The sequence below is a fragment of the Eleutherodactylus coqui genome, chromosome 6 (genome assembly GCF_035609145.1).
Source record: "Eleutherodactylus coqui strain aEleCoq1 chromosome 6, aEleCoq1.hap1, whole genome shotgun sequence".
Lineage (NCBI taxonomy): Eukaryota > Metazoa > Chordata > Amphibia > Anura > Eleutherodactylidae > Eleutherodactylus > Eleutherodactylus coqui.
The window spans coordinates 170634672-170706760 of NC_089842.1; the positions used below are offsets into that span (position 1 = coordinate 170634672).

The 72089-nt window shown below is 43.5% G+C and overlaps 1 protein-coding gene across 3 annotated transcripts; it reads right to left on the minus strand.

Annotated features, from left to right (window-relative positions):
* Nucleotides 1-411: 411 nt before the first annotated feature.
* SYT16 (synaptotagmin 16) lies at nucleotides 412-60103 on the minus strand. Of its 3 annotated transcripts, XM_066608197.1 has the most exons (8): nucleotides 59951-60103; nucleotides 37690-37869; nucleotides 33216-33779; nucleotides 21868-22080; nucleotides 21023-21249; nucleotides 14291-14725; nucleotides 12827-13016; nucleotides 412-1395 (listed from the first exon to the last, which is right to left on the minus strand). In XM_066608197.1, the coding sequence occupies exons 3-8, from the start codon at nucleotides 33715-33717 to the stop codon at nucleotides 1082-1084; spliced, it is 1881 nt and encodes a 626-aa protein (XP_066464294.1). In that variant the 5' UTR covers nucleotides 33718-33779; nucleotides 37690-37869; nucleotides 59951-60103; the 3' UTR covers nucleotides 412-1081. The 3 variants fall into 3 exon arrangements, with proteins under 3 accessions (XP_066464294.1, XP_066464292.1, XP_066464293.1); XM_066608195.1 differs by lacking the exon at nucleotides 21868-22080 and having other exon boundaries at nucleotides 413-1395; XM_066608196.1 differs by lacking the exons at nucleotides 21868-22080; nucleotides 37690-37869; nucleotides 59951-60103 and having other exon boundaries at nucleotides 416-1395; nucleotides 33200-33258.
* Between the last annotated feature and the right edge of the window lie 11986 nt (nucleotides 60104-72089).

A 72089-nucleotide genomic window follows, 5' to 3' on the forward strand; every position in this document is an offset into this window, starting at 1 on the left:
TGCAACTAGTTGTCTGTATGATGTCAGGGCAGTGCTATCACAATGTTCTGATGGCTACTGCACTTCTACATTGGGCAACTATATAATAAAATTGCATAAGGCAATCACCCGTAATGCCACTCCAGAATATAGCAATTAAAGTGACTCCAACTTGGAGGTTCACTTACGGGCTTCATAGAAAGCGGTGTCACAGAAAAACTGTCCTTGTTGCTCATCAAAACTAATAAACGTAAAAGAGGTTGTCCAGTTGTAAATGACTGATGGCCTATGCTTAGGATAGGTCATCAATAGTAGACTGGTGGGGGTCCATCTATAGGAACCCTACCTATCAGTTGTTCTCTGGGCTGATGTGCTCCTGTACTGAGCTTATTTCTGAAGGAAGCAGACAGCTCTATTCTTACTGCAGTGGCCAAGCTTGGTATTACTGGCCAAGTGCCCATTGAAATGAATGGGGACACTGCCTACAATACTAAGCCTGGCCACTACAGTAAGAACGGAGCTATCTGCTTCCTGCAGAATCAGCTCAGTGCAAAAGAACAATGGCCAAGTAAACAACTGATTGGCAGGAGGCACAGTTGCCGAATCCCCACCAATTGGCTATTGATGACCTATCCTTGGAATAGGCCATCAATAGTTTACAACTAGAAAACCCCTTAACTTTTGGTTGATCTGATTGATAGAAAGTCTGGCTTTGTTGCCCACAGAAACCAAACAGTTTTGAAAAGTGAGGTTTACAATTTAGTACATATTATTATTTCTACTTACATACATACATTTATTGAATACAGGTGTGAAGCAGTGGACAATCCTGAATCCCCTAATATAAGGTCCTGCTATATAGTTCTATTCAGTAGATCATTGGCTCATAATTTTCTATAATGCCAGCTTTTAGCATGTATTGACAAAATAGGCTCTCCTGGAATTATCCATAGAGAAATCTGGCAAAGTGCAAATTATTTGTCAAACAACATGTTCTAGAAATTATAGTATGATAAAAATATTTCCTGCCTCTTCACTTTTTCCATACCAATTTGTACTCATATACTTCTATCTTAACAAGTCCCAATAATTACATAGTTCATTAGGCTTCAAGTAGAGTATGCCATCGACACACTTCTTGACACTTTGAGTCCTTCATTTCCAACCAATGACTTTGTTCCTCTTCTCCACTGCTGTTCTGGCCCAAGGAAATCCAACCAATCATCTCCTTTCTTTTCATGGTGCGTCGGTTATATATGGAAATCATCAGTGTGACATCAGTAAGCTGAAACAAAGCCACTTGAAAAATGAAGGTTTCTTTGTAGACTGGGTTTGGCTGGCCCCTTCGTATGGATGTTTTACAGCGTGATAGTTCATGGCCAATGGAATTTAAAAGTGAGAGTTTTCCATAGGTATCTGTCGAAAAATAAAAAATATCTGGAATTTAGTTTGCTTGATATCATATTAACTATTAGAATTAAAAACATAGAACACTTAAAATCATTCAAATGCATGTATCCTAATAGGGCAAATGGAAAGAAGTTGCCTTCACGGGACAACCCAATAAAAGCATTTTGCGGAACTTAAAAAAAACAAACTAAATGTGCAAAATAAAGAGAAAATGCATACTCACTTGCTCCAGAGGCTCCCTGGGTTCTGGGAGTCACTGCTCAAAACCTAAAAGAAGCAGGTGGGCTGTCACATGCTGTTCATTTTGCATGTGACCACTCAGCTAATCATAGGCCTCAGTGGAGATTCTCCCATGTGATTGGTTGCAGAGACCAATACTAATGGAGTGTATGATTTGCTCATCCTCACTGCATTCTCTACCAAGTAAACTCTCGTCCCTCCCTATAATCTGATGCAGTCTTCTTTACTGTATATAACCTTCTCTTCCTCACTGCTCATATCTCCCATAACCTTGCTCAGGGAGGTAGAAAGAGATAGATTATGTCAGCCTTTAGCAAACAGCAGGTAGTAGCTGTGTGCTGTTGGTAACTATATCAAGAGAAGCATTACAGCTTGCTATATAGAGGAGTTATACAGACTCTACAACAAGAAAATAGTTATTGGAGATCTCTAAAGTTTGGACCTTTTCTAACAGCTTACAAATCTCAGCTTCACAGATTAAGAACATGACTTAGACCCCATTTACACTTAGAGATGATCGCTCAAACAATAATTTGAGTGACAATTTTGAGCGATCATCTTTGCACGGTCTATAGTAGCTAAGTAGCTACTTAAGAGCTATGCATGTGGAGCTGGACATGGCCGCTATCACTCGGCAAACAATACAGCTGTTTTGCATAAGCAAACAGCTGCATTGTACTCTGTGCTTACAGCTTGCGTCCCGCTGTGAACTACCAGCAGGACAAGGGCTGTAAGAATCTTATCAGCGCTGTCAACTGTGATACCAGCCTGCACAGCTGATAAGAGTTCATGGCTCAATTCAAGAAAACTAGAATTGAGCGGGTAACGACTCATGCATGAAAACTGCACGATGTCCGTGCATTTAGATGCAACTGTTATCGCTCAAAAGACAGCTTTGAGCGAATTTTGAGTGAGAATCGTTGGGTCTAAATGGGCCTTTAAAGAGGAGTGAAGCACTATGATCAATAGAAGTCAGACATGATTTTAAATTGAACAGGACAAACCTGCAATATCCGCAAAAAAGCAGAGTTGTTCCCCATGCACCACCTGCTCGTTTGTGCTAAGCAGCATGGTCTTTGCACAAACCACAACTTGTAATAATATATGGAGAAAATCCAAGGCACAAGAGGTTCCCAAAATAAAATGCAGTATTTATATATCTCATTCTTTAAAAGTGCAAAGCAATGGACATTTCAGCCATGCATAGCCTATTTGTTAAGCAAGCATAAGGTAAATACAGCCTGGGATAACTAAAAACTGTATTTTATTTTGGATACCTCTGGTTAGAGGCGTAACTTGAAGCCCCGGGGCCCCAATGCAAAACCTGTAACAGGGCCCTCAACTATAATGCTTTATTCATAGTACTGGGCTCCCTATATGGAGAGGAGAGGCTTTATGGGCCCCCTAAGGATCCTGGGCCCGGGTGCAACTGCATCCTCTATAGTTACACCAGTGCCTCTGGTGCCTTGGAGTATTCTGCATACACCCAGCACAGGTGCTATCAAAATACATGGCATGCAGGTGTACAGAGTAATGTAAATACTAAAAATGCATTCCCGAAGCACTGCAGCCTCTTCAAACAGCTGATTCGCGGAGTGTGACAACAATCGGACCCTCACCAATTTGATATTGATAGCATATCTTAAGGATAACCTAATGCTGTAATTCTGGAAAGCTCCTTGAAGATTTCAAGCTGAGTTACAATATCATTCATGTTCCTGTATCCTCTCTTTTTCAAAGTACATAAAAAGATTCCCCTTGGAACATCATTTTTATGCCCCTTCAATGTCAATGGTTTACGTCTTTTTGTTTTTCTTTTTCTATTTTAGTATGAAGTGTAATTTTGCACTGTGTCAAGGATTATGCACTGAAAAAAGTGTGAAAACACTTCCCGTGTCACATCCTGTGACACCTGTGAAGAAAGTTCTGAAAAGGATATTCTAGTATTCTAGGTGTAAAACTGGTAACTAGGGCTGTTATATTCAGTAGTGTTTAGAAGGCAATTACTCATTCTATCTTGCCACAGTCGCACGGCATTGCCAAGTAATCTTGAAAGATCCTTAACACACATCATGTCCTTTTGATATTACTGACTTTGTATCATATGATCAAAATGCCTATCTACAACCTTTTTATCTTGATTGTATTATCTCCCAAGGACCAGTGCCTTGTTGCTGGTGATGAACAGGCTACATTAGAATCACCAAAGGAAATGGTAGCCCACCATACAGTGAAATAGAATGTGTATCTCCATTTTTAATTGCATCACAAACCCTCATGCAGGTTAAATCACTATGAACACCATGCAGATAATCTATAAACGAACCCTAAAGAGTAGTAAGAGCTACTGCTGGCCATACATTAGTGACTGTACATAGTGAAGTGATAAATGAAGAATAGTTAATCTGGTTAGACTGATATTTTAGGTGACAATGCTATTCATTACAGCAACAACATGCAGATAGATCTCCGTATACATCCATGACTAGGTTGAACCATATAGTATTGATGTGCTGACCACCGTAGTGGCATTTCTTAAATGTGACAACTATACTTGAGAAGTGACAAAAACATCCAACAAGTCAGAGTTTTTCATAGACATGTGCAATCAAGAGACAATTTTACAACCAGTGATCAACTTCAAAGTTAGCTTCAATAAACTATTGATGGCCTATCTTCAGGATTTGTCTGGGCCAATGCAATTGTACACTAAGCTGATTCATGTAGGAAGACAGCTGCACTCTCATTGCAGTGACCAGGCTCGGTATTGCAGGCCAAGGTCTCATTGAAATGAATGGAAACTTTGCATGTAATACCAAACCTGGCCACTACAGTGAGAACGTAGCTTCCTGCTTCTTGCAGGAACCAGCTCAGTACACAAGTACAGTGGCCCAGAGAACAGCTAATCGGTGGCGGTCCTGGGCAACAAACTCCTGCTGATCTACTATTGATAACTTATCCAGAGGATAGGCCATCAATAGTTTACAACTGGACAACCCCTTTAAGATAAGTCTTTTGCTAGGCGTCAATGACCCTGTCACTGGTTCAATGGCAGCCTTCTGGAAGGCCAATCGAACCATATTTTGCATACAGTATCTTCCCCAACCTGAACACAGGTAAACCATTATACCCAAAATATATTTGCCTTGGGAAAGCCTCTTAACACCAAAAAGTGTCCCTTAAGACAAGCTCCTCTAGCAGGATGCTAGGTATTATAGCTAACAAACATATCATGCTGAAAACTAAATGTAATATAAAGGGAATCTGCCACCGGACAGCATGAACCCAGGATACCTATGCCTATTGCCCACATGTATGTTTTATTCTGAAATGCTGTGGCATTTCAGAAAAATCATACTTTGAAGTTTGACTCGGGAATGGAGGCGTAGAAAGACAGCGAAGAAGACCCGGTCAAAGGAAAGTAACTCATGAGTCATCTGAGTTATATGCAGACCCTGAGCACATTACTACTAAAGCCTCATTTGCTATTACAGTCATTCATCCATCCTTTTGTAAGACACTGGCTATACACATAAAACCTTGAACCTACGCAAATTCCTTCTGCTTTGTACAAACCATTCTATATCTGTAGGCTTTGCCAATTATTTTAGCCAAGAAAAGCAAGATCCCATTGCTGCTCTAGGACTGTAAAATCAGATAAGTTTGTTACTTTTGATTGGTATTACAGAACCTTTCTCGCTTACCTTACCGTTTTTCTTAGCAGATCATATTTTTTAAATTACGAACACAACTCTTTACAAGTTATCACTTTACTTCTGGATGAAAAGTGAATCAACTTTCTCAATCGTATTCAGAAGTACCAAATAACGCCAAAAAGTCATTACTTTTAACATAGCAGTATTGTTTCTGTTAATCAGAAGATATATTGATTTAAAAAAAAAAAAGCAGACTCATCTGGATCCAGAGGTCACAATAATGCGTGTATAGTAGAGATGAGCGAGCGTACTCGCTACGGCAAACTACTCGAGTAGTGCCTTATGCGAGAACCTGCCCAGTCGTCTCAAAAGATTTGGGTGCCGGCGGGGGGCAGGAGCGGCGGGGGAGAGCAGAGAGGAACGGGGGGTGGGGAGATCTCTCTCTCACTCTCTCCCCCCGGCTCCCCTCTGCTCACTCCCGCAACTCACCGCTCTACCCCAACAGCACCCGAATCTTTAGAGACGAGCGGGCAGGTACTCGCATAAGGCACTACTCGCTCGAGTGGTTTGCCTTAGTAAGTACGCTCGCTCATCTCTAGTGTTCAGGTATCATTGATGCTTGGACTGGTGAATGTACTCTTCCATAACCAGAACAAACTCATGCATGCTTGTACGCATGGCACTGAGGTCAATACTGAGCTGTGCCTCAGCTCCTTATGTACAACCAATGAGTAAGGAGCTTTCTCCTTGACCATGATGCAGTAAGTGGGCTGCCAGAGCAAACATAAGGCACCTTGTTTCAGGAGACCAGGAGGAGTGTTCTCATCACAGCTTTTCATGGCCAAGATGGGAGAACCAGCCCTCTGTTCTCGATCAACAGTCGAGCACCGATTCCGTAGCTCTCATTCAAGTGAATGGGAGCTACAGATAGGACAAATTTTACCTTGATTATGATAGCACTACACACAACATTATCTTATCTTAACCCATTAAAAAGCTATTGTTCTCTTATCTTAACACAAGAAAACTCTTTCTAAAGTAATTCATTGTGTAAATAAAGCACCCTGATAGCATAGCACACCATGATACCACATCACATTAAGAGTCAAGTTAAAGAGTATATAGGCACCCCACAGGAATGATCATCGTTCAGAGAATGGAGGCAGAGTAGGCCGGGGATTGTTCTGGCCCTCCCGTCTCTATTCACACTAAACAGGCATTTGTTCATAGATGAATGACTACTACCTGTTTATGCGGGTCGAATGTCGTTAAATTTTTATGCATGCAGAAACGAATCAAGGAATGATAATAAAACAAATTATCATTCACTGTTCAGTCAGTACATGCATTTACACTAAATGAGAATTCTATAATTGTTCAGATTCTCGCTAGATCACATGAATCTGAACAATTTATCTGCCAATGTAAAAGGGCCCTAACCCATCTGTACGGAAATAGTGTAGCACAACACAGTACACTGTGTCTTGTGGATGTGCACAGACATTGATAATTATCACTGACCGTCCATCTCTTCTCCTCCTTCACTCCAATGTCTGAGGACCTGGAGTGGAGAGGCACGGCTACAGAAAAGGATTTATCACTATGTACATAAAAAAAGTAGCAAGATACTCTCTCGCTCCCTACACACTGGTCTACAACATTCTCTCTTCCGGCAAGAAGGCACATGACCGCTGCAGTCAATTCCTGGCCTCAGATGCGCTACCCTGAAAAGAGGAAGGAGTGGAGCTGAGTGGTGGGGGAAGGAGAGAGGTATCTTGTAGCTTCTTATTTTACAGCATAAACTGGGGCATTGTTACTGTATGGGGGCAGAAAAGGCAGCATTACTAGTGTGTGGGGGCAGGAGAGGTGGCATTATTACTCTGTGGGGTAGAAAAATATACATTATTACTGTGTAGGGCAGAAAATGTAGCATTATTACTGATGGGGTAGAAAAAGTGGCATTATTAGTATGGCCATTTTCCCAACAGAGGTAGCAAAAAGAAATCTGTTATCTGATTGGTTACTATGTGCAACCAACTGTGGCAAATACTTTTCTCTGCATTTGTTTTAGGACAGAATCATTTATGTGACTTCACACATTTTTTTAACACCTTATATTCAGTATTTGATGCAAGATAGGCTTAGAATTTCCTAAATTCTCTGTCTTTGCTGGGAAGCATTGATACACATTATAGTAATTTCTACTTGCATAAATTGCAAGATTTTAAAGGGGTTGTCTGGTTACAAACATTCTTTTTAAAGTTACAACCAAATGAGTTAAATTAACCCTTTCCAAGCCACTGTCTGACGTCTAAAGACATTCTGACTGAAGGCTGTACAGCTCCGATATTGGAAGACATCCAGCAGGGTATTCTTACTGTATATTACTGGCTGCTCTGTTGTTGGGGGCCTCTCCAGCATGTCACATACTGCAGTGCTGGCTCTAGCCAGCAGATAGCGCCATTGTATAATGGCAGAAAGAGAAATCCCCCTAGGAAACCCTGAATCCAAAATTGGATTGCAAAGGGTTAATAAAAAACAATACTTACCTCTCCTCAGCACCAGTAATCCAGCACTGCAGCCCCTTCATTTTCTTGGTGTGTGTTAACAGCGAAGGTCAGGTGACCGTTGCCCTGCAATCAGATGACGCAGTGTCACCACCTGTTCTCCTGGCATCAACGCTTACATCCTGGGCACCATGATGCCAGGAGTTTGCAATAGTGACACTGTGGCCTCTAATTGGCAGGCAATTCTCAACTGACTTCCGCTGTCGACACACATCGAAAGAATGGTGGGACTGCAGAGCTGGATAGCCAGGGCAAGGAGAGGTAAGTATTGCTTGCTTTCTTGTTTTAATTCATTTGGTTCTCTTTTAAAAAGTATGTTTGCCACTATGTCTCACCTGGGGCTGGGCCCTGGAATGCTGCGGTGGGTCCAGAGCCTCTACTCGCGCCCTACGGCAGCGGTCAGAGTGAATGGACAAATATCCTCCCCCTTCAACATCTTGAACGGCACGAGACAAGGCTGCCCCCTATCACCATTAATCTTTATCCTCTGCTTGGAACCTCTCCTAAATCACATACGCCAAAACCCAAACGTGTCGGGGATCAAGTTAGCTAACTCGGAATATAAGATCGCGGCATATGCGGATGACTTATTGTTTTTCATCAGAAACCCGAGAATCTCAATACCAAATCTATTAGCCGAAATCAAACGATATTCAGAGTTATCTAATTTTAAAATCAACTATAATAAATCAGCAGCCCTCAACATAACTCTCCCTCAAACACTAGTTGGCGATCTAAAAAGCTCGTTCCCCTTCTCCTGGGCGAATCAACATATTAAATATCTGGGTACCAATCTTACAGCGGACCCTGGAGATTTGTATGCAGCCAACTACCCTTTGCTCCTAGGCAAAATTAAGACAGACCTAAATGCATGGACAAAAGGCCTATTCTCCTGGTTCGGCAGATGCGCGATATTCAAAATGAATATCCTGCCCAGAGTCCTATACTTACTACAAGCGCTCCCTATCAACATACCCAGACAATTTTTTCAACACTTAATATCCCTGATGACGAAATTTATCTGGGAAGACAAACCACCACGTACAGCACGTAACATCTTGACAAGACCAAAAAAAGAAGGGGGAATGGGCCTCCCAGATTTTTCCCGCTACCATCAAGCGGTACATCTGGCACGGATAGTGGACTGGCATAGACACGGGGTCCTCAAACAGTGGACTACCATAGAACAAGCAGCCACACCCACCCCTCTCGTGGTGCTCCCCTGGATCCAAGAGCGGGCTCCGCCGGAGTTGGCCCAACATCCTACCATTGGTCCCACCCTTGCGACAGTAAACAAAGTTTTCGCAAGACCAGACATTGCACCCAAACCCTCCCCAATGTTTCCAATACTGGGGAATCCAGCATTCCCGCCGGGTAACGAGAGCAAGGCTTTCCGTATATGGTTCCAGGAAGGCAAATTCAGAGCCTACCACTTCCTGCAGGAAGACTGCTGGGTAACGACGGACACCCTAGCCAGGCTAACAGACCCCCACCCAGTACCCTTCTGGGAGACAATACAATTGAGACACTTCCTCAGATCCCTTCCCCACCCAAGCACATTTACCCGCACAAAAACTCACTTTGAATCTATATGTAGCGTGGAAGGGCCCTCCAGACACACTCTGTCACGCCTGTACAACATCCTCAACTTCCAAGCCGACATCCACCCTCCGGGTTTCGTGCAGAGATGGGAGGAGGACCTAAGGATCACTCTCTCCCCGCCGGAAGTTGAAAAAATATATACACTCACACATTCTTCCTCGATATCCAGTAAGATACAAGAAGCCGGATACAAACTACTCTCACGCTGGTACAGGGTGCCCTCGCGGCTACACAAAATATACCCATCAGTCTCCCCTCTCTGCTGGAGATGCGGGGCTGAACAAGGGACTCTTCTACATATTTTTTGGGACTGCTCGGTGCTGGCGGGCTTCTGGGAAGAGGTCTGGCAGATTTCTTCCAGATTTACCCAACACCCAATTCCTAAAACACCAGCTTTCTTTCTTCTACATCACAACACGATCCCCCTACTGACGTACAAGAATTCAATTCTACGGCACTTGGTCAGTGCGGCGAGGTCATGTATACCGAGACTATGGCGTCAGACCACCCCTCCAACGGTGGCCCTATGGCTCAACGCGATGCAGGGGCTGATGGAGATGGAGGACCTTACAGCGACACTAAGTGGAACCCAAGAAAAGTTCGCAAAAACATGGTACTACTGGCGGGAGTTCCAAAGTTCGCCAGAATACCAGAGGCTCCTAAACCCCAGCAATTAAAGAATACTTAATCCCTCCCCCCCCCCCCCCCCCAATGTCAGAACCCCTAATGTTCTTCCCTACGTATATGTTTTGTCCAAAGCTCACCCGTTAAATAAGTTCATGGTTATTTGAGATAGATTTAGATAATTTTGGGACCAGACGTAAAAGAATCTGAAGCCAAACAAGAGATCTAGTATGAATAGAATACTAGAAGGACCATTCAACCCTGAATAGCAACCAGCTGGAGATATCCAGACCGAGCACACAATCGCTTTCCAGTCTAAACGACAAAAGAAGTTGACAAGGAAACTGAGAGTCCATTTAATATCTCAGAGTCATAGTTCCGAATAGAGACTGGAATGCATCGGTCGGTTGAATGTGTTTGCTTTCTGATACCGGATTACGAATATATGTAATTGTATAGAAAATGATAAATAAAGAATTTAAAAAAAAAAAAAAAAAAAGTATGTTTGCAACCAAACAACCCCTTTAACACCATGTATGCCTATGTATGCTTAATTTAAATTATTGCAAAATCGTGTACTTCTGGGTTAAAGATAATCCTAAAAAATAGTGGGAGAAGTATTTTTACTCTTCTGGAAAAAATGTAGTATGACCTCATCTGGCTTATTTTGCAGTAAGAAGAGGATAAGCCGATCTTGTATTAATAAGCTGGGAATCAAGATCAGACCTTTGTGTCACTGTCCTCCTTTTTGGAAGAAGGGCTGAGGAGAGTGGCTGAGGTACCAAGCTACAAGTAAAATACTACTAATCAGTGTAAAAATACTGTGATTCAATGATAATGCTATACAGTGCACAAATAGAAATGGAGGCGGCTCCCCAGCATTTACCATTTCCCCCTTCTAAATCGAAGTTTGGATAAAATAATGATCTGTATAGCTTTGACTTCAAAGGGGATTTTTCATTTTAAAAATGTAAGTAAAACCTTCAGTTTAATATGCATATATCCATAGACGGACACACATGTAGTGATGTGCAGCTGCAAGTTGTCCCTAAAAGTCTACAGCAACAGACCCTTACTATGCAACATGGCCCATATTGACTGTCTAATGAACGCGGGGTATAGTGTAAGTAAATCCATATCTACTGATCTCTATTAACCTCTTTAGTGGCACGCCCGGAAAATCTCCTTGCTCCAAAATTTGGAAATTATTTTCCAAAATTGTTAGAATGTATTCTTTCATTACAAAAAAATGTTGCAACGTGATTGTTGCATTCCTTAATAAATACTTGCGAGATTAAATTGCATTGTTGACTTTTAGTTTAAAAAACCTGCCCTGTGAGGCATGTCATGGTAATAATAAACCTGCCACTGAAGGGGTTAACATCCTAGGTGGTTGTTCTGGCTTTGTTGACTTGCTAAGAGCAATGTTGATGTTATGGGCAAGGATTTTCTCATGTTGACCTGCCCAGAGTAAATTTAGCTTCATAGCTTTAACCCTTTCCAATCCACTACCTGATGACTTCCTACATTCTCATTGAAGCTTGTACACGTCCAATGTCAGAAGACATCCGACAGGGTATTCTTGCCATCTATTGCCAGCCACTCCACTGTCGGAGCCTCCCTGGCGGGCACACACTGGTTTAGCCAGCAGATGGCAACGTTGTATAACAGCAAAAAGAGAAAGCCTTTTAGGAAACCCTGAATCCAAAATTGGATTGGAAAAGGTTAATCCTTAGTATATTTCCTAAGTTATGTTCACATTGAAAGTGCCTGACAAATACATTATATGGGGTTGTACCAAGCTTATAAGTTATTCCTTATCCACAGGATTTGAGAAAACTTACTGATCAATGGGAGTCTTATTGCTGAGATCTTCACTGATCTCAGGAAGGGAGGTCCCATATCGCCCTCTGTCTGTCACTGTGGGTATTGCTTCTCCACTGCAGGGACATCAAAATGAATGGAGCGCTGTTTGACATGCACAGTCGGCGCTTCATTAATTTAAATGGAGCTGACAGAAATACCAAAGCAGTGCGTTAAGGTATCTCCATAGTCCTATTGAATCTGATTGGAGCGTCAGTGCGCTTGCATATCTCCTCCTCACTGCAGGGGGTGCAGTAAGCCCACAGTGAGGTGGACAAGAGTCATGGGACCCACTTTCTAAAGATCGCCAGGGGTCTCAGCCTTGAGACCCCCATCGATCACCAAGTTATCCTCTATCCTGTGGATAAAACTTGTAAGCTGGATACAACCCCTTTAAATGTATCTATAGGCCCCTATTCAGCCAACATTGAAACAAGTTTTTTTTTTACCTCTGTCAGGCTGGTGTACGTTTCTATACTTTATTCTTACTGTACAGAAAAGTGTAATCCTCTACACTTTTATATGCAGAGGCATCTGGCAAAAAAAAAGAAACTGTGCGGTATACCATAAGGGCAAGATATGCCACTGTATGCCTATATGTACCTTTTATTGGGCGCATATGTCGGAATATCCTATACATCTGACAGAATGCTGGAATGCAATGTGAATAGACCCTTACAGAGGTCCAGAGTATATTTGTCCCAAACCACATGACAGAATTGTATGAGCTATACTTTCAAATTCTAGTCCTTTAGCTTGAGAGCTTCCATTAAATATGTTTCTGTTCTATAGCCCTTACAGAAAGCTTTGTCTCTGTTGGGTAGACGAAGTATCCTTTCATGCACCATTACATAATATATTGATATTAGTTGAGTGTCTACTCACCAGGTGGTCTATTGATAGCCAGGTTGCGAAAATGACTTCCTTTGATCATCTGTACAGAAAGCCGTCCTGTTGTTGCACTATATGACAGCCCTACTAGCAGCTCAGGCACCCCGCCATGCGACAGCGATTGAGTGGATGACACACTGTCACTTTGAGAGATGGCAGAGAAACTAAGCTGGGAATCACCACTCTAAGAAAACAAAAAGAGTGAAGATCGCTGTTAAAGTTAGTTCTGCGAAAAGTATAGTCATAATAGAAAGCAAGAAGAATTGTGAATAGAGAGTCAGAATAGAGTCATTAATGCATATTAGATATATATTTGTCCAAAAATGATTATTCTTTTTGAGTGCCTTCATGACATAAAACTCCTTAACACACTGGTTATAGTATTCAGCTTATTCATGGTGACAACTAGTCTTGACTTTTCTCATGCTAAATGTATATGGAGTGTAGTCAAAAAGACTGATCCAGCGCTATAGCTCAATACTGGTACCCTATATTGAAATAACAATAGCGTACTTGAATAGGAAGGCATGGATGTGCTACATGATGGTATGGCACATGGGCCCCTGAGGGCTCTGGAATATGGATTTCAATTTGGTTGTTCACAGTACGGAGCAGTCAATTATCACAGGGTACCCTTATAACCTGCACCCAAGCACTATTACTGTGAAGTGATACATAGAGCATGGCTTAATGTAAAAGGTACGTGGCCTGAAATTCTGCTTCAAGGTTGTTAAGCCGTCTGGTGTTACCAATGGGGGTGGGATGGTGGGTGAGCAAGCATACTCGCTAAGTCAAACTACTCGAGCGAGTAGTGCCTTATGTGAGTACCTGCCCGCTTGTCTCAAAAGATTCGGGTGCCTGCGGGGGAGAGCAGTGAGTTGCGGGAGTGAGCAGGGGGAAGAGGGAGAGAGAGAGATCTCCCCCCGCCCCCCCCCCCCCCCCCCGTTCCTCCCCGCTCTCTCCCACAGCTCCTCGCCCCCCACCGGCACCCGAATCTTTTGAGATGAGCGGGCAGGTACTCGCATAAGTCACTACTCGCTTGAGTAGTTTGCCTTAGCGAGTACGCTCGCTCATCTCTATTTCTAACTACAACTGCTACACTCTAAAACCTGTTGCTTAAAATTAGAAAGGATTCATAAAGTTTGGGGATTACAGGAATAGAGGTAGTCACATCAATGACTTTAATGGTAAAATCAAATTGATATGCCATGATAGTCTCATTGATGGAGATTCAATTTTTGTGACCCCCACCAAATCTGAGAACTTGGGTGCCCTATTCTGGTTCCTTGCAGAAAGGTGGCTGCATATACACAGTCAAACTCTATTAAATTCACTGGGAACTATGGAAACACAGAGTATGTTGACTAATTAGTTTCTAGATCCCATTGATGAGGTTTCCTGTAAGGTCTTATATTACTGTAGTATGCCAATACTTATCAGTAATACACGTATACTCACACTTAAATTGCTTCTTGGTTCTAAAACCAATGTCTTTCTGATTTCCTCATCTGGTTTAATCTTTTTTAAGGAGAACAGCTTTTCACCCATCATTTTTTCACGGATCATGTTGTGTACAGCGTACAAACGAAAGCGAAGAGCATTGTTCGCGATTTCATCGGGCTCAAGTTTGTTGAATGTAAAGGTCTCATTAAAGACAGGCTGGGAGCCTTTCTGGATAGCGGTCTTCCCTCTCTGCCTTTTGCTTGGTAGTAACACAACATGGACTTGCCAAGAGTTGACTCCACTACGATCCTTATCTGGGATATCTTCGGCTTGCACAATGGTTACGGTCAACTTTTGACTTGCAGCTTTGTAATTCAGTACAATATCTAGGTCCCCACATTTGGAAATTGGCACATGGGTGATGGGAGAAGCAAGGTTGTCCACTTGTTCCTAGAGGCAAAGAACAGTTTGCATAAAATAGGTATTAAATAGGCAAAATAATGATATATTGAGGAATCTAAAGCATCTTCTACTTGGAAAACCAAAATTTTGCAACAGCAGCAAGCTACAGTATTAAGGAGTATCTTCTTAAAAGAGAATTACACTGCACATGACTTATCCATAAATAACATAGGCACAGTGTAACCAGCAGCCATTTTACAGCTAAGCACAGGACAGAGAAGCTGCATCACCTTTATATGCCTATATAACATGTGGTCTGTTGTTAATAGGGACAGATTTTAGAGAAGATATATTACTGCTGGAACTTAAACGGGGTTCTATTGGAGGGAGCAAAGAAAGTTGCTGCATCACATTTATATGCCTAAATGAAATGTGCTCATTACATTGGGAGACGGTATATTTCTGCTGCTGTCAACGTATATAGCAGCGAAGCAGACAGACAAAATACACTTTTGTGTCGGTAATATTGAAGTTCTCTGTTTGTGGCCTCAGACGTCGCTAAAAGTCGCCAATTATTACGACTATTCGCAAACCGTACGCAGCTAGCAGTGGGGTGAGGGGAATTTAGTAACACTGCGTCAAACAGGAACAGTTCATTGAGATACAAGCTATACTCTGTGGCCTTCTGTTCTCCCATATTGCGTCTCCTAGGGATTGCAGCTTGTTTAGTTGGAGGTGTTTTTTTTTTGATAATATAAAACTAAAAGAAAACCAAACAGGGAAACAGCAAATACACATGGTGCATGTCAATGACCTCAGACATCGTTCAAAGTTGCCAGTCAGGCCACTACAAATTATTTTCATGCCCTACACAGCTAGCCGTGATTTTCTGCAAGTTAGCTGCTAAGTTACATAAAACTACACTAAAAAGTGAACCAAAAAAAAAAACTAAATAAAAAATAAATTAATTCATTAATTCATTAAAATGAATCATGAAGAAAGCAAGGGGCAAGGGACATGTTAGTGGTGGAGGTGGTAGAGGACAGACCAAGTTGGTACTTCAAGTGGCTCCCACTGAAGCAACAGCTTCATATTCTGCAAAGAGGCATGGTTCTCCCTGTGCATTACATCTGCAGCAACAAGACAGGTCATACAGAGAATCATACAACATGCCTCAAGTATCACCACCTCCTCTTCTTCCCAGGTAGAGGTACACAGCAGTCAGTCTGCATCAGTCGGCCATGAGCACCCCCCCCCCCCCCTTACTTCACACAGTGCCAAATCCCTGCACCCTCCAAAATGATCAACATGGATCGGTCTGAGGAGCTGTTTGATCATTAATTGTCAAGGATGTCAACACAACAGCGGGGGCTTACCTAAAGGCTCAGGGGCCTGGGTGCAAAAGTTTAGCTTGGCCCCGCCCCAGGCCCTTTTTCCCCCTCCCCCCATACCTATACCTGAGGGGCAATGTCCACATGCAGATTTTATTTATAAAATCTGCGCATAGCCCCCGCACGGGAGATCCGTGCGTCTTTTTGTGCATAGGGATGCATTAGCATTGGTAGGGCAGCTAAAAGCATGCAGATGAGATTCCTTCCCAGCGTGCGGGACGCATGCACGAGAAGAAATTGCAGCATGCTCCATTTTCCTGTGGATCTGCCACACGGACGGCTCCCACGGTTTCCATTAAAGCCTATGAAAGCCTTCCATATCCGCGGCATAGCCGCAGCTGCTTTTGTGCTGTGGGAGAGCAGATTTTTTTTAAAAATTGGTGCGCATGTGCACGGCACGCTGCCAGCGTGCCGAACATGTCCGTCGACCGGAAGAAAGAAGATCCGGCCTGCACAGAGCAAAGCTCCGCAGCGTCCAGAGAGGTGAGTATAATGTATTTTTCCTCTCTATGTCTGCGGGCAGGTACGGATTTCACTGCGGGATTCAGCAGTGAAATCCATGCTTGCAAGTGGGCATGCGGCCTAGGAGTGAGAGATAGATAGATATGAGAAAGATTCAGAGATAGATAGATAAATAGATATGAGAGAGATTCAGAGATAGAGAGATATGAGATAGATAGATAGATAGTAAGATAGTTAGGAGAGAGAGAGATATGATAGATAGATAAAGATAGACATAGATAGATAGATAGATAGATAGATAGATAGATAGGAGAGAGAGATAAATTGGAGAGATAGATAGATAGATAGATAGATAGATAGATAGATAGATAGATAGATAGATAGATAGATAGATAGATAGATATGAGACCGGCATCATAGATAGACAGACACATAGAAAGACATACAGACAGGCAGACAAGAAGATAGATAGATACATACCCTGGGGCCAGGACTACTTCTCTGGTGAGGAGAGCAGCTTATACAGTGTCAGCAGGAGGGAAGCAGCAGGGAGATGACATCATCATCCCTACTCCACTCGATGCCATGCTGTGTTGTGCTGTGCCGTGAGTCTGTGTCTGTGCCTCTTTACTCTTTCCCCCATCCCCCCTCCTCTTCCCCTGTCCACTCTCCGAGTCCTTCCTCCTCCCTTCTCCTACTCTCATCTCTGGCTCATGCTGTCGACAGGACCGCACCAATCACGTGGCCGCTGACAGTGGGAACTGTAAGTGTACCTGTATATGGTGGAGGACGGCCTCTGGGCCCCCTGAAGTGCAGGGGCCTAGTCGCCGTTGCGACCCCTGATGGTATGCCTATGCCCAGCAGTCCAAACAACCAGAGGAAGAAGATCAAGGCATTGAATGCACTGATGCCCAAAAATGTTTTTTTTTTTTTTTTACTTGGGACTTTAACATTTAACTTTATTAAACTTTTTCTTACACTCTATTTCCCCAAGGTGTGGAAGATTAAATAGACCATAGGTGCTGTGCTGTTCCCCAAGTTTGGGATTAGTGGGGGTCCCAGTTGTTGAGTAGGGAATAACTTTATAACTTGGCACAACCCCTTTAAGCCTCGATTCTTGAGTTTTCTTCTTCCACTTTGTTTTTAAGAATATTATTCTGCTGTTTCTTAATTACATTTGTTTCTAGGAAAGTCGATTGACAGTCTGTGTGGGTAGAATTTTAACTCCTACATAATGTTGCCAGTCAACTTTTCTAGACAAATTAAATAGCAACATATCACCTTCTATTAATACAATCAATACAAAGAGGAAGGCTATGTGACTGCTATTGGGCTCTTAGAAAGAAGGGTTCCAGTCCTGGCTGGTCTCATTCCCTTTGCTATTAGGTGGCGAGCGCATGCAGGTCTTCCCTCTACAGAGACCTGTACTGTTAGCAATTAAGGGATAAGGAATTGTCTCAAAGCTCATGGAAAGGATGTGGATGGGAAACAAACATCATACACTTCTGTCCCCGGAGTAAAACCGGGCAACATAATTGGGCTATAGGACCCTCTCTCGTCTGTGTATGTCGCTGTCTTCTAGATGGATTAGGCAGCAACTTCTATAGAAGCTGTCATGGAAGACCATATGGTTGTCACCTAGCTTTCCTACAAATGAACATAACCAAGAAAAAATAGAATAAATGTGTGAACGTCAGATGTTGGAAAACGAAGAAGGCTCGGAGAATCATGTAGTAGCAAGCACTTGATTTCAGGTGAATATGCGCTTCTATCCTTGCATATACTATCACAAACATTTATTTCCATTATTGTAACAGTAGAGTAGTGAATCTTGAATCCTCATCCAGCATTCCTCAGAGGCATAAAATTATAATGTACAGTTCACAATGGAACAAACATCTCTATTCCATGTCTATAAACCACTTAGCAATTCTGCTTTTATACAGTAATTACAACACTGAAACAATTGAAGTGTATGCAAATGTAATATTATTCAAAATGTAAATGGGATAATCAGACAGTTTGGTGCTCAATGTTATAATTATAGGGGGCGTTTATTACGTGGCAGACGGGAAAAAATTCAATGGAAATGCAAAAGAACAAGCGAGCCTTGATTATAAAGAATTTATAGGTAGAAGATCATCTCCCTCCAAGCTATCGAGTTGGAAAGTTTAATTGGGCGCCGGATTAATGATGCAATTGTTTCCATGGATAACGGTTAACTTTACTAAAAGTAGACTAAATAGGATTATGTGTGAGCATGATCTGAGGGCAGGCTGTTCAGTAAATGGAGATGGTGTAATGGTTCGTGTTCTGAAAGGGAAGTCCAGCTTAAAAGCTCATCGTTTCCAAGAAGACCTATCTGCCTCTTTTCATAGTGTGCTATTCATAATTAATGAGATTAGATTAAATTAAATGAAAATAATATGGAGAAGCTATGAAAGGAAGAAGTATAGAGGACGCATTCAATGAGTAAATGAGGCTAGGTTAATGGAATAGAGGCTCAGCTTTACTGATTGTGCCCTTTTCAATTTTTGCTTTTTTATATTAATACCAAGGCTTTTTTATACTAGGGCTAAGACCTCATGCACACTATCCTACCAATAGGATTTGGACACTATTATCAGTAGAATGGATCGTGTCATATTAGCATGTTACGTGTGCTAAACCATGTTACATAGGATGCAGACCCTTAGAGGTGTCAGCCATAGTTAGTGACAGGAACTGCACTCTATTGGATATACGGGACAGTTATGCCGCTGCACACAAGTCATCCATCATGAAGTGCAATGCATCAGCCCATCTGCAGTGGTGCAAGGAGCGTCGTCATTGGACAGTTGAAAAATGGAAGAACGTTCTATGGAGTGCCGAATCACCCTACTCCATCTTCATATCAGATGGATGTACCGGGGTGTGGAGGAGCCTGGAGAACCCCTTTTGCCTGATTGTGTTGTGGCATCAGTTAAATACGGCAGAAGTTCCATTATGGTCAGGGGATGTCTTACGTGGCATGGTCTTGGTCAGCTGGCTGTAGTGGCAAGAACCATGAACACGGAAGTGTACCTCGTCATTCTAGACAATAATGTGCTGCCAACAATGTAGCAATACTCTGGGAATGGTCAGCAATACTTTCAACAAGATAACGATCCTTGTCACAAATCCAACACTGTTTTATGTTGGTTTGAGGATATGGATGTTGCACGATTGGACTGGCTGCACAGAGTCCCGACCTGAACTCTACTGAATGTCTTTAGGATGAACTGGAACATTAAGTCAGGAAATATTATTAGCGTCCATCTCCTTTGAGAGAACTCAACAGACATTTGCAGGATGAATAGAGGGAAATACCAGTTAAAGTGTATCAGATGTTAGTAGAAAGTATGCCACGGAGAGTATCCAATGTCATTAGGGCCAAAGGAGGCTCCACCAAGTATTAATGTATGTAAATAAATACTACTTTTGATTCTTGCTCAGGCGTTGAATACATTTTTGTACCACAAATTAAAAGTCACCATATTCCTGCTTCTAGGGAAGTCTCCTTATTCCTAGTATAGTATTCCCTTATATTTCCTTAAGGCCAGTTTCATATAAGTGTATTGCGGGTTATTTGTGTGCCTGAAATATGAATAAGTGTGCTTGTCTGACCATAGGTCTACTAAACAAATTCAGAGCATCATAGGAACTTCTGATGCTCTGAGTTTGGGTCAGTAGACCTGCAACTGGGTCAGGACACTTGTCTATTTTAGGGGTGCACAAATATACTCATAATACGCTCATCAGGAACTAGTCTTAAATAGCATCGATGAAACATGACACAACTTTTTTTTCTCTGCCAAAAACTGAATTAAACCTAAGGAAAATCAAACTCTGTATACCTCCATGCGAAATCAGAGGCATCCAGAGATACAGGATGGGCCCATAGTTTTCTATAGCTACTGCATTAAACAGATTGTCACCATCTTTTTGCACCCCTCTCTGAGAGCAGCACAAGGTATTGACAGGCACACTGATTTCAGTTATATGACTGCCGTGTGGATCTGTGCAGTAGTTTTGGAGAAACTTGTATTTTATTTTATTAGTAGCAGCAGTACTTGAAGTAGTCCTGGAAATTCAATAATACCTCGATGTACATAAGTACTATGTTTTAAGAATATAGTACTGATGCTTTGAATATCTTCATCTTGATCAATGTACTATGTAGAGATGAGCGAGCACGCTCGTTTAAGGCTGATGCTTGATCGAGCATCGGTCTTGTCGAGTAACTGATTACTCGACCGAGCGCCATGCTCCTTCTTCCCCCCGCTCCATCCCGCTGCCCCCCCCCCCCCCCCCCGCATGGTGCTCGGTCTAGTAATCAGTTACTCGACAAGACCGATGCTCGATCGAGCATCAGCCTTAAACGAGTGTGCTCGCTCATCTCTAGTCTTATGCATACCAATGGTTTTATATATTCTTCTTCACTTTACAATTATGAACAAGATCAAAGTCTTACCTCCTGACTCCAACCTGAGGAGTTATCTGTAGCATCATGTTCTTCAAAACCATTGTTGCTGAAAGCGGTCTCCATCTCCTGACTTCCCTCTGTGATGTGACGACTACAGATGGACGCAGCCTCTTGTCTGGTTGCACTTTGACTGCCACCAGCCACTGATGCCGGGGCAGAGTGTATGGATACATGATCATCTTCATTGTAGGACTGGTAACTAAGTACATCCAAATCTAAACAGATTATATGAGCACACTTATCGAATTAATAAAATCTATTTCATTAACTGAGTATCACTCACTTCGTTAGATAACATACTATCTTGGGGTCTGACAATATTTAAAAGTACAAACGTAAACTAAAGGCTGCCAGTCATGCACTGCCAATAAATAACTAGCAAAGATAAAATAACGAATGGTAATCTGGCTCGTTGTGCAGAACATGCATTGAAAATTTACTGGAAATAGTTTTTTTCTATTTTCACCAACTTGCACTTTAAATGGCTAGAACCCTTCCATTACCATATGCTCCACTAGACTTTCCCACAGCAAACAAAAAGAAAAAGAAAAAAAGCCAAAAGGCACAAATAACTGAATCACAATTGCAGTGATCAAGTAAATATGCGATAAAATAAAATATATACAAACAGAAATCACAAATATAAGAAGCACACAAAGTGGTGAAAGGAAACACGTGGAAACAAAGATGAATAACCTAAGGCAAAGTGGGGCCAAACGAGAAAAAAAAAAAATACCAAAAGGTTGAGAAAAATAATGTGATTTTCCTCATGCTCCAAAAATGTAAAAATGCTGCAGATTCAAAACAAAAATCTTGCAATTTTCCAGCAATACCTTCACATTCAGAGGCCTCTGTGCTCAGCTCTTCATGGTTTGACAACAAGCGGCTGAACTTTTGCTTGCCCTCAGAGCCGGCCTGTGTTGCCTTTTCAGATACTGTGGAGCGAAAACTCTGAGAACGTGACACTGATATTTGAAACTGCTTAAACACTTCTTCATCACTGTCTGAGGATGTAGTTAGTTCGTCATCTTCCCCATAACTGTTCACTAGGAAAGACAAAATACAGGGTCGAGACTTTCTTTTTGGCCCCATATAAACCAGTAGAAGGCCTGCATGCCATGGGTTCCAAGCTGCTCAAGGTCAATGTACTAAGAATCCTTTGATTTAGTACTTGGTGACCACATTAAAACTCACAGCTTGGTCTTCATTGGCTGCAGGAAGCAAACTTCGATCTTAGTATGACCATCTTGGGCAGGACATACGTTTATGCTGTATACCAGTGGTCTTCAACCCTTGGATCTCCAACCATTGGAAAAGTGCAACTCTCCCTGCTGTCAAGAAATTCTTGGCTTGCATATAGAGAACCACAGATTGAAGACCATGGCTATATGCTATAGTGATATACATACCAGTGTACATTAGGAAATAACTGCCATACAAATTAATTTACTGGGTTTTCTAAGATAAATACTTTGCTTTACTCAGTAGTTTTATCACAATATCTACTCCCATGCACACCCAAAACACAAGTAAAAATATTACAGGTTGGTACCAGCAATGTGTCTGTAATATATCTAAGGAAGGCATGTATTTTCTCCACTCAGACCAAGTATCCCAAATATTCTTATAGAACTACAGGGTGGTCCAAAAGTATGGAGACCCCTGAATAATTGGAAAATGGTGGATGGGAATGCTATCCTATGTGTGGCATGTTAATAAAAAGGGGGCAAATCTGTCAGGGGCCGTATTCAATAAAATGGCCATTTTGAAAGCTAACATCTTGGAACCAAATTAATAGAAGGGGTGCATGTGACTTGGGTATCTGATAATTTGATGAGGAATCCAAATATTTGCTTAAATATGATGTAACTTTATTCTTGCCAAAGTTATTATCAATTTTCTTATTGTTACAGACACAAATATGGCTGCGAGGTTAACATGCAAGGAGAGGACAGGTATTGTGCGGATATCTGGGGAACACAGTACTCAAGTTATTACTGCAGATTTCAATAGTCGGCAACCTAACAGATCACCCATCCGCCATGGCACAGTTGGCAAATTGCTTGCCAAATTTCACCAAACAGTTTATGTGTTGGACCTGCCAAAAAGTGGACATAACAAAACTTCCACAGATGAAGCAACAGCAATGGCCGTTCTGCTGTCTTTCTTAAAGAGCCAACATTGTAGCACCCAGTGTCTGTCACGACAGAGTGGATACTGGCTACACACAAATGGCACCGGTACAAGACCCAGTTGCTGCATCATCTCAATGATTGCCATCTCGAATTTGCGGAATGGGTGTCACAGCAATTACAACAGGACCCGCATTTCACAGAGATGATACTTTTCAGTGAGGAAGCATTCGTCTATGTGAATTGGGAAGTGAGCAAACAAAACCTTTGCTACTGGTCCAACACAAACCCACTCTGGACATATTTCTCCAAGATGGTTGGCGCACAGAAAGTCATGGTGTGTTGTGGTGTGGGGTGCAAAGATAGTGGGTCCATTCTTCATCTATGGTAACCATACTGCTGCAAAGTATCTGCAATTGTTACTTGATGAGGTGTTCCAATCACTGTGCAACGAAGATGGCACATTCTCATTGTTCTTCCAGAGGGATGGTGCCCCCACATTATGGATCTGATGTTCATGAGTTTTTGGATCAACAGTTTCTGAGGAAATGGATTGGGTGTTGTGGCCCAGTTAAGTGATCAACATGCTTGCTGTATTTCATCCTCTTGGACTTCTACCTGTGGGGTGATGTCAAGTTCGTGATTTACGCACATTAAACAAGGGATATTGGATGCCTGTGCGAGCATTTCAGCTGAGGTGATGCTCTCAGTGCACAGTGAATGGGAGAAGGGGATAGCCTTGATGATTCAAAACAATAAGAAGCACATCAAGGATATCCTATAGTGGATTGTCATTGTGTTCTATGTCATGGAAATATTGTTAATACCTTTGACAAGAATAAAGATGCATTTTAGTACAGATTTGGATTCCTCGTCAAACTCTCTATCAGATACATGTCACACGCACTCGTTCCCATTTGAAAATAATAATAATCTTTATTTGTATAGTGCCAACTTATTCTGCAGTTGTTCCAAGATGGCTGCTTTGAAAATGGCCTCTGTTTTGGACACCATCCCTCACAGATTTTCCCCCTTCCCCTCAGCAATATACCATACACCGGATGGCGTTCCTAACCACCGTTTTACATTACCTTTGGACCACCCTGTACTTACCTCATTGAGGCCTGACGCCCTAAATGGCTGTCATTCATAGTTCGTAGTAGATTCATAAACACTGATCCAGCCAACAAAATGTCTGTCTCAGTTGTGAGTAGTGAAAATGCAGAAACCAAATTCAAAGAGAACTTCTTCAACATCCATCAGAAAAGTGAAGAGAATGCAATATCCTATCCCCTTCTCCCCTTGCTGACATGCATTAAGAGAACATTTGAGGTTCTTATGTGAATAAAAGAAAGGTCTGAACCAGAAGTGCCACTGTAGGCTCTTGAATGGGAAAGATGGGGGCACTTCAGAACAGCCTGCACTGGATAAATGGTCGATATATAGTATTCATTGTTCTACAATATGGCTGCAAAGAACTCAAGAAAAACATCTTTATAAAAGCCAACACTGGAATATAATGGATTTAGCTCTTGATTACTCCTGAATGCGATGCACTTATTATCCGGTCATCAAATCAGACTCATACTGGGACTGAAGTACCATGACTGATGTGAAGGGGTTATATTGGACGTGTGCATGCATAATGGTGAGCCATTAACTGGAGACATGAGGCAAACCTCTGCTCTCCACAGGAAATTGTATTCTATAAAACACCAAGTGTATATTTAAATGTGAATGTCCATCAATAACAGGTTGCATTTACAAAGATCCAAATATAATGCTGAATATAAAGGTTATATGAGTACATATAAAAGAAGGACATAAGAGCTTATTGCCTTTTTTTTGCAGGTAGACACCAGCCGCAGAGATCATGTCATGGCTTCTTATAAGAAAATGTGTACATTGTTAGGATTTGCATATATTACAGGTAAGAACCCAGTGTAGAAAGTTTGAAAACTCCTTGTTACAGTGAAGTACACAAAAACTCCAAAAATATTTGTTAATTGATCTTGAATCTGGATCTTTTAGATATTGATCTTTCTAGATATTAGAAAAAACGTTCTGACAGTGAGGGTGATCAATGAGTGGAACAGGTTGCCACGGGAGGTGGTGAGTTCTCCTTCAAAGGAAGTGTTCAAACAAAGGCTGGACAAATATCTGTCTGGGATGATTTAGTGAATCCTGCACTCAGCAGGGGGTTGGACCAGATGACTCTGGAGGTCTCTTCCAACACTACCATTCTATGACTCTATGATGACCTGATGAATTCCTCAGATCAATAAGATGACTAAAGAGCTATTCCCATGACATTAAAGTAATGGCATAGTGCCAGTTCAAGCGTTTGGCTATCTCTGATAGTCCCATTAAAACTGCCGCCCATTCAGGCAGGGACCTTCAGGGCTCCTGTTCTCAGGATCAATAGGGGTCCCAGTGGTTGGACCCCCATCAATCTGAAAGTTATTCCCTATCCTGTTGTTAGGAAATAACTTTTAATCATGGCACATCTCCTTTAAGTATCTTAGTGGTCCAGCTACTGGAACCCCCACTGATGCTCAAATTGAAGAAACAGCTGGTTAAGCTATTCCCTGCATAGCAATGCTCCCAGCCATCCACTGTGCAGGGAACTAGAAAACAGCTCCATGAGTATGTATATACTGTAGAAGGAAGAGTAATATGACTGAGCTTCTGGATACCAAGTAACTGAAATTTTGTCAATCTGCATTCATTACCCACATACCTAGATTATAGCCTGACATAAACGGAATCCTTTATTTCCCCATATACAGGGGAAAAGTATACTTAAATGTTGAGTTACACTTTGAAGCTTGTCCTATAACTACTAGATTTGATAAATACAGTCATGGCAATTACGATGTGTAGGCAGTTGAAATTCAAGGTTAGGAAAATGTACTCCCACACAATTTTATTGCCTCATCGTGTAAGCTGAGACTCAAAAATGATAAAAGGACATAAAAAATTACAATCAGAGGTCTATCAGTTATGCACACAGGTTATCATGCATGTGTATGGAACTGCTATACAATAGAGATGCAGCAGAGCTGAGGTTCCTTTCTACATAGTAGGTTTACCTGCAAAAAAGAATATATATAACATTGTGTATAATGATGAATTGTGCTAAATTGCAAAACTCAGATTTGCTTGATTGTGCATGTACAGTATAGAAAGATTATAAAATGCTGGATATAACTGACCAGCTATTAATGGGTATCCATTATTTCAAGTGAACAAGGCTGCAGTGCCAGGCAATGCAACACATGTATGTATCATACTGTGCCTTCATGATCAATGAAATGGCTGCAATGATTGCTGATCTTGTGGGTCCCAAGAGTTTGACCCCTAGCAGTCATACATAGATGGCCTATTCTAAGGTAAAAAGTTATAAAAAGTTGTATAATCTTCATACGATGTGCATGATTTTTATCTAAAAAACTACTTATTCCAGAAAAAGGAAAGTATTGTTACTTCTCAACTAGAGATGAGCGAGCATACTCGCTAAGGGCAATTGCTCGAGCGAGCATTGCCCTTAGCGAGTACCTGCCCGCTCGAGAGAAAAGGTTCGGCTGCTGGCGCGGGGGAGCGGTGAGTTGCGGCAGTCAGCAGGGGGGAGCGGAGAGGAGAGAGGGAGAGAGAGATCTCCCTTCCGTTCCTCCCCGCTCTCCCCCGCAGCTCCCTGCCCGCCGCCAGCAGCCGAACCTTTTCTCTCGAGCGGGCAGGTACTCGCTAAGGGCAATGCTCGCTCAAGCAATTGCCCTTAGCGAGTATGCTTGCTCATCACTATTCTCAACATAATCTCACACATACACATTTTTCACAACTTCACCATGATTATATGACAGCTGTGAATACTTCTTTAGGGGTATGTTTCGTCCAATGGAAAGTCGCGGATGTAGGAGTGGCATGACTGGAAAATGTGCAACCACGAAGAGTGTCCATCGCTGGAAAAAGCCAAAAATCTCTAGGTGCAAGGTCAGGTAAGTAGGGAGCATGAGGAACCACTACAAAGTTGTGGTCATGAAGAGATTCCTGAATAAGGTCCATCCGATGAGCAGGAGTGATGTCTTGATAGAAGACCACATGTTGGGTGTTTTTCTTGCAATTCATCTTCAGGTCTTCACATAGGATGATATGGACCAATCCTACAGAAATTACGATGCTGTAGGCAACTTTTTCCACAGTCAATTGGCGGCCTCCCATAACTACTTGTTCCACTCTCGCAATTGTGTTGTTGGACTGGCTGGTGTGTGGCCAGGTCTCCTCTGGTTCGTAAAGAAAACGGATAATTACAAGCTGTTGTTGGAAAGTTAATGTCACCATTTTAAGTATTGAACATGCTTCTAACTCCAGCCGCCGTCATGTGGACTCTGTGCACTGGACGATGCTGCCATCTGTCTTACTCATCCCCAAAGAATGCCCATGTCTTCTAAAATGTGTCCCATGTTTCTATCTGGTACCATTTTCCACAAAAAATTAGGAGACTTCACAATCTGCATGCACCTCATATTGAGCACAGAAATAGGATAAGTAGTTTGTGTCATTGATGTGACCTGTAATTCCTCTTAAACGTCTATATGGAGAATTTGTTCTCATGCCCAGGTCAATAAACTCAAAAATACCCATTTGGATCAATTAGTGAAAATATACTGGTCTGAAAAAGCGGCTTTAGAGGGCACCAGCTGCACCGTATAATCAGCACTCACTAAGTGAAGTGTATCTATTTTCTGTTACATTACTATTGACAACCATGTCTGCAATAAGTGTCCACAATTGTTTCCTTGGAAACAAAAAGCATTCAACATAACTTTCCATTTGTGGCAACTTATCTTACAAGCTGCTATTGTAAATAATAAAAAATGGGCCTGTGAGTACAAAAGGTCTGTGGACATAACCGTCTATTAATCTACAGGAAATGTGATTATTCTCTAAGACAAAACATCCCATACAATGTAACAAGGAGAAGATACATATATTTGTAATTAGAGTGAGGCCAAATCTACAGCCTCATGTAGCAACAGCGTGGAGATAACATAGGTAACTATTTACCTACGTGATAGAACGATTCTACATCATATAGACATTGTTTTTTAAAGAAATACTCCAGTAAAAGCTCAAATCATATTTATTTATTCAACCTCAACCAGTCTAGAAGTTGTGAACACTACCACTTCAAGCATGTTGTCAGGATCAGAAGACCTGGGTCCACCAAGCAATAAGCTGGTTTGACTTTGGGCCAAATCAAGAGGCGACATCTGAGGTTACCTCAATCTTCACCCTTTAACCCCACCAATCAGGATGTGGGCTTTGCTGCAGATTCCCCAGGCTAGTTATTGCAGCTGTTCTGGGATCTTTGCCTTGCTTTCAGGCTGGACCAGGTTTTAGCAGTATCTCTGCCTTTCCTGAGGGTTGAGGGGTGGGGTGTCGGGTGAGTGATGTCAGCTCTCACCTGTCTCTAGTTGCCCTGCCCTATATAGTCTAACTAGACTTGACTTCAGTGCTGGTCAATTCAATATCTTCCCTGGACTGCTGAGGTGCGCAGCCTGTTCCTAGAAGCTCTTGGTCTTTTCTACTGTCTGCTACTAAGCTAAGTACCACTGTTATTATTTCATATCATGGTTTGTGTTTAATTCAGGGCTCCCTGGTAGGCATTTTTTAGTGGCCAAGGTTCGTGTGCAGGTCCACTCTTTATCAGAGCGATCGGCCTGCTGATCAGGTAATGTCTCCTCCTGGGTAAGGGGGTCATAGGGTTGGATCTTCTACTTAGTTTGTATTCCTGTTTGCTTCTGTTTTTTGCACCATGCAGTCCTTAGGGGGGAGCTAATATTTAGTTCTATGTTTGTTTTGCACAGTTGTGCTTTGGTTGTGTTTTGTTGGTTGTGCACAGTTGAGCTTCTTTGCGTTTATTTACCCTTCATGTCCAGTCAGGACGTAACACTAGTACTCTGGAAGTGGTCCTAGTACTGTGGTGGCTAATACTACTAAAAGGACTTGTCATGGTACCTCACGGTGTCAACAGCAATACGAGGGACAAGCCAGAATTTGGGTCACAGAGAACAGGTTCAGCACGGTGAATCAGGTCAGAGGTCAGGGCAGGCAGCAGACAGAAGCATGGTCAGTATACCAAGCAAGAGTAGGGAGCAGAGACAGGAACGTAGTCAGGAATAGCCAAATGTCGAAAACCGGAGAATCATAACAAATTTGTAACAGCACCTTGAGCAGACTGAATAGACCACAAAATGTAGGAATCATCCATAGGGGAAGGACGCCTGATGTATTCTGTGAACACTGATGAATGGCAGGGGAGGTATTTTGAGGATGCACACTGGCCTTTTAAGTGTGGCCACGCACTCATTCTAGAGTCAGCTGTCTGAGAAGGGGAAGGAGAGTTTGCGCACTGCACCGTGGCCACCAGGAGAGGCGAGTCAGCAGTCGTAGACCATAACACATGTCCTCACAACTATAAGGCTGATGTGGCATGCTGAGAGTAGTAAGCTACAGTATGAAGACTTTTACATTAAAACGTTCTTAAAGTGAACCTGTCACCACCAGCAGCATGAACCCGGAACAATACGCCCATTCAGAGCATGTATGTTTTATTCTGAAACGCTTCTGCATTTCAGAAAAAACTTGCTTAGAAGTTTGGAGCTCAGCTGCAACAGAGCTACAAGTCAAAGAGGTGGGCCGCGCAGCCCTCTCCCCATCTGTGTCATCAAGACTGACAGCCTTCTCCATGTACACAAGCAGGGAGAGTGCTGCAAGACTTGATCATGTGGGCTGGGGGGGGGCTTTGATTTGAGAGCTCCGTTGCAGGTGATCTCCGAGTCAAACTTATAAGCATGTTTTTCCTGTAACATATCAGTTTTTCAGAAAAAAACATACATGAGTCAAATGAGCATATCTGTCCCGGATTTATGCCGTCTGTGGTTCGGGAAGCATGAACCTGATGACTTGTTCCCTTTAAGGTGTCATGTCCAGGGGGAAAATCAGGCCCGCCGCGGATTCTTCATGCAGAATCTGTAGTGGGTCCCTCCTGCCCCGCGGACATGAGGCTCAAAAATCAGAATAAACTCACCTCTCCGGACGCTGCGGATCTTCCTTCCTTCGTGGCCAGATCTTCTTTCTTCGACCTGGCGGATGTGCCCGGCGCATGCGCGCGGCATGAAGCCGGCGTGCCAAGCACATCCGCCGGGCCGAAGAAAGAAGATCCGGCCACGAAGGAAGGAAGACCTGCAGCGTCCAGGACAGGTACAGATAGTCCCCGACTTGCAAACAGGTTCCGTTCCAGGAGCCCGTTCGCAAGTCCATTTTGTTCGCAAGTCGAACAAATGTTTGTATGGAGCGGGATCGCGGGTGGATCCCGCTCCATACAACGCCGGGTGCCGGCTGTTCTTACAGCGGGCACCTGGCGGCAGCAGTCCCGACAAGCCGCGCCGCTCGTCTGAACTGTTAACACTTTAAATACCGCTCTGACAGCGGTATTTAAAGTGTTAACAGTTCTGACGAGCGGCGCGGCTCGTCAGAACTGCTGCCGCCAGGTGCCCGCTGTAAGAAACAGCCTGCACCCGACGTTCAGGGGGCCCGTACAGCGTCCCACAATGAGATCACGGGGCGCTGTGTGGTTGCTAGGCAGCCGAGGACCTCCTGAAAGGCCCCAGGGCTGCCTATGCAGAGTGCCCATCAAGCACACGGCTTGATAGGCGCTCTGCATAGACAGCCCTAGGGCCTTTCAGAAGGTCCTCGGCTGCCTAGCAACCGCGATCTGACCAGACAGGCTTCTATCAGGCTTGATAGAAGCTTGTCCGGTCCCTGCACTGTATGATGTAATGCCATAGCATTACATCATACTGTGCAGAACAGATAGTTCGTATCTAGCGAAATTCGTAACTCGAATGTTCGCAAGTCGGGGACTATCTGTATGGGTGTTCCGCAGATCCGGACGGCTTCCATAGGCTTCAATAGAAGCCTGCTGGAGCCATCCCCGCAGGAAACCCGCACGAAAATGGAGCATGTCCATTTTTTTTCCCGCACGTGGATCTGCGCCTGACGGGAAAAATGACATCCGCAGGTATTTAACTACCTGCGGGTGTCCAATGCATCCCTATGGGGCACGGATCCGTGTGCAGGAAAAACGCTGCGGACTTTAACCCCGTGGAGATGAGGCCTAACGGTGATGTGTAATTAAGTTAACATCTTCTCTAATGTCCACCGCCATGACAATCACTGGCTCATTTGGCTACAAATGTAGTATTATATTCCACTCAGTCAAATAAATGCATGAAATACATAGATGGGCTTAGTCCACCAGAGCAGGAGATGCCTTTCTTGGGCCCCGCACCTGCAATAATCTCCAAATGCCCTAGCAGAGCAGAGCATATAGACAGGGTTGTCTTGATCAGACATCTTAATGATTTTTTAATACTTTATTAATAATTAGCTAATTATTAATAAAGTATTAAAAAATCATTAAGATTTCTAATAATTAGCATTAGCAGGATATTCCCATATTGGACAGTTAGGGTACATTCACAGGTTAGATATTTGCTAATCTAGAACATACAATTAAAGTAAAATATGCTTGATAGATGCTCGCCCCAGCTCTAGAACCTTCACCTATCAGAGAATGGGAACAAATTTTTCTCAAAGCCCAGAGCTTTTCATAACTCCCATAGACCTTAATGGTGAGAGATACACGGAAGTGTGGCCAACGCTCTATTAATTTCAATGGGGAAAGCAGATTACATGACCCTCGTTGACCAAATAGGTGAGTATTCCATCCTGTAGTAGTTAAGTAATATTGTGCACAAGCTTAAGACTCTCTTACATGGCCGAATATTCCTCTGACCGTTCATTTGCTCAATTATCGGGCCATGTAATGGGCACAACGATCAGTTGGCAAACCAGCAAACGCTCATTCATCACCTGATAGTTGATTTTTAACAAGCATAAAAATGCTAGCTGATTGTCTGTACATCTTCCTGTGTGAACAGTGAGATATACAACCAGCCTATGGGGACAAATTTTATGTCAGAATTTCAAAAATTAATGTTAAATTACTAAGTCTCCTAAATTGCTCAGAAAAATAGAAAAAAGTCCCTTCACTGCGCATCAGGTGGAAGTACCTTGAATAAATCTCCACCCATGGATATATTCCATAAAGGTTTGGTTTTATTGACTAAAAACCAGTTATAAAAAAGGACCCCTAATGCGGTCAAATAACCAAACAAAGATAAAATAGGAACAAATGCATGCAGCGCGTTTCGGAGGAACAATCCACCTTTCTCAAGCATATAGAATCACATACATGATGTCTTAAATAATATTCATACCGTTCCATATGGCTAATTGGCCCCAGGGAATTCTCCAACTCTCCCATTAAGGCGCATATTGATGATGCTTCTTGCTATGAAGCTTCTAAAGCTATTTCTCAATTAGCTAATAAATAAAGAAAGTCATTGTAAAACTCTTTTCATTTCTGATACATCTGACTTCTGTTAATATGTATTCCAGTTATTCCAAACTTATTACAATTGGGAAAAACCTGAACATTTTTGTCACTTTCAGGGGACTCCAACTCCTATTATTCCTCCCTCAAAAACATTCTATAATTCTTGCCCAGCATTATAGTCTGATGCAGATTTGTTTACTGCTTTACCAGACACCTTGGAATAGGAGGAAATGAATCCATCCCAACTACAACAAGAGTCCTAGAAACCAGGGGACTTTGGTTGGGAAACACTTGTTTATTCACACAGGCTAGAAATACGACATTATGTTCTCAGCGCGGTGTTAAAGATATGTATAAAAACAGCATGACCATTTTATGGCAATTATGGACTTTACACCAAAGCATTATTATGATGTGCTTTGAATCTGCAGCAGATAAACATTTTAGAGATAATTATTTGGAAAAATTGCTTTTGGTGATTAACTAGAACATCAATTTCATAAACTCCAGGGAAGACAAAGAAGGTGTTAAAGAAGAGGTTTGGTAGAAAAAGCATGACGAAGATCTTACCTGAAGAGTTTCTTACCATTAACTGTTCCTACAGAGCTAAAAGTTGGTGTTTCCAGATCCCTCAAAAGAGTTTTTGTTTGATTATTCACATATTCTTCTTCATCTGGCATAGATGAGAATGTTTCTAGCAAGAACCTGTCCTCCTCGATCCTAGTGGTTGACTTGGACGTTGCATAGTGTGGTGACTCTCCAGAACCTTTCACTGATTCCAGACTGACATGATGTTGCTTTTCCAGGTTAATGGTTTCCTCTTCTGATGTCCAGGACTCAGCATCAGAGACATGAACAACTATTGGTGGGTTCTCATACAGAAATTCATCTTCAGAAGTGTCTTGAAGGTTGGGATCATCTTCATTTAGTTCAGAACTTTGGTCACTGGTAATTCTTAAGTCTGTTTTAGCTAAATTTGTGACTGGCTCAGATGCAGAGCCTCCAGTGAGATGAACTGCTTCACACATGCGAGATATCCAAGAAGAAACCGGCTGGAAGAAATTCTGGCCTGCCATGTCTAAAACCATGACCAGAATTTGTTCATCGAGTGTTCAAATTTGCTTGATCTCCACAATTTTAAGTCCGTGAGCTACAGAATAAGCATTATTGAAATTAAGGTGCTTTCTATCTTTGAATGAGTACATATTACATACACCTTGCCATTCTATACCAGTAGACTATACTACATTCTGAACTTCATATGTAAAATATCATACCTTTGCATTTTTACTACTTAATCCTGCTCTCATATTTCACCTTAATTGTGATTTGAAGATTAGCAAGCATCTCTCTATTTTCATAAGGTTTTAATTTGATGATTTAAACCATTAACATCAACCATTTTTTGCTACTTAACTAATAATTAGGTGAACTATACTGTGTCCTATGTATCCATCAATATCTCCAAGCCATTAGGCTAGCAGAGACCTAAAATCACTTAAAGATGACCTGTTAGCTGTTATGAATTGTCTATTGTAGTAAATACAATAATTTCCCATAAACTAACAATACTAGAGTATTTTATCTTAAAATTCTCCAATGTGCCATTCCTCTAGGAAATGTCTAAATAAATTGACATCTAGATGATACCATGTCACCTTAGGGCTCATGTCCACGGGGAAAAGAAGAATTAAAATCCGCAGCGGATTTTAACTCTTCTCCCGCGCGCGGATCCGCACCCCATAGGGATGCATTGACCACCCGCGGGTAGATAAATACCCGCGGATCGTCAATAAAAGTGATTTTAAAAAAAATGGAGCATGAAAAAATCCGGAGCATGCTCCATTTTCATGCGGGTCTCCCGCGGGGACGGCTCCCGCGGGCTTCTATTGAAGCCTATGGAAGCCGTCCGGATCCGCGGGACACAAAAATCATATTTTACTTACACGCTCCGGTTCTTCTCTTCGGCGCCGCGCTATCTTCTCTCAGCCGCGGCCGGATCATTTTGCTTCGGCCCGGCGCATGCGCGGGGCACGTCACCGACGTCATCGTGCACATCCGCTGAGCCGAAGAATGAAGATCCGGCCGCGACGAGAGAAGATGACGCCGCCGCGAAGAGAAGAAACGGAGCGGATCGGAGGTGAGTTTATTCTCATTTATTTGTATTTTCAGCGCTCATGTCCGCGGGGCAGGAGGGACCCGCTGCAGATTCTACATGTAGAATCCGTAGCGGGCCCGATTTTCCCCGTGGACATGAGGCCTTAACAAGGGGAATAGTAATGTCCAGTTATCAATTTGTTTGTAAATTCCCAGGAGAAATAACAGAGGAATGGCACAATGCAGAGTGCTAAGAGATGGTCACAAAATTGCCACAACACAACTTCATTGAAAGATTTGTACAATATATTCAACTGGTAAGAAATAAAAATCTAATAGGGAAATCCTATTGAGAATGTCCTATGTGGGATATGAAAATTATTGGAAATAAGAGTGAAACTCTGGACCAATCAAAGGCCACAACATTATCTACTATTGGGTCTATGATTCTGAGTGGACATTCCCAAATGATCGATTTGTGAATTTTTTGCACTTAAGGGGACAGCCTTGTTTTTGGTTAAAAGAAATGATATAGACAACTTATACCTCTGATAGTACCTGAGACTTGTCCAGTACATAATCAAGTAAACAAATAATAAAGTACAAGCGACTCACTGCCTCCTGACGAATGTACGTTATGATGAAATACTCAGACGCCATGATAGGAAGACAATATAGACACCAAAAGCCCCAGAACGTGGAAAGCAAACTTAGTACAAGTGACAAAGATGTTAGTAACATTTACATTTCAATGACACAAGGCACATAGATAGCAAAGAAATTCTATTTCACTAGAGTTAGTTGTTAAATTTGACACATGTACAAAGAATTCATGCAGAGAAAACTACACAGGGAAGAAGAAATCGAAACAAGATTTGAAAAACCCTTTATTCGATGAAACTAATCACACAATAATATTGATACAAAGTGTTTGATTTCCTTTCTGTTCCAGAAAGAGGTATTTTCACAGGATATGTCTTAAGTGTCGAATCTATGTGGGTGCCAACTCTGGTACCTGCACCCAGCTCAAAAACCATATTTACCCTCCATCCCTATCCCAGTTCTGTCATCCACCACAGCCAGGCTGCCGGAGAGGGTGGGTTTTGCAAAAACAGCCCAGAGGATTGTTTTAAGCTGTTTCCGTAACTCCCATAAAAAATGAATAGGAGTTACAGGAACAGCGTAGCTTGCTGTGATACACTGTTTATGGAATGCTCATTCACTTCTATAGAATTTAAGGAAAGACCTTAAAACAGGGTGCTCAGCTGTTTCCATAAACCATAGCCACCTATTGGAGTCTGGAAGTGAAGCAGCAGTATGGCTATCAGATCAGTGAATGATATATCATGAAATAATCAACTTTTTCAAGTTGATTATACATGGTAGGATGCAAAATATTAACTTATGCTTTGGACTTTTGCCATCAGGTTAGACATTATCTGGTTTGAAGAACCCCTTGGCTTAATATTAGGGAATCTTAAACTGGTTCTCAGGATACATCATTGTCTATGAAGTTGGTTCTTCTAAAGATATCAGCTTGGCTTGTCTCTGGAAGACCAATGCTATGAAAAGACTTTTCCAAACTTAAAAACATTTATTTTCACTCGTGAATGGGGCGTCTGCAAAGAGGGGCTTCAGCCTTACCCTTATTTTTGTTGGGTGGTGAGAACCTGAGACAGTATCCCCTCTCCATATGGCCTGTTACATACGCAAACATGGGTGTTGAGGAATTCGCCCAATGGTCATGGAAAGGAGATAGTGACAAACAAGAGTAAACTATAGCTGAATTGTTCAGGCTCGAAACACGTAAGATTGTTCTCTATTTTTATCTTTTGCTCCTGTATTGCGCCTTTTTTTATTGTTATGGAATAAAAGCTAAGTTTTGGCAATATATGTTATGTTTGAGAGCTGAACGTTTTAAAACTTTTGCTGAGATATTACCTGTGATTGAAGCAGGCATTCTTTTCCTTGCACCTCTATGTAGTTATTGAACTTGATGGTGGTTAGCTGGTATGAAGTCAGCTTATAAAGTGTGGTGGTATAAACCATCACTAGACAGGAGACACCTTCTAATGTTTGCTAGTAAACACTCTATAGTATAACTGCCACTTGATAAATCTTCCTGCTTTATTATTATGAAGCTGAATGGTCTATACAAAAACAGGCATACACAATAGATTGGCGAGACCTCTTACTAATCCCAAACCCACAAAAACAAAAGAGAAGAATCGCATAATCAAAAACAGATTCTTCTACAGAATTGAGATCCATTTACCAGTCAGACTTGAGCATTCACTCTTTGGGCAGAAACCTTTTGTAAATCTTCGCTTCTACAACAAGAAATCTTATTACGAGCAGCTGTGTAATATAGTTCTTTGGTGTCTGTATCTTGTCAAAGAAGAGTGGAGAATACTTATCCTGACTCTAATCAATACATTCCAACAGACCCATTGTTCTCTTCCTTCCCATATCACATACATGATGGTGCCAAATGGCATTTATGCGGCAGATGTCTGACACGTAAATGGTGCCAAATGGCATGGAGAGAATGGTCAATTTGATTAATTAACAGCCACTTATCCTGAGAGAACAACTTATATATATAGCACAGGTTCAATAAATGTGAACCTTGTACATTGTCCAATGAGTATAATTGAAGGTGCTAATTATAAAGTGTAAAAAGCCCTATGTTTATTATCAGCATACACAAAGCACATATAGACAGTTTCATACAGCTTCACTCACATATATCAGAAAGCATGCAGTGGTAAATACAGAACATCAATGTACTGGATAGAAGACAAGGAATATGTTAGGAGATAATTGTAACACACAATGTAACACTAGGGCATTAGTTATGACACTGATCTTTCTTTTTGCTCTTATCAAAGGATAATAGAAGAGAACTGGGGTAAGACCGTAATGAGGTTTATAATGTCGAGTTTCAGCAATGCAAAACTTACCAAGTCCCTGCAGAACTCCGGATTTTTCTTTTGGCCGTTTTCTCCTCCCACGTTGGTCCAAACATGGGAAATCTCCAATTTTTTCAAAGCACAGCTTCTTATTTATAAGAAGGAAAAGAATTGCCAGAAGAACAATGAATACACCCACTGCAGACAGAAAACCAATGGCCTCTGGGGTGACTGAAAAGGAAAAGATCCATAATTCATTGATGGAGAATGCTGGGAGACAGGAAACTAATTTAACCAAAATATATGGTGAAGGTTCACAATGATAGTGTTCTAACGTGGATCATTAGATAAGCCCATTTGCCCTGTGAATCACTATAGCCATTTGCTGAGCTGGTAGGGCCATGTGACATGCTTCCATGCAGTCCTGATATCGAAAAAAAATATATATTGTCTACTTCTACAGGGTCATGGTACAGGCTCAACTAATTTTGGCAACAGGTTTGGCTCTGCGAGATATCATTTGGAGGTCACAATAGAACACACTAGTAAAGCTTTAATAAGCCATAATACAGGTGCCCTAATCTAAAGATTACCATTGATAGGGCATGACATCACTAAGGTCAACGATCCTCAGATTCTCCCATCAGTTAACTCTTTCCAATCCTCTGTCTGATGTCTTCAGACATTCTGATTGAAGCCTGTACAGCTCCAATGTCGGAAGACGTCCGGCAGGGTATTGTTACTGTATATTACTGGCTGCTCTGTTATCGGGAGCCTTTCTAGCATGTCCCATACTGCAGTACTGGCTCTAGCCAGCAGGTGGCGGCATTGTATAATGGCAGAAAGAAAAAAAACCCTAGGAAATCCTGAATCCAAAATTGGATTGCAAAGGGTTAAAAGAAGGGTCGATTAAATAAGAGGCACTAGATGTATCTAGCAGCCACCTATCTTACTCCTTCAATATACATAACATTTGACCAAGTTGAGTGGAAAAACTGCCAATGGAAACTTAAAAACGGTCCAGATTGGTTTCAATTGTTGATGGCCATCTATGGTAGTAGGAAAAAACATACTTACATTCATAAGTATTCCTAATTCATACAATTGTATTATGACTCCAGAGAAGCTTAATGGGACCTGTTGCATGGTATGGCAGCAGACAGAGGCTACGCCATGTGCATAGGACCTAAGAAATATGTCTAAGTTGGATGATGATTCTGGCAACTCAATGATTTGCATAGCATGCCACTGTAGCCCCTAAAAGTCACTAAATCAGCTAAGTGATTGTCTTCTGGTCAGCAGCTTGACCACCATCAAGTGATAATCTCAAGTTACAGAAGCAAATCACATACTTTAGAAACAGTAGTATACATTCAACCAAGATAAAATTAGTACATGCAACTTCCCATGGACTATTTTCTAGCCCCTAGACACACACTTGGGGTAGTGTGTAATGAGCACAGTTGAACTCACTAAACTTTCAAAGGACAAACATACCCTAAATGGTAGCCATCAGTAAAGTGTAACAATACGTGACTTCATTTGAACAGTAAGTGAAAACCTAGGATTCAGGGTGCTTTTAGATGGAGCAATAATCGTTCAAAAAATCGTTCAAAAGAGCTAAAGTGAATGATAATCATTCAGTATAAACGCGAGCCAACGACTGAATGACGAACAAGAATTGTTCACTTTTCACTCACCATTCATTTTATGCAGGCATAAAAATCATTGCTGGCTTGTTCACTTCTCATTCAGTTTAAACACCGATCATTCAGTGTTTCCAAGAGCGAATGTGAAACACTGAACGATTCTTGTTGACCGAGCTAGCGATGACTTCACTGGCTCATTCGCTCGTGCAAATAAGAAGCGTCCAGTCTAAAAGCTCCCTCAGACTCATGGGAACTGGTCTACCAAATTTACTTCAACTCAAGCAAGTCAACAAAGATTAAGTAGTAAAACCCTTTAAGTAAACAATCTTTTCACACTGATTTCTATCCTATAAAATTATTATTATTATGATATGGTGTAAAGGTGAAGGCTGAGTGTATTTAATGTATGAATTCAATTTTTATTTAAAAAAAAAAAAAAAAAGTAACACAAAACGAACAATTGTGTTTCTCTTGACGTACTTGAACTTCCTGAAAAGGAGTATGACAGCACCTTCAAATTAGGGAATTGTACAGATACCCTAGTAAATAGAGATGAGCGAACGTACTCGTCCGAGCTTGATGCTCGTTCGAGTATTAGCGTGTTCGAGATGCTCGTTATTCGAAACGAGTACCACGCGATGTTCGAGTTACTTTCACTTTCATCTCTGAGACGTTAGCGCGCTTTTCTGGCCAATAGAAAGACAGGGAAGGCATTACAACTTCCCCCTGCGACGTTCAAGCCCTATACCACCCCCCTGCAGTGAGCGGCTGGCGAGATCAGGTGTCACCCGAGTATATAAATCGGCCCCTCCCGCGGCTCGCCTCAGATGCATTCTGACATAGTTCAGGGAAAGTGCTGTCTTGCTGGAGTTGCTATAGGGAGAGTGTTAGGAGTTATTTTAGGCTTCAAGAACCCCAACGGTCCTTCTTAGGGCCACATCTAACCGTGTGCAGTAGTGTGAAGGCTGCTTTTTGCAGTGTTGCACTTTTTTTTTTTTTTGTATATCGGCCGTGCAGAGCATTGCGTCCTGCAGTAATTTTACATTGTCCAGGGCCAGTAGTGGTGAGGCAGGGACAGAAGACATATTTAGTGTATATAGGCAGTGGGCCTTTCCAAAAACATTTGGGAAAAAAAATCTATTTGGGCTGCCTGTGACCGTCCTCAGTGTACTGGGACTCTGCTGGGGGTAGTTGTCCTAATTCATACGCAGCCAGCTAAGTGTTACAGCAGGCTTGCGCAAAATTCTTTCCTGGCTCTGTGTTGCCTGTTACATCACCGCTGTATTCCTGTCCACAGTGAAACAGTCTGCAGTAATTTTACATTGTCCAGGGCCAGTAGTAGTGAGGCAGGGACAGAAGACATATTTAGTGTATATAGGCAGTGGGCCTTTCCAAAAACATTTGGGAAAAAAATCTATTTGGGCTGCCTGTGACCGTCCTCAGTGTACTGGGTCTCTGCTGGGGGTAGTTGTCCTAATTCGTACGCAGCCAGCTAAGTGTTACAGCAGGCTTGCGCAAAATTCTTTCCTGGCTCTGTGTTGCCTGTTACATCACCGCTGTATTCCTGTCCACAGTGAAACAGTCTGCAGTAATTTTACATTGTCCAGGGCCAGTAGTGGTGAGGCAGGGACAGAAGACATATTTAGTGAATATAGGCAGTGGGCCTTTTCAAAAACATTTGGGAAAAAAAATCTATTTGGGCTGCCTGTGACCGTCCTCAGTGTACTGGGTCTCTGCTGGGGGTAGTTGTCCTAATTCATACGCAGCCAGCTAAGTGTTACAGCAGGCTTGCCCAAAATTCTTTCCTGGCTCTGCTGTGCGTTCCGTAAGCGAAGTCAGCCTCCAACCACAGGCCAATAAGCAGCACATTTAATTACAGCGTTCTGTTTCTGCACTACTGGTAATACACCATGCTGAGGGGTAGGGGTAGGCCTAGAGGACGTGGACGCGGCCGAGGACGCGGAGGCCCAAGTCAGGGTGTGGGCACAGGCCAAGCTCCTGATCCAGGTGTATCGCAGCCGACTGCTGCGGGATTAGGAGAGAGGCACGTTTCTGGCGTCCCCACATTCATCTCACAATTAATGGGTCCATGCGGTAGACCTTTATTAGAAAATGAGCAGTGTGAGCAGGTCCTGTCGTGGATGGTAGAAAGTGCATCCAGCAATCTATCGACCACCCAGACTTCTGCGCCGTCCACTGCTGCAACTCTGAATCCTCTGGCTGCTGCTCCTCCTTCCTCCCAGCCTCCTCACTCCATTACAATGACACATTCTGAGGAGCAGGCAGACTCCCAGGAACTGTTCTCGGGCCCCTGCCCAGAATGGGCAGCAATGGTTCCGAATCCTCTCCCACTGGAGGAGTTTGTCGTGACCGATGCCCAACCTTTGGAAAGTTCCCGGGGTCCGGGGGATGAGGCTGGGGACTTCCGGCAACTGTCTCAAGAGCTTTCAGTGGGTGAGGAGGACGATGACAATGAGACACAGTTGTCTATCAGTGAGGTAGTAGTAAGGGCAGTAAGTCCGAGGGAGGAGCGCACAGAGGATTCGGAGGAAGAGCAGCAGGACGATGAGGTGACTGACCCCACCTGGTTTGCTACGCCTACTGAGGACAGGTCTTCAGAGGGGGAGGCAAGGGCAGCAGCAGGGCAGGTTGGAAGAGGCAGTGCGGTGGCAAGGGGTAGAGGCAGGGCCAGACCGAATAATCCACCAACTGTTTCCCAAAGCGCCCCCTTGCGCCATGCCACCCTGCAGAGGCCGAGGTGCTCAAAGGTCTGGCAGTTTTTCACTGAGAGTGCAGACGACCGACGAACAGTGGTGTGCAACCTGTGTCGCGCCAAGATCAGCCGGGGAGCCACCACCACCAGCCTCACCACCACCAGCATGCGCAGACATATGATGGCCAAGCACCCCACAAGGTGGGACAAAGGCCGTTCACCGCCTCCGGTTTGCACCGCTGCCTCTCCCCCTGTGCCCCAACCTGCCACAGAGATCCAACCCCCCTCTCAGGACACAGGCACTACCGTCTCCTGGCCTGCACCCACACCCTCACCTCCGTTGTCCTCGGCCCCATCCACCAATGTCTGTCAGCGCAGTTTCCAGCCATCGCTAGCGCAAGTGTTGGAGCGCAAGCGCAAGTACGCCGCCACGCACCCGCACGCTCAAGCGTTAAACGTGCACATAGCCAAATTTATCAGCCTGGAGATGCTGCCGTATAGGGTTGTGGAAACGGAGGCTTTCAAAGGTATGATGACGGTGGCGGCTCCGCGCTACTCAGTTCCCAGTCGACACTACTTTTCCCGATGTGCCGTCCCAGCCCTGAACGACCACGTCTCCCGCAACATTGTACGCGCCCTCACCAACGCGGTTACTGCCAAAGTCCACTTAACAACGGACACGTGGACAAGCACAGGCGGGCAGGGCCACTATATCTCCTTGACGGCACATTGGGTGAATTTAGTGGAGCCTGGGACCGCTCACGTCCTACCCACCCCCAGAATTGCGGGCCCCAGCTCGGTGGTGGTATCTGCGGCGGTGTATGCTTCCTCCACTAAACCACCCTCCTCCTCCTCCGCAACCTCTGTCTCGCAATCAAGATGTGTCAGCAGCAGCACGTCGGCAGCAGTCGGTGTCGCGCGGCGTGGCAGCACAGCGGTGGGCAAGCGTCAGCAGGCCGTGCTGAAACTACTCAGCTTAGGAGATAAGAGGCACACGGCCCACGAACTGCTGCAGGGTCTGACAGAGCAGACCGACCGCTGGTTTGCGCCGCTGAGCCTCCAACCGGGCATGGTCGGGTGTGACAACGGCCGTAACCTGGTGGCGGCTCTGCAGCTCGGCAGCCTCACGCACGTGCCATGCCTGGCCCACGTCTTTAATTTGGTGGTTCAGCGCTTTCTAAAAAGCTACCCACGCTTGTCAGACCTGCTCGGAAAGGTGTGCCGGCTCTGCGCACATTTCCGCAAGTGCCACACGGACGCTGCCACCCTGCGCACCCTGCAACATCGGTTTAATCTGCCAGTGCACCGATTGCTGTGCGACGTGCCCACACGGTGGAACTCTACGCTCCACATGTTGGCCAGGCTCTATGAGCAGCGTAGAGCTATAGTGGAATACCAACTCCAACATGGGCGGCGCAGTGGGAGTCAGCCTCCTCAATTCTTTACAGAAGAGTGGGCCTGGTTGGCAGACATCTGCCAGGTCCTTGGAAACTTTGAGGAGTCTACCCAGATGGTGAGCGGGGATGCTGCAATCATTAGCGTCACCATTCCTCTGCTATGCCTCTTGAGAAGTTCCCCGCAAAGCATAAAGGCAGACGTTTTGCGCTCAGAAACAGAGCCGGGGGAAGACAGTATGTCGCTGGATTATCAGAGCACCCTCCTGTCTATATCTCAGCGCGTTGAGGAGGAGCATGAGGAGGATGAGGAGGAGGGGGAAGAGACAGCTTGGCCCACTGCTGAGGGTACCCATGCTGCTTGCCTGTCATCCTTTCAGTGTGTATGGCCTGAGGAGGAGGAGGAGGATCCTGAAAGTGATCTTCCTAGTGAGGACAGCCATGTGTTGCGTACAGGTACCCTGGCACACATGGCTGACTTCATGTTAGGATGCCTTTCTCGTGACCCTCGCGTTACACGCATTCTGGCCACTACGGATTACTGGGTGTACACACTGCTCAACCCACGGTATAAGGAGAACCTTTCCACTCTGATACCCGAAGAGGAAAGGGGTTCGAGAGTGATGCTATACCACAGGACCCTGGCGGACAAGCTGATGGTAAAATTCCCATCCGACAGCGCTAGTGGCAGAAGGCGCAGTTCTGAGGGCCAGGTAGCAGGGGAGGCGCGGAGATCAGGCAGCATGTACAGCACAGGCAGGGGAACACTCTCTAAGGCCTTTGACAGCTTTCTGGCTCCCCAGCAAGACTGTGTCACTGCTCCCCAGTCAAGGCTGAGTCGGCGGGAGCACTGTAAAAGGATGGTGAGGGAGTACGTAGCCGATCATACGACCGTCCTCCGTGACGCCTCTGCCCCCTACAACTACTGGGTGTCGAAGCTGGACACGTGGCCTGAACTCGCGCTGTATGCCCTGGAGGTGCTTGCTTGTCCTGCGGCTAGCGTCTTGTCAGAGAGGGTGTTTAGTGCGGCTGGGGGAATCATCACAGATAAGCGTACCCGCCTGTCAACCGACAGTGCCGACAGGCTTACACTCATCAAGATGAACAAAGCCTGGATTTCCCCAGACTTCTCTTCTCCACCAGCGGACAGCAGCGATACCTAAACAATACGTAGGCTGCACCCGCGGATGGAAGCATCGTTCTCTATCACCATCCAAAACGGGGACCTTTTTGCTTCATCAATCTGTGTATAATATTCATCCTCCTCCTCCTGCTCCTCCTCCTGAAACCTCACGTAATCACGCCGAACGGGCAATTTTTCTTAGGCCCACAAGGCTCAGTCATATAATTTTTGTAAACAATTTTTATATATTTCAATGCTCATTAAAGCGTTGAAACTTGCACCTGAACCAATTTTTATTTTAACTGGGCTGCCTCCAGGCCTAGTTACAAATTAAGCCACATTAACCAAAGCGATTAATGGGTTTCACCTGCCCTCTTGGTTGGGCATGGGCAATTTTTCTCAGGTACATTAGTACTGTTGGTACACCAATTTTTTGGGGCCCTCGCCTACAGTGTAATCCAATTAATTTTTTGCCCACCTGCATTAAAGCTGACATTACCTCAGCTGTGCTGGGCACTGCAATGGGATATATTTATGTACCGCGGTGGGTTCCAGGGAGCCACCCATGCTGTCGGTCCACACGGAGTTGTAACTGCATGTGTCCACTTCTAAAGAACCCCAGTCTGACTGGGGCATGCAGTGTGGGCCGAAGCCAACCTGCATTAAACATGACATTACCTCAGCTGTGATGGGCAATGCAATGGGATATATTTATGTGCCGCCGGTGGCTTCCTGGCACCCACCCATGCTGTCGGTCCACAGGGACTTCACAATAGGGAGTTGTACCTGCCTGTATCTATGAATTAAAAACCCCGGTCAGGTTGGGGCATGCAGTGTGGGCCGAAGCCCACCTGTATTTAATCTGACGTTAGCTCTGCTGTCCAGGGCACTGCAATGGGATACATTTATGTACAGCCGGTGGGTTCCAGGGAGCCACCCATGCTGTGGGTGCACACGGAATTCCCATTGCGGAGTTGTACCTGCCTGTGACTATTTATAAAAAACCGCGGTCTGACTGGGGCATGCAGACACCTTGACAGAATGAATAGTGTGTGGCACATAGGTTCCCCATTGCTATGCCCACGTGTGCAGCTCCTGATGGCGGTGGCACAGGATTATATTTCTCACTGCTTCTGTACAGCATTGTGGGCTATCATCCTGCCACTTTTAAAGAGGGTCGCTGCCTAGCCGTGCCAACCCTCTGCAGTGTGTGCCTGTGGTTCCTCCTTATGGCAGACGCACCTATAAATAGACATGAGGGTGGCGTGGCATGAGGGCAGCTGAAGGCTGCGCAGGGACACTTTGGTGTGTGCTGTGGACACTGGGTCATGCAGGGGGGGGTGGTTGGGCAGCATGTAACCCAGGAGAAGTGGCAGCGGAGTGTCATGCAGACAGTGATTGTGCTTTGTTGGAGGTAGTGTGGTGCTTAGCTAAGGTATGCATTGCTAATGAGGGCTTTTCAGAAGTAAAAATTGTTGGGAGGGGGGGGGGGCCCACTCTTGCCGCTATTGTGGCTTAATAGTGGGACCTGGGAACTTGAGATGCAGCCCAACATGTAGCCCCTCGCCTGCCCTATCCGTTGCTGTGTCGTTCCCATCACTTTCTTGAATTGCCCAGATTTTCACAAATGGAAACCTTAGCGAGCATCGGCGATATACAAAAGTGCTCGGGTCGCCCATTGACTTCAATGGGGTTCGTTATTCGAAATGAACCCTCGAGCATCGCGATAATTTCGTCCCGAGTAACGAGCACCCGAGCATTTTGGTGCTCGCTCATCTCTACTAGTAAAGCTAGAATTGTGGGTGCAATCGACCTGCATGTCAAGGAGGTAGCAAGTGAGTAGGGAGGGATGGACAAAAAAAATTGCAAAATCCAAGCTTCAAAAGCTTCTTTATATTAGGTCTTTACATGAACAGGCCAATCCTCTCCACTCTCGATGTATCACCTGACCAGCTCACTGCGTGAGACTCAGTGGGTAGTATTGCACCCAATGTGTTTACTGATGTCCTTATACTGGAAGATCAGAATGGTGACAGATTTCTAAATTCAAGTGTTTGCCTGTCCCCATCCTCCACTTTTGACCATAGTTAGAAGTAGATTTAACCCCTTCCTGCTGCAGGCTTTTTTGTTTTGGGGTTTTCATTTGATTCTTCCTCACTTTCAAAAAATCATATCCTTTTTATTTTTCCGACGACATAGCCACAGAAGGGCTTGTTTTTTATGGGAGGGTTTTTTAATTTTCATTATTTTTTTCCCCAACAAATAGTAAAAAATTTCCTTTACTTATTTTTACACTTTTTTAAGTAGACGACTTGAACTTGCATTACACTGTGTTCTCATTGGTGCTCTATTAAGACAAGCCATAGGCTCACATTAATAGGTGCTCAATCACGGCGGCCCTGGGGGGCCTTCAGAAAGTTCCAGGCTTCCATGGCAACCGGACAGTCCCCCTTCATCTCTTCACAGGAGGGGCGGGGGGGGGGGGGGTTGACAGTCAGGGAATCTGAATCAGGATCGATTAATTTAAATCCCGCTGTCAGAATTGACATTGGCATTTAAATGGTTTACAGCCATGATCAGAGTTATCTTCAACTCCAGCTCTTTCGAACAGGTGTCATCTGTCAAAGATGGCTGACACCCACCTTGTACGTAGTGGGTCCAGCTCCTGAGCCCACTCCATGCACAGACACTTGATGTAAGCTGTAAACATACGGTGCATGTCAGGAAAGGGTTAAAGAAGTCTTTGATAGTGTTACGTGAGCTATGAAGTTCCCCTGAAAGGTCATGTATGTTCAATATAGGTCTAAGTAGCATTTTACTTTCTCATTAGAGAGCCATTGTGCAACTGAAGTCTCTAGTCTAACGTTATGAGGACATCCAGGTGGCGTTCTCACTTTAAATGTTGTAAGGAGTTATCAGCAAAGAAGGCGACAGCGAAATGAGCAAAAAGATTGCATCAGTGTCTGGCTCACCCGGATCAGATGACAATGAAGTCACATGGGGAAATGTGTTTGCTTTGAATATTAACACCTACAGAGGCTGCGATTAATTATAGCCACACTCTAAAATCACAAGTTACTTTGTAACAAAGTGACATCGGTTCAGACAAACAGAAGTAAGCGGCATTATATAACTAGCATGGGTAAAAACATAAATTGTAAAAGCTGCAGTATATCCTTTTCCTATATGGTGCAGTATACAGTATCGTCGCACGTGGATTGTACCCTAAAATATCTAATATAAGTTAGAAATCTTAGAGACCTTTTTAAAGCAATTGCATTTGATTGTGAGAGAGACAACACATACTATTGGCATAGAGACACTAGATTTTAACCCCTAAATGATACCTTAGAGGTTATTTAGGTATGAATACTCCTAATAAATTATCTTGTAGGTCTTCCCAGGATTTGACTGATGTTTGCCAATTTACTTCTAATCATTGCCAATACATTTATTTGCTTTGATAACTTTTTAGAAGGCTAAATCAAGGTCTGCCAAGGCCCATGGCCACATACAGTAAATGAAGGGGCCATTAATTTAGAAGGAAGTAATAAAACCAATCAAAAATGAGACAATACTTTGGCTGAAGTAAGTAAAAGAAAGAAAGTATAAAAGGTGACACTGACTCACCCTGGTGTGTCCATAGTGTCATGAGGGACACACTGTGTGATTGTCCTCAGTGAGAGAAACCAAGTTATCTTGTAGATATGATATCTTTTAATGGTTAACAAAAAGGTATCATATCTTCAAGATTACTTGGTTTCTCTCACTTCACATTGCTCTACTGGCCAACATGGTACCAAACCTTTTTTCTGAAGGACACACTGATACACCTGTCAGGCTAATGTGAGCTCCAAGAATCTACAGCCCCCATCCAATCAGGACATCCATCTGGAGAGAACTATAGGTGTCCCCCAACAGACACTAGGTCTTGGTATTGCAGTAAGCAGGTAGACAGGCAGGAAAATACCAAGAAAATATGTTTTGGTACGGAACAAGATAACCTCCTTTCTCAAGTACCTCTCAAGTTCTTGAGGAAGGAGGTTATCTTGTTGTTCTCCGTGAAATGTCTTGCATGCTACACATCATGATCATCCAAAAGCGGACTGTTTGAAGTTTTCTGTGTAGGGTGGCAGGCTTGGAGGCTCCTTAGTTGGTTACTGGTTCTGGACAGAAAACCTGCCATTCTTTCTAACAACACACTTTTACCAAGGCAGTCAAATGGTCTGGTCGAATGTTCTTGCCTTAGTGAAAGTTTGTTGGTTACTGGCAAGTGGTCCTAGAAAAAAAGAAGTAGATGACTTGGCGTCCACTATGCCCCTAGCAGAGTCAATTCCACTCAGAATTCATCTCTTTTATTTTGGTCTACCGAACATTCTCCTGAGCGCTGGTGTTTTCTTGTCTGTCCATTTTTTTTCTTGGAAGGAACGAACTAGAGAACACATTCTACCAAAAAGATGTTGTCCAGTTGTAAACTATTGATGGTTTATCCTTAGTATAGGCCAACAGTAATACATAGGCAGAGATCTGCCGCTTGGGACCCTTGCCCATCATGTGTTCACTCGGCCAGTGTGCTTATAAACTAATCTGATTTCTGCAGGAAGCAAATAACTCCATTTTCACTGCAGTAGCCCAGCTTGGTGGTACACTCAAAATTCCCATACACTTCAATGGGATATTTGCTTGTAATACCATGTTTGGCCACTTCAGCAGGAACGAAGCTGTCCATTTCCTGCAAAAACCATCTTTGTTCATAAGCGCATTGGCCCAGGGAACAGTTGATTGGAGAGCGTCTCGGGCGGCAGACTCTTGCTGATCTACTATAGTTTACAACTAGACGATTCCTTTAACTCTTGTTAGACCAGATGCCAAATTGTGCCTAAAGGTATCTGTTATGTAAATTCTTTACTGGTAGGTGGTAGCCAAATCTTTGAGTCCTTAAGCATAATTATGTAATAGAGCTACAGAAATCAACTTTCTATGTGTGATATTCTATCACTGGCGGTGTTCTTTATAGTAGAGCTCTGCCTGTTTGTGCTTCCCCCCCAAACAATTGTCTCTGCACCCTTACTTCTTGTAAATGTTTGGTACGAAGTGACAAAATATTATGCCTTATTACCTTAATTAATTACACCTTATATATGTGTGTACAATAAGCTATTATTTTCCCACTGGTACAAGAGACATTTTTCATTACCAGATCATAATGATTGCACATGCATAGAGCGTGGAGGGAGGGGCTGTTGCGTAGGAAGAAGTTCTTAAGGAAACCATACAGAGAAAGTAAGACAGTGATTAGCAGCAAGGCTCGTTCAAATGTTCACACCGACTCGCACGCCCACACTTTCTGCTACATTGTATCCATTTTATCAGAATGGCTGGGCAGAGAGAATCCAGAACCATCTGCAACGTGCAGTACAATCGGTAATTATCACATATCAAAGTGACACAATAATCACTGAGGTAGTAATTGAGGTCCTACTAAACCCACGGCAGGTTTGAAACGCTGTTATTTTCCGTAGATTTGTATTATACATGGCACATTCATTTTACAATCACCACTGCAATTTTCAATGATTATTGGAAGCAGTACCTTCCAACTTACTTTTAAATTGACCAAGAATATGGTCATGAAAATAAGTTAGTTTTGATTACTTAAATATTATCTTTTCCCCTGCCGCAATACTTTTTGACATTTACAGCGTAAGGCCTAATGCACATGGTAGGCCATGTGCACAGCGCATATACGCCAGTACATGGAGACTGTGTGGTCCCCTAGTACACAGCTGAATGGCCTTATTTGCTGTTGAACAGCCTCTGTTGGGTGCTGTATGTACTGAGATATTTTCCTCTAGAAACAATGTGCTTACAGTATGGTATCAAATGGAGTATGCCAAAACTCTGAGAAAAATTACTTGAGTGCCTCCATATAAAATCAGAGGCATACAGAGATACAGTAGAAGCTACATGAACTAGAGCTGTTTTATGATTCTGTACAAAACCTAAGGGCTCATACACACAACTTGTTTTGTATGCAGCCAGCATAGGGCTTCCATAGAAGTGCTTGAGCCCCCTATTGTACCTCCAATGCCTCAGAGTTTTTTTTCTGTTGAATTCTGCACAAATTCGATGGGCAAAAAAGTCATTGTATGCTTCATCAGATGCCAAATGCACAGTGGTATTCTATCCTGGTGGCTTTCAGAAACCCAACAGGGCCTCTGCTAATCTGTAGCAAAGGAGCCATTCAAGCAACATGCACTGCTATACAGACTTTATGCCAGTGTTCATGAGCCTTGACGTTGGGAGTTAGGGCCAACAAGGGCACACAGAGTCCCTATAGTTTCGTACTACAAGACCATAGGCCCTCCATTGCCACTATATGCTCAGTAATACAGAATACATCAGATTCAAATAGAATAAAAAAGAACCGCCTTCGTATAAAATCAGAGGTAGACAGAGGTGCAGTAAGAAACTATTATTGTCAATGTAATTTGGACCTGTATAATACTAATCTGTAATATACAAAAAACACACAAAAATATTTTGAGCCAAGGGTACTGGAAAAACAACAGCAGTACCGAGCACCTAAAACCAGGTACAGATGCAGAACACTGATATAGACCGGATTCCAAAATGTATCTTGCTATACTTCCTAGGCAAAGCCTTTCAAAATTCCCCAAGCTGCATGCTAATGGCAGTCGAATGGTCTTGTGGGCATCTTTGTTGTCTGGAGTTCGTTCCATGACCCCACCTCTCCGTGCTTCTGTGATGTGAATGACGTCGCTGTCGTCATCCACAAGATGATCGAAATCGCGCACACGGACAGATCATCTGACTTTTTTATCTGCACATATGTCAGTCCATCATCTCCCAGCCCATACAAGGGATTTACATTGCCCTGTGAAGGACGTCCCCGGTGTCATCCACATCACAAAGCCAGAGAGGCGTTGGTTATGGATCGAACTCCAGGCAGCAGAGATGGTCCAACCTGCCTACCAGACCATTCGACTGCCATTAGAATGAGGCGTTGGGAATTTTACAAAGACTGTTTACAAAGGTATGCTTAGTACAGGAAGTATAACCAGATATGATTTGGAACCAGCTCTACCTTAGTAATGTGTAGTCGTACGCAGTTTTAGATGCTCAGAACTTCTGATAGTTCCCTTTAATTAAAATAAATCCTCACTTTATTATTTCCCATTAAGAAAGTAGATAAAATGCATAATAAATAATCAGAAGCATTACTGTCTAATCTTTTAATAGGAAATAAAGTGAGTGATTTATTTAAAAAACCTTGTTTTTCCAATACTTTTAGTCTTAAATATTTGTGCATTTCTTTGATAATTTCTGGTAGTTGGGTATTAAAGCAACCCTGCGGTCTCCAGATACAATTCTGTCCTGGGACAGGAGGGGCAGGGGAATATATTATCTGCAGTTGTCCTCCGATCCGCCAGTTTTGGGTCCTGTATTTGGCCATTCCAGATGGCTGCAGCAATTTTCTAACTACCTAATAAATGCTGTGCACTGCACTTTGATTGGCCACTGCTGACTATGTGAGCAGTTCTGGCCAATCAGAGAGCAGCTATAGTGCATTAGTAGTCTAACACCCCCAATGCACTATTAGGCAGTCTGAAGATTGTCAGCCATCTTGGGCATCGAAAACAGAACTTAGAACAGGTGGATTGGAGGGACAGCAAAGAAGAACAACGGCAAGTAATATACACTTGCCTCCTCAGGCACTGGGACAAACTTTTGTCCCAAAACCAGAGAGTCGCTTTAAACACCATAACAGTGACTACACTTAGTATATATTAATGGGATATTTAGTGTAATTCTTTTCCTTTGTTGTTCCTATTCTGATCTGTAATATGGTCACATGCATAAGGCCTTACACAGTGCGATTTCCAGTGGCAGCCATGTTTTTCTACAAGAAAGTTAAAATACTAGAGGAAGTCTGTCAACTGATTTTCGGAGTGCAAACTACTTATACCATAAGATGTGGGACACAACTGGTAAAAATGACAGTAACTTTATTTTGTTGATCAAATCTTCCAGTGCTAAAATATCAAATTTTCTGAGCTTCTTGAGTGGTATTCTAGTTCCTGATGGATGGTTCACCTCTCCTACTTATCCAGGTTTTCCCCCCTTCCTTTCTTCCCCTGACGTGCATGGAGGAGAGGTTATCATTTCACATGGGCCTATTACAATCGCACCTGTCAATGGGTGCGATATATTAGGTAGTAAGTCAACAGTCAGTTCTTAATGTTGATCTGTTGGAAGAAGGAAAAATAAGCAAGTATAAGGATTTGATAAACTTTGTCAATAGCCAAATTGCAATGGCTACATAATTGGGTCAGAGCATCTCCAAAACAACAGGTCTTGTGGGGTGTTCCTGGTATGTAGTGGTTAGTACCTACCAAAAGTGGTTCAAAGAAGGACAACAGGTGAACTGGCAAAAGAGTCATGGGCTCCCAAGTCTCATTAATATCTGTGGTGAGAGGGTAGCTCATCTGGTCTGATGGCACAGAGGACAAACGGCAGGAAAGGTGTATGAAAGAAAGTTGGCAGAACACACAGTGCATTAAATCCTGCCACATATTGGGCTGTGTAGCGTTGTAAGCCCTTTGGCCCTATATGTTGCGGGTGATTGGTATGAGATCTGGGGGATTTGAAGACTAAGTCATCACCTTGGACTCTTTGTTATGTTTTTCAAACCATTCCTTAACATCTTTTACAGTGTGGCAGAATGTGATTTCCTGCTTAAAGAGGTCCCTGCCATTAGTAAATACTGTTATGATATTGGCGTGTACTTGATCTGCAACAATGATTAGTTAGGTAGTATGTGTCAAAGCAAACTCCTCATGAATGTCATTGCCAATCCCAAGGTTTGCCAGCTGAACATTGACCAGAGCATCACACTGCCTCTGTTGACTCGTCTTCATCCCATAGTGCACCCTGGTGCCATCTCTTTTCCAGTTTATATCATATATATAATATATGTGTGTCTTTATGAGGTTTATTCCTCATCTCCAAAGCAAGGCAAGCTGTGCTACAAAATATCAACCTACACAACACACTATGTTGTTCTACACCAACTGACTGCAACATCTATTTAATCTGTTAATAGTTACCTCTAATATTTTATGCATCTAATTAAGCACACAAGCTAATGGATGACTGATGCTTAGTATTCACAGACGCGGCCATTTCATTGAAACGCTTGCTACAGTTACTTAACCATTGTCTGATTTTTTTATATCTTTTGATTTACAAGGTCATCAATAGCAATAAAAGCCCAAGGTCCTGGACAACCCCTTTAAGGCCACTAACAATGAACTACTGATGATATGAAAGTCATTCCTGAGTATGTGATGGTCTTTTCTATTAGTGCGATCATCAGCTAGGACTTTCCTCGCCCCGGTGAGCAACATCATGCGCGTGGGCTAGGCAGGCTTACATTATATATTGCAAACTTTGCTACAGGCAGCATGTACAGTTATTGATAGTGGTAATTATAAAGCTGGCAGCGTGTTCAAGGTATATCTTTTTGTGATTTTAAGCTGGTAAATATCAACTTTACATTTTAATACACCTTTTGTATTAATATTTTAATATACCTTTTGTATAATGTTTTTGGAGTTAAATTCGGAAGTAGAGCTAAAGGGAGAAGTATAATTGAAACTTTATATATTTCTGTATAGAACTAACCAGGGGCGTAACAGAGGATGCAGGGGATGCGGCTGAACCCGGGCCCAGGGGCCTTAGGGGGCCCATAAGGCCTCTCTTCTCCATATGGGGAACCCAGTACTATGAGTAAAGCATTATAGTTGGGGGCCCTGTTACAGGTTTTGCATCGGGGGCCCGGGAGCTTAAGGTTACGCCTCTGGAACTAACCCCAGTTTGAGTTAAAACTGTATCAAATAAAGAGTGAGAAGGGAGACTTTTTATCTCTTAGCAATTACCTTGTAAATAGCATCACAAACTGTGTCAAACAGGGTGTTCACAAACCAATCCTTTCTTAAATATTGCAAGAAGTTTTAGACAATATATTTAATATATATGTAATAAACAATCACCCAGGAACCAACATGTACAAAAATGATAAACCACCTTAAAAAAAAATCTATCTACGTTTAAAAAGTGAAGTTGCCTTTTATATTCATGGCAATTACAATAAAGGCAGATATGAAAGCCTTCTATTCACTTTTATGGAGAGACTGATGGAAGATAAACTGGTTGTCAAAAGACTTCACATGAAATAAAACAATTGGCATGTATTTGTCAGTCTTAGGGCTCCTGCATGTAGCCATATTACAGATCAGTAATACATATGATACCTATGTGCCTCTAATTTAGATTTAAGACAACTACTGTCCATATGCTCTATTAGGGCATATGGACATCATATTGGGGTTTCTCACTCAGGATCCCCTTATATAAGCAAGAATATGGAGACGCTCTATGAGAGCCCCTCCTGTTCTGCGAGACTCTAGACACTCTTCCTCCCTCACACAGGGCGTTTGCAGAAACGCAGCGATTTTCAACGCTGCGTTTACTGCAGATTCCACCCCGCTTCAGCAGCGCTGGCATACTATATGCCAGCGTTTTGGCTGCGTTTTCAGCTCGGCTGAAAACGCAGCCAAGGATGCTGAAAAGAAAAAAAAAAGTAAAACTCACCTAGCCGCTGCAGTCCGGGTCGCGGCCGCTGGTCTCTGCCGCTAATCCGGGCTTCCTCTGCACTCTCAAGTCTATTGCCGTAGGCCAGGTTTGAGAACCCCGCCTCCAGCAATAGAGTGCTGTGATTGGTTGTCGGCGCTGGCTCGATGCCCAATCACAGCCCTTCATTGACTGTCTCAGCCAATCAGAGCTTGCCGGCACTGATTGGCTGAGACAGTCAATGAAGGGCTGTGATTGAGCATCGAGCGTGCCGATAACCAATCACAGCACTCTATTGCTGAAGGCGTGGTTCTCAAACCTGGCCTACGGCAATAGACTTGTCAGTGCAGAGGAAGCCCGGATCAGCGGCAGAGACCAGCGGCCGCGACCCGGACTGCAGCGGCTAGGTGAGTATTGCTTTCTTTTTTTCTTCTAAGTACCTGGGACTGATTTTCGGGGTAGGGCTTCTATTGCACCAAGTGTTGCCGTGTTTTCAGCAGTGCTGAAACCGCTGCCCATTCATTTTAATGGGCGACGCAGGGCTGAAAACGCCCCAAAATAGAACATGCATCGCTGTCAAAGCGCAGCGTTGGGAGGCGCTGCGTTTTCAGCCCTGTGTGAGCAGCCCCATTGAAATGAATAGGAGTGTTGTACAGCGTTTAGCGCTGGGCTGAAAAGGCAGCGCTAAACGCTGTATAAAACACCCTGTGTGAGGGAGGCCTTATTAGGCCTCTTTCACACGGGCTACAAAATCATCACTACAAAACACATGTATGTGAAGCCCTTGGTTTCCAATGGGTTCTTTCACAAGAGATGCTTTGTAGCCTGAAAGAACCCACTGGAAACGACGGGCTTCACATACATGTGTTTTTTAGCAATGATTTTGTAGCCCGTGTGAAACAGCATTATACTGTATAACATATCACTCGTTGCTGCCATGAGTAAAAGGAGCGATTATTACTGTTGCAAATAGTGATACTATTGGCTTTCTGACCAAGGGTGGCAGTATTTATCAAACAGCGCAGTTTGAGAACGGTTTGCATGTTGCTGTGCTGAATTAGTAACATAGTAACATAGTATGTAAGGCTGAATGAAGACAATGTCCATCTAGTCCAGCCTGTCTATCCTCCTGTGTTGATCCAGAGGAAGGCAAAAAAAAAACCAAGGGCAGAAGCCAATTTAGCCCTTTTGGGGAAAAAATTCCTTCCCGACTCCCTAATGGCAATCAGACTGTTCCCTGGATCAACCCCTAATAGTTCCTACCTGCCTGTATACCCGGATTGACAATTAACCTAAGACTTGTATCCTATAATGTCCTTCCTCTCCAGAAAGACATCAAGTCCCCTTTTAAACTCCTCTATGGATTTTGCCATCACCACTTCCTCCGGTAGAGAGTTCCACAGTCTAACTGCTCTTACAGTAAAGAATCCCCTTCTATGTTGGTAATGAAACCTACTTTCCTCTAATCGTAACGGATGTCCTCTTGTTACCGTCGCGGTCCTGGCAGTAAACAGATCTTGGGAGAGATCCTTGTATTGTCCCCTCATGTACTTATACATGGTTATTTGATCACCTCTTAGCCGTCTTTTTTCCAGGGTGAATAATCCCAATTTGGATAGCCTCTCTGGGTATTCCAGTCCCTTCATTCCATGTATTAGTTTAGTTGCCCTTCTTTGAATCCCCTCAAGCACTGTGTCAAGAATTGTCACTATGTAATACTACATTTCCTCTGCAGTGGCCTTGGCTTCCCCCAACAAAATAAGCTCTTTGTTGGGATGCCAAAAGCAGTAACAAAGGAAATTAGCCGATTGCCATGGAGCTTGTGTTCTGTACTATCCTTTTGCAGAATTTCCAGAAATAGTGCAACTCTTGTGGCTGTCTCCGGCATTGCAATTTATCTCCATTAGCTAGAGTCCTGCAATATAGACGCAGTCCGGTCCATAAATGAGTTGCAAAGTTTCTTAACAAGAAAAGCAGAACAAATTTTTTAATTAATCACTTTAACTTGTACCAATATCAATTTCCAGTAATGCACCCACCCTAGTGTAGTGTACAGAAGTTAATGTGTGGAAGCTTCTGGATGGTCTATGTAGTCTTGTGCTTATGTGTATTGTCAATGTGTTCCATGTGAGTGAATATGATGTGCATTGCAGCACTGAATGGGTTACAGTCTGGCTTATGTCTGGAAAAGTATCTCTTTGCTTGTCATGTGACCTTGTTATATATGTGGATTAGAGATGAGCGAACGTACTCGTTTCGAGTACTTACGCACCCGAGTACCGCCATTTTCGAGTACTTCAGTACTCGGGTGAAAAGATTCGGGGGGCGCCGGGGGGCGGGGAGAGGCGTGGCGGTGCGGGGGGTAGCAGCGGGGAACAGGGGGGAGCCCTCTCTCTCTCCCTCTCCCCCCCACTCCCCACTGCTACCCCCTGTGCCGCCACGGCACCCCCCGAATTTTTTCGCCCGAGTACGGAAGTACTCGGAGATCGCGGTATTCGGGCGAAAAAGGGGCGTGGCCGAGCACGTTCGCTCATCTCTAATGTGGATGCAAGGTGCAGGAGTGAGTTTTTTGGCTTTTCCTGTTAGTCAGCCAGCCTGTCTTTGGTGGTCTTTCCTATCTGTCATGTGGAGAGGAGCTGCTGTGTACATAGACATCTTTAGTCTGTGTGTAGTGGATATGGAAAAGGCCGAGAGGATAGAAGATGTGTGCTGTGGACCCCCTTCTTCTTCCCTGTATGGAGCAGTAGGTGAGTGAAAGGCCGCAAGAAGTGCAAGTTCCCGCTGTGCAGCGTGAGGTACAAATCTACAACTCTGTGAGTATGTACCGGTAGAGAGTCGGTGAAGTGTTCGTGAGAAAGTGTCCGAGGCCAGAGATTCACAGATAACTTGGCCTGTGTAAGTCACTCTGTCCTCCCGTGTTTCCTGCACTATCTATTCTGCCAGTGGATGTCAAGTGTAAACTGTATTGAACTTTACTGCAAGTTGTGTTTCAGTAAACGCTTTACCAACTGTTCCTGGTTCTGCCTTTAAAGCTTAACACTGCATGTGGACTCTTCATTCTGGCATTGAGAGATCACTGTAGAGGGAGGAACGGTGGTGTCACCCGTGACAAAGTGGACTAAGGTAAACCCTGCGTAGGTTAACCTAATTTAATAGCCTGCTATTGGCCCCTTGGATGTGTCCCTGGTTACCCTCCGAGTGGGAGACAGTAGAGCCACCGTGACAAGGCCTGAATCTCTAAACCCCTCTGTCTCCTAGCCTGGGGCCCGCTCATCGGATTCTGCACTAGCAGTGGTGTAAGGCAGGGATAAGATGCATGCGCAGCGTCTGGCACATTTAGACACCCCTATCCACTACCAGCCCAGTGTACAGAATTTCCCTTTTGCACCCAGACTGCGGATAAGAATATGATGTTAAGGGATGAATATCTCCTTGCTTTCAATGCTAAAGTGAAACATCAGGTCTCCTTTAAGGCTTATTCACACAATGCAGATTTGCTACAGTTTTTGCAAGGAATTTTTAAGGCAAAACAGGACTCCAAAAAAAGTCTTTCAATCCTATTTTTCTTCTGCTTAGAATCCACTCTTAATCATTAGAGATGAGCAAGTATACTCGCTAAGGCACATTACTCTAGCAAGTAGTGCCTTAGCCGAGCATCTCCCCGTTCGTCTCTAAAGATTCGGGGGCCGGCGCGGGTGACAGGTGAGTTGCGGCGGGGAGCGGGGGGAGAGAGAGATTTCCCCTCCGTTCCTCCCCGCTCTCCCCCGCCGGCCCCCGAATCTTTAGAGACGAGTGGGGAGATACTCGGCTAAGGTATAGTATACTCGCTCATCTGTATTAATCATGGCCTAGTAAAGCACAAATGCATCAAAAACCACAGTGAATCTGCATTTTGTAAACTAGGTTCTGCATAAGTATCCTTGATGCACAAATGGTACTATATTTACTAGAAAAATATGGAGCTACACCTAAGCAGACCAAAGATATACAGCATGTTCATATGGAAAGAAGGGCAGAGTACTCTATGACAGATACCACATACTGCAGGGCTAATACTACAACCCAATGCATGTTCATTTTATGTCCAGGAGAGAACATCCTTAGCACCTTTACAATGAGGGTAATGCAAGATGTAAATTCATCCTATGATGGTCTAGTGTATAGATGCCCTTCTCCTTATCCTGCATCCCTGTTTAGATTAAATCTTAGGTGCAGCCATTTAATGTTATCATGGGAAGCATATGGGGCCCTGCAATATGTCAGGTTGATCACCACCAGCATCTAAATATTACCTTTAACTGCTGCAAAGCTGCATAGAAATACATTGCCTCCCAAAAAAGGTTCAGCAGCATCCATTAAAATAAGATAACACAAGAAGATTTGGAGGTACTCAGTGTTTTTATGATGACTGGGGGATACCTATATACTTCATGAGGACTGTGGCGGAATACCTATATACCTCATGAGAATTCTAAAATCCCTATGTAACTCATGAGGACTATGAAACCCCTATATACCTTATGAGGACTTTGGAATGCCTATGTAACTCATGAGGACTATCTGACCCTTATATACCTCATGAGTACTGAACACTATGGGAATCTTATCTAACTCTTTAAAATCCATTTATAACTCATGAAAGCAATGCAATTCCTATTTATGAACTACTTCCAAATCATTATAACCCCTATCTCAATAATTAGCATATACAGGAAATAGCTGCTTGTTACAAGATATGCCAATCACAATTGCCATGGAATAAAACAACCAATCTTACCTTGCCCACATAGGACACACCAGGCTATATGTGCTAGGAACTTCCAAAGTCATTTCATGGTTTTATGTTTTGGAGTAAGCGCAGGAATCGTCCCTTCCACCCACTTCCCTTCCTTCCTGTAAGCAGGCAGGACTCCTCTGACCTCCTCGGCTGTAGAGGCTGGGGAGTGGTACCGCGCATGCCACACAATACACTAATAGTATTTGCACATGGAGTAGAAAAAGGCAATCACCTAAGGAATGTCAGCACAGAAGTGACCAAACAAGTTTTCTTCTTATTTCCGCTTTAAGCCCTGAAGGTAACAGAGTATCATCACTATGTATCATTATGTATATACTGTTTCAGTTGGTCCTACATATTACCGTGTTTCGCCGAAAATAAGACAGTGTCTTATATTAATTTTTGCTCAAAAAAGTTTAACTTTTTTTTACATGTATAGCTGCCTGGACACTATTTAAATTGACTTTTTTAATCAACTGTTAGCAGGGCTTAATTTTGGAGTAGGGCTTATATTTCAAGCATCCTCAAAAAGCCTGAAAAATCATTTTGCATCCTCAAAAATTCTGGAAAATCATGCTAGGTCTTATCTTCAGGGTATGTCTTATTTTCAGGAAAACGGGGTAGTAAATAGTTGAGTCACATTTCTATGACCACTTTCTAGTTTTGATGTTGGCTGCATGTAGCCCATGAAGGAAGTGACGTGTCGTGGACGGTCTTGGTGGGTATATAAGGTGTGCGATAGGCTGCCTGCTCACATATCACTCGTTGTTGTTATGGGTAAAAGAGGCAACTCTTTAAAAAAAAAGGTGATTATTGGCTTTCCGGCCAAGTGTGGCAATATTTCTCAAACAGCGCAGTTTGTGAATTGTTCGCATGTTGCTGTTGTAAAAGTCTATCGTGAATGCACACCCGCAGCATTTTATAGGTACAGCCATAGATACGAGGCCTTATATGTACCAGCAATTTGTTTAATTTTAGGGGAAATGTCCCCAGCATATATTTCAAAAATACTAATACAAAAATATACATAAAAAACGTGTAAAATTCTATTAATCATAGCACAAATTTTAAGAGATCATCTAAGATTAGATTACAAAAAAGTTTTGAATTGCAGTACTAGTCACAGCCTGTGGACAAGGTAGCACTGTTTCTGGAAAAGTGAATAGCTTTTTTCTAATCCCAGATAACCCCTTTGGGTGCATTCACACATGTGGAATATTTCAGCAATCCACACCTAAACATACAGAAAATTCTGCACCAAAATCTACTTGTATACATGCCGCTTATAAGGAGCAGAAATCCTCAGCAGCGAATCAAAGCGCATTTTTGGGAAGATTCAGACGAGCGTGGGCGCAGCAACGCTCAGCGGTAAAGAGCATAATTGTGTCTGTGCGGAGGGAATTTCTTCCCATTCGATGGCTTTTCAAACTCTAGCCAGAGCGCAGGAGTATGAAAATAACAGCGGGAAGATAGGTGCTGCCTGATCTTTCCCACACGTAGTATTCACTCTGTGCGAGAAAGATAGGGCCGGTCCTATCTTTTCTCGGCTGTACAAGTAACAGGCAAAAGAATACCGCTAGTGAAAATATAACCACTGAAATCCAATGGAAATGCGTGATTTCGTTTTGTCTTGTTATGCGGCTGTGATTATCATGTTTGTATAAAGGGAGAAGTACACGTTCGTCTGAATCCGCCCTTAGGTGTGCAAATATTTTGTGTGCAAATATTTTCTGTCACAGCTGTGACAGCTGTGGCAGGAGTTTCCTTCATCCCTGCGAGTTTCCTTCATCATGAATGAATAGCTAAGGGCTATGTGTCATTGGCTGAGCGCTCAGCCAATAGCTAAGCACTAGCTGCTATTAGCTGAGCCCTCAGCCAATCAGCACAGCCCTTTCAGGAGGCGGGGATTTTTAAATCCCCGCCTGCTGAAAGAGCTTAACAGCAGTACAGGGGAGCCAGCCGGAAGACGCGTCTGAGCGCCGGAGAGGTGAGTAATTTTTTGTAAAATTTTTATAACACTTATTGCTGATTATCAGGGAAGGGCTTATATTTTAAGCCCTTCCCCGCTAATCATACTGCGGGGCTTGGCAGAAAGCATGGCTTTCAATGGGATACAATTGAAAGCAATGGGATAAAATGCCGCGGACTTCTCCCTATGTTTTCAATGGGGCTGGCGCTGCTGCCGCTGGCCCCATTGAAAGCACTAGCGATATGTCGGTTCTATACCGGCGTCTTTCTTGCGCTGCGAGGTGAGAGTTTTCTCGTGCTCTTGCAGCACAAGAAAGAAAATATCAATAGTGAGTGTCCACCCTAAGGGTGATCCAGGCGGGACAGATTTGCAGTGGGATTTCCATGCAGACCCTTTGCACAGAATTTCCGCTGCATTTGCAGTAGCAGCAAACTGCGGGAATAATCCACTCAACACTTGTGCGGAAATTGACTTGTGGCACGGAATTCAATCCCGCAGAATGTCAATTTAATTGCAGTTTTCCCTACGGAATTCACCTCCTCTCATATGTGATAATAGCTGCTTCAAAATCAACACCAAATGGTGCAAGTTTAGAGGCAGTTTTTCCGATGTCGATCTGCTGCAGAACGGTTGTTGCAGACATTCTGCTATAAATCAGCCCGGCGTGAACCCAGCCTTAGGGAGGTTCACACATTCCTGCCATGGATTACAGTGTCAGATCTGCATCAGAAAAATCTAATACTAATATCCGTTAATGGGGCACATCCATGCCGAAACTGCGTCAACAATTGACATTTCATTTCTTTTACTCAACTGTGGATTTCAAAATCCACGCCGTATGAACTATGATGCGGATTTCCCTAAAATGGTGCAAATTCTGGTGTAGATTTGTGCTGAATCTACAATGGCATCTGTTTCGAAAACACATCTCACAAGGTTCATTCACTTTTATAACTATTCTAAATGATTTCTACATTTTAAAATAAAGACATTTGTATTAAACTTTCATCCACTTTGGATTTTTGTTTGAGTACGAAAAGGGCTGATAAGAGATGGAAAACAAAAACAGTTGGTTACTACACAAAAGTCTGGTGTATAGTCTGGATTGTCCTCTAATTGCCTGGTAATAACTGCGAGGGACGGCCAGACTGCTGTGCAGCAACCAACTGACTCTCTGAAGTGCCATCTCCTCAAACCAAGTGCTATGTGCTTTGGGGAGTATAGGACGTTCTACCTGCTGCACAGCATACTGCCTCTTCATACTACACAGATTTGTTTGAGGAACAGGAAGCATTAAAGCCCCCATACACATCATAGCAGTGTTTACCAACCTTTTCAGCCTTGGGGCTCCCCTGGGAAATTTTTATCTCAGGGCACCCCTACCAGAAATGGGGTGGGGTCTGGGGGCGTAGCTTGTCATGACTTATGATATGATCTCTGTTATTCCAGTGTCCGCTATAGTAACAACACCCCTCTCAGTGGGCCCAATAGTAACATTACCCCCTTTTGGTGGCCCCAGCAGTAATAGCAGGTCACAGTTGCCTCCGATGCCCCCACAGTGTTTGCCACAGACACACACAACTTCTTTCGGATACTCCCATATTGTCAGCCATAGATGCCCCCAAAGGGCCCCAACGTCAGATTTCCCCATACTGCCTACCTCAGATTCATCCATAGTGCCAGTCTTACATGCCCGCATACGTTTTGTGGCCTCAGATGCCCTATAGTGCCAGTCTCAGATGTTCCCAACAAATGCTGTCACCCTCTGTGCTCCAGCCAAGCAGCATCCCAACGAGCCTGCTGAACTGTTCCAACTCACTCATTGCAGACACTCTGGATGCGGTGCTGAAGCAATCAGCTGACTTCTCTGTAGTGGCCTGAAGTACATATATCTGGCCCCTCCATAATTGTCTATAACTGCTGTAAATGTCATGTCTTTAGTGTGAATGCTCTGTGCAAATTATCTTGTCACTAGTTATATGTATTGCATAGCTGCATAATGTAAGAGGTTAATGTCTGTGAATGTCTGGGATATGTCTGGAAAATGTAACAATTTGTGATGTCCCGTGAGCATGATTGATATATCTGTTTGCAAGGCGCTTCAGTTCTGCTTCACCAGTCTGAGAGGGTCAGAGAGTGAGTGCCAGCCACATGAGGGTACCTTCAACCCTCATGTGGTAAAGAATGGAAGCAGAGGAGAAGTACCCTGGAGGTTCATGCCCAGGACCCCTACACCGAAGAGAGAGAAAGTGGGTGTGGAGAAGAGAAAAAGAAGAGTGAGTCCGCTGTACAGTGTCTAGAAGCTTTCCTAAAGTGAGTGTTCAGTGGAGTGCTCTTGTCCTCCTCCGGAGTGTGTGTGTCCAGGAGCGGAGTCATACAGATAACTTGACTGTGGGCCCGGTGTCATCCTGTGTTTCCTACTTGACCTCTGTCCTTGTCTTTCCTGCACTGGTGTGTGAAATTACCCACAGAAAAGTGAGCCTGTATCAAGCGATCTATCTTCAAGTAAAGTTCCACTTGTTAACCGTTCCCAGCAACGGAGTTTATCAAGTTAACCGTGTGTAAATTTTCTTATTTGCCGTCAGACATCCCACGGAGTAAGGAACGGTGGCGTCACCCATGACAAAATTCTTCAAGTCTCCAAATCCACCATTTATTCAGGTAACCGCTTCCCTAGCATTGCCTGGAGAGGCCTGTCAGTGCCTTGGCCAAGAGTCACACGTGTTCCTCAGGGAAGGAGTTGGTATTGCCACCGTGACAATCCTAACAGCTACCCCGCCATGTCCTCAGTGGTGTGTCTTGCGCCACGGTCGCTGCACTCCTCTTCCCATTCATGTACTACTGCTAATAGGTATATGTACAGAGTGCATACAGATCCGAGGGGAAAAGTCAGCTGATTACTTCAGCGTGGCAACTGGAGCATCTGTAATGAGTGGGTTGCAACAGGTCAGAACGGTTGTAAGTATGCTGCCCGGGCCTAAGACTTCACAGTCTGCCTAATTATTTTCTACCAGTCACTAATATGGCCTGTAAAAAATAATTACCAGCACCAGGCTTTAGGCAAAACTACTAGCTGGGCCAGCTGCGGCACGCCTGCCAGATTTCCACAATACGTCAAGTACCGTAGCACCCCAGTTGGGAACCACTGCATTAGAGCTTAGACGTCTGAACTCATTGATAACAGCAGAGCTTGACAACTCTTTAATCTGCATGGCAGTGGCAATGCTTTCTATTGACAGAATGTGATTGTTCTCAGCAAGAGAAACGACGTAATCTTGTAGATATGATACCTTTTAATGGCTAACAAAAATACATGATGTAATAATAGCGAGCTTTCGTACCAACGCAGGGTACTTCTTCCGGCTTAAATGGATTGGATCTGAAGAGGCATGCATATTTATACACACTTATAACATACATACTTATGACAAGGCACAGATATGGATGTGATTGGTTCGCACTTAAAAGGAATTCTGCAAACCAGAAAACAAACTTTTTTTGTCTAGGCACTGATAGCGGAGTGAAAGTTTTATGGTCTCTAAATTACTGTTGGAGGGGGGGGGAAAGGTCAACAGGCTCGAATTGTTATAAGAGATACACAAACATTTTTAGCTAAATACTGATAAGGGAGTGAAAGTTTATGGTCACTGAATTACTGTTGATGGGGGTCTTATCTGTGCAATCAAGTCTCACACTTCCCATTCACGCATAAATCCTGGGGAATAATTTAACCCAGTATTCAGCGTGTCAAAGGTTGTTATCAATTTATACTCCCAAATTCTTCTGTGGTTTTGTGACTTGAAACCACCCTTCAATATCAAAACTCTCATATCTCCTATGTCATGTCCATGGTTAGAGAAGTGTTCAGCCACAGGTAATTCTCTTCTTCTGTGTTCAATCGTGTGGCGATGAGATCTCATCCTGGCTTTGAGTTTCTGTCCTGTTTCTCCAACATAAAGACCCCCAACAGGACATTTACTGCACATGATCAGGTACACAACATTGGACGAGGAACATGTGAATGTCCCCTGGATCTTATAGTCCTGCTGTGTGTTGGGGATCCGTATCCTGTCCGCAGTCAGTACATGTGAGCAGGTCTTACAGCTCCTTACATTACAGGGATAAGTTCCTTTTTGTGTGTCAGAGGGTAATGCACTCCTGATTATAAAGTTCCTCAAGTTAGGAGGTTGCCTGTAACACAGAAGCGGAGGGTCCGGGAATATGGTTTTCAGACGGTCATCCTTGTGCAGGGTATGGTGGAGTTTTCTTGCGGTTTTCCTTAGTACCTCTAGTTGCGGATTGTAGGTCACTACTAGAGGCACACGATTGTTTCTTTCCTTCTCCTTGTATTGGAGTAGTTGACTTCTGGGTATCCTGGTGGCTCTGGTGATTTGGTCATCAATTGAGGTGGGATGGTAGCCCTGATTTATAAATGTTCTTTTAAGATGGTACAAATGTTCCTCTCTGTCTGTTGGGTTGGAGCAGATCCGGTTGTATCTGATGGCCTGGCTGTAGACAATGGACTTTTTGATGTGTTTAGGATGGAAACTGTCCCATCTGAGGTATGTGGGCCGATCAATCGGTTTTCGGTACAGGGATGTCTGTATTGAGTTATTTGAAATCTTTATGGTGGTGTCCAAAAAGTTGATTTCTGTATGCGAGTAGTTTAATGTCAGGTTTATGGTGGGGTGGAATGCATTGAATCTTTCATGGAATTTTATTAATTCTTGTTCAGTGTTGGTCCAGATGATCATGATGTCATCAATGTAGCGGAAGTAGGCCAATGGTTTGCTGGGGCAAGAGGCCAGAAAGTCACTCTCCAGTTTTGCCATAAAAAGGTTGGCATATTGCGGTGCCATTTTACTGCCCATGGCAGTCCCTATGAGTTGCAGGAATTTCTCTTTGCCAAAGGAGAAATAATTGTGTGTGAGAATGAATCTTGTGAGTTGTAGCACTGCATCAGAGGCGACCCCATTGGCCTCAAGGTGCGCCTGGCAGGCAGTCAGTCCATCCTCGTGTGGGATGTTGGAATATAAGGATTCCACATCCATAGTGGCCAGGATGGTGCCATTGGGGAGGGGACCTACGGTTGACAGTTTGTTCAGTAGGTCCGTGGTGTCTTGCAGGTAGCTGGTTGTGTTTCTCACCAGTGGTTTGAGGATGCCTTCCACCCATCCTGAGATTCCTTCAGTGAGGGTTCCTACACCTGAGATAATCGGTCTTCCTGGGTTGCCAGCTTTGTGTAGTTTTGGAAGCATGTAGAATGTCCCCACCTTGGGGTTCTCCGGTATCAAGTCCAGAAGTTTTGTGGAGCCCACAGACAGGCTTCTAATGACCCTTCTCAATTCCCTCACATATTTCTGAGTCGGGTCTTGATTCAGTTTAGTGTAGTATCTGGTGTCCGTCAGCTGTCTGTTTGCTTCCTTTTTGTACTCCGATGTGTTCATGAGGACTATAGCACCACCCTTATCTGCAGGCTTAATTGTGATTTCCTTGTTGCTCTTAAGTGCATGGATGGCCCTTCTTTCCTGCATATTGATATTAAATGTTTCACTTCCATGCTTGTCCAGTATAGTGGATTGCACTGCATGCCTAAAGGAGTCTATGTATTTGTCCAAAGTGCGACTCCGGCCAGGAGGGGGCGTCCAATCAGACTTCTTTTTGGCCCCAAGTTTATCCTGTGTTTGTGTGCTTGAAAGGCCTGTGTCCTCTTTATCATGAAAGAATTCTTTCAGTCTTAGTCTTCTGAAATATTCCTCCATGTCACTACAAAGTTCTGTTTTGTCAAGTGTTTTAGTGGGACAGAATGAAAGTCCCCTGGAGAGGACACTGAGCTCCACCTTACTGGGGTTGTGAGATGACAGATTGATAACACAGCTGACTTTACCTTTGTCCGTGTCCCGTTGGGGGTTCTGTTCCCTCCTGCCAGACTCGGGGTGCTCCTGATCCGTGTTTGGGCACAGACCTGCTCTGAGTCGAAGTCTCTGGAGTTTCTTTTCCTTGTTCTGAATAAGGCAGCATCGTAGTGTTGTATAAAAGTGTTGCATTTCCAGGTTCACATCCTCTGTAAGTGTATTTCTTAAAGTTTGTATGTCCACAAGGGCCCTATTCTTGTTGCTGTAGAAGACGTGGATAAGGTGATTCCGCAGTCTCTCAGAAGTCCTGTAGCAAAGACGTTGTGCATAACGAGTGTTGTAAGTGTGCAGAGTTGGGTTCTTTAGGCAGAGGCCTTTGAGAATTAGATGTTCCTTCTTGCATCTGGCTAGAAAGAAAATGTCGCTGTCCAGTTGTGCCAACTTCTTCAGAAGATGTTTCACTTCCATTTTTGTACGGTACATTCTGGTATCCTCCATTAGGTATAATGAAAACAAAGATCTGGTACCGTGTTAGCCAGTAGAGCAAAATGTGATTGTTCTCAGCAAGAGAAACGACGTAATCTTGTAGATATGATACCTTTTAATGGCTAACAAAAATACATGATGTAATAATAGCGAGCTTTCGTACCAACGCAGGGTACTTCTTCCGGCTTAAATGGATTGGATCTGAAGAGGCATGCATATTTATACACACTTATAACATACATACTTATGACAAGGCACAGATATGGATGTGATTGGTTCGCACTTAAAAGGAATTCTGCAAACCAGAAAACAAACTTTTTTTGTCTAGGCACTGATAGCGGAGTGAAAGTTTTATGGTCTCTAAATTACTGTTGGAGGGGGGGGGAAAGGTCAACAGGCTCGAATTGTTATAAGAGATACACAAACATTTTTAGCTAAATACTGATAAGGGAGTGAAAGTTTATGGTCACTGAATTACTGTTGATGGGGGTCTTATCTGTGCAATCAAGTCTCACACTTCCCATTCACGCATAAATCCTGGGGAATAATTTAACCCAGTATTCAGCGTGTCAAAGGTTGTTATCAATTTATACTCCCAAATTCTTCTGTGGTTTTGTGACTTGAAACCACCCTTCAATATCAAAACTCTCATATCTCCTATGTCATGTCCATGGTTAGAGAAGTGTTCGGCCACAGGTAATTCTCTTCTTCTGTGTTCAATCGTGTGGCGATGAGATCTCATCCTGGCTTTGAGTTTCTGTCCTGTTTCTCCAACATAAAGACCCCCAACAGGACATTTACTGCACATGATCAGGTACACAACATTGGACGAGGAACATGTGAATGTCCCCTGGATCTTATAGTCCTGCTGTGTGTTGGGGATCCGTATCCTGTCCGCAGTCAGTACATGTGAGCAGGTCTTACAGCTCCTTACATTACAGGGATAAGTTCCTTTTTGTGTGTCAGAGGGTAATGCACTCCTGATTATAAAGTTCCTCAAGTTAGGAGGTTGCCTGTAACACAGAAGCGGAGGGTCCGGGAATATGGTTTTCAGACGGTCATCCTTGTGCAGGGTATGGTGGAGTTTTCTTGCGGTTTTCCTTAGTACCTCTAGTTGCGGATTGTAGGTCACTACTAGAGGCACACGATTGTTTCTTTCCTTCTCCTTGTATTGGAGTAGTTGACTTCTGGGTATCCTGGTGGCTCTGGTGATTTGGTCATCAATTGAGGTGGGATGGTAGCCCTGATTTATAAATGTTCTTTTAAGATGGTACAAATGTTCCTCTCTGTCTGTTGGGTTGGAGCAGATCCGGTAGATTCGACTCAGAGCAGGTCTGTGCCCAAACACGGATCAGGAGCACCCCGAGTCTGGCAGGAGGGAACAGAACCCCCAACGGGACACGGACAAAGGTAAAGTCAGCTGTGTTATCAATCTGTCATCTCACAACCCCAGTAAGGTGGAGCTCAGTGTCCTCTCCAGGGGACTTTCATTCTGTCCCACTAAAACACTTGACAAAACAGAACTTTGTAGTGACATGGAGGAATATTTCAGAAGACTAAGACTGAAAGAATTCTTTCATGATAAAGAGGACACAGGCCTTTCAAGCACACAAACACAGGATAAACTTGGGGCCAAAAAGAAGTCTGATTGGACGCCCCCTCCTGGCCGGAGTCGCACTTTGGACAAATACATAGACTCCTTTAGGCATGCAGTGCAATCCACTATACTGGACAAGCATGGAAGTGAAACATTTAATATCAATATGCAGGAAAGAAGGGCCATCCATGCACTTAAGAGCAACAAGGAAATCACAATTAAGCCTGCAGATAAGGGTGGTGCTATAGTCCTCATGAACACATCGGAGTACAAAAAGGAAGCAAACAGACAGCTGACGGACACCAGATACTACACTAAACTGAATCAAGACCCGACTCAGAAATATGTGAGGGAATTGAGAAGGGTCATTAGAAGCCTGTCTGTGGGCTCCACAAAACTTCTGGACTTGATACCGGAGAACCCCAAGGTGGGGACATTCTACATGCTTCCAAAACTACACAAAGCTGGCAACCCAGGAAGACCGATTATCTCAGGTGTGGGAACCCTCACTGAAGGAATCTCAGGATGGGTGGAAGGCATCCTCAAACCACTGGTGAGAAACACAACCAGCTACCTGCAAGACACCACGGACCTACTGAACAAACTGTCAACCGTAGGTCCCCTCCCCAATGGCACCATCCTGGCCACTATGGATGTGGAATCCTTATATTCCAACATCCCACACGAGGATGGACTGACTGCCTGCCAGGCGCACCTTGAGGCCAATGGGGTCGCCTCTGATGCAGTGCTACAACTCACAAGATTCATTCTCACACACAATTATTTCTCCTTTGGCAAAGAGAAATTCCTGCAACTCATAGGGACTGCCATGGGCAGTAAAATGGCACCGCAATATGCCAACCTTTTTATGGCAAAACTGGAGAGTGACTTTCTGGCCTCTTGCCCCAGCAAACCATTGGCCTACTTCCGCTACATTGATGACATCATGATCATCTGGACCAACACTGAACAAGAATTAATAAAATTCCATGAAAGATTCAATGCATTCCACCCCACCATAAACCTGACATTAAACTACTCGCATACAGAAATCAACTTTTTGGACACCACCATAAAGATTTCAAATAACTCAATACAGACATCCCTGTACCGAAAACCGATTGATCGGCCCACATACCTCAGATGGGACAGTTTCCATCCTAAACACATCAAAAAGTCCATTGTCTACAGCCAGGCCATCAGATACAACCGGATCTGCTCCAACCCAACAGACAGAGAGGAACATTTGTACCATCTTAAAAGAACATTTATAAATCAGGGCTACCATCCCACCTCAATTGATGACCAAATCACCAGAGCCACCAGGATACCCAGAAGTCAACTACTCCAATACAAGGAGAAGGAAAGAAACAATCGTGTGCCTCTAGTAGTGACCTACAATCCGCAACTAGAGGTACTAAGGAAAACCGCAAGAAAACTCCACCATACCCTGCACAAGGATGACCGTCTGAAAACCATATTCCCGGACCCTCCGCTTCTGTGTTACAGGCAACCTCCTAACTTGAGGAACTTTATAATCAGGAGTGCATTACCCTCTGACACACAAAAAGGAACTTATCCTTGTAATGTAAGGAGCTGTAAGACCTGCTCACATATACTGACTGCGGACAGGATATGGATCCCCAACACACAGCAGGACTATAAGATCCAGGGGACATTCACATGTTCCTCGTCCAATGTTGTGTACCTGATCATGTGCAGTAAATGTCCTGTTGGGGGTCTTTATGTTGGAGAAACAGGACAGAAACTCAAAGCCAGGATGAGATCTCATCGCCACACGATTGAACACAGAAGAAGAGAATTACCTGTGGCCGAACACTTCTCTAACCATGGACATGACATAGGAGATATGAGAGTTTTGATATTGAAGGGTGGTTTCAAGTCACAAAACCACAGAAGAATTTGGGAGTATAAATTGATAACAACCTTTGACACGCTGAATACTGGGTTAAATTATTCCCCAGGATTTATGCGTGAATGGGAAGTGTGAGACTTGATTGCACAGATAAGACCCCCATCAACAGTAATTCAGTGACCATAAACTTTCACTCCCTTATCAGTATTTAGCTAAAAATGTTTGTGTATCTCTTATAACAATTCGAGCCTGTTGACCTTTCCCCCCCCCTCCAACAGTAATTTAGAGACCATAAAACTTTCACTCCGCTATCAGTGCCTAGACAAAAAAAGTTTGTTTTCTGGTTTGCAGAATTC

Excerpts from the sequence above, each read along its gene's own strand:
- SYT16 (XM_066608197.1), bottom strand. The coding sequence starts at position 33,717 with ATGGTTTTAGACATGGCAGGCCAGAATTTCTTCCAGCCGGTTTCTTCT. Across the intron at positions 14,726-21,022 it reads CCTCAGGTTGGAGTCAGGAG|GAACAAGTGGACAACCTTGC; the intron begins GTAAGACTTTGA and ends CTTTGCCTCTAG. Across the intron at positions 1,396-12,826 it reads GGCTATCAATAGACCACCTG|ATACCTATGGAAAACTCTCA; the intron begins GTGAGTAGACAC and ends ATTTTTCGACAG.